Here is a 72,089-nt window from a genome sequence, read left to right as displayed (position 1 = left end):
GGAAGTGTTGTTGTTGTCGTCTAATGTGTAGTGTAAATAAACTAATAAATTATAGAACGGGATCATCAATACTGCTTTAAAAATGATTTTCATGACAAATCAGGTTCTACCCTACCTTATTATGCTCGTCCTCATCCTGCAGGGAAAGGTCTCCCAATTCATGCTCTGATGGAGCTTCTGTGAAGACACCACAATCAGACTCCATATCTACTACACATTATCACACTTCATGTCATTTAAGAACACAACAAGATAGTTACTTGTGAATGGCTCAAAGCTAGAGGCAGTAACCACTAAATGCCCAGTGGTAAGAGGATAATACACATTCCCTTTTACAAGAACTATAACCTCATATTTAAACATATTAATCAATTATTTACCATCTTACTGTATTATACATATTATATTAGCAATGACTCACCAGGTAATAGTTGTTGAAGCCCCCTACAAGGACGCAGTGAATCATGTTGGACCTAAAGATATCAGAAAAGTACATTTTGATTTAAAGAAATACAATTTCAAACCCAAAGTGGAAAACCTCAATTAAGAAGTTGGATGAAACCAGTATTTCAGTTTAAAAAATATATATAAAATAACAGCAGCGAAGTGGTCAGAAGATCATGGTTCTGTTGTACTGCTGGAATTAGTTATATATAAAAAACATTATGCTGAATTTAACATGTGAGCTGCTGTTGGTGGCTTTGAGTTATTTGATTCCCCTCAAATATTTGCTTTTGTTGGACTAGGCCTGTATTAGTACACACACACACACACACACTCACACACTCACACACTCACACACTCACACACTCACACCTCTGCTGATGTACTGCTGAGACGATCATCTCTTGCACTGGTTATTTTCCAGTCATCACTTGGCTCGTTTGGGGCTGCGGTGCAAAGGGGAAATAATTATTGATAACACAGTACATAATAAGTAATGATGCTGTATTCACTGTCAAGACTGCCAAGTTTTATGATAATCACACATAGGGGTGGGAATCTCTAAGCACCTCCTTATTCTATTTAATTTTGGAGGGCTACGATGCGATTTTTAAACAATTAACGGTTCATCTTGATGCATACATTTTTTTTTTCATCTCAAAGATTAATTTTGTCTCTGTGTTTATCTGCTATTTTTAAAACACTGCATATTTGCAGTGATTTATCATTTTAAAAAACTGATGCGTTTACTTACATTATCTCCAATTAATTCAACACTAGTAATAAATAGAAGAGATGTGTCAAATGGAGGGTTAGATTTCCAGCATTGCAAAAAGAAATAAGATAATTTAAAGAATCGGGCCTGTTGGAGCATCCTCGAATTAAAACACAGAAGTCAGCATATTCTCTGTCATTTGACATAAGAAGCTGCCGTTATTCACACATTCATATTAAAGACTTCTCTTCAACCAAATCCTCCTGTTATAGGTAGTGAGCTTTCACACAAAAATAAAGCCTTCTCTGAAACTATACGCAGTGATAAAGTACCAGTTTAAGGTTAAGATCCTGTCCAACGGATGTCCACACAAAGCAAGTTACGACCATCTAACCTGCATGACTCCATCACTTTCTCTTTAGTTTGGTTCTAGAGCCTCACTGTGCCCGTAAAACATTGAGATGAATGTTGTAGCTCTGATTTTCGAGTTCCATACGTTAGCTTTTAAACCATGGGGAGCCCGTCAGATTGTAATCATATTCAGCTGCTCAAGCTCAGCCACCCTCACCACAACTCTGCTAGTATTTAGCCTTGCTTATAACCTAATCAAGCATGTGTATCACGTCTGTTACAAAAATGTTGCAGGTGATCATAATGTTTTTTTCCCCACCCCTAGTCACACTACATGCCTACACATCGTTTTACTGTTCATTCAGTAGCCACTGAAGTCTGCTACCTGTTGAGACATCTGTCAAACAGCTCGCCTCCTCCATAGAGCAGGTCTCCGCCTCCTCAAATGAACAGTTCGCATCCTCAAATGAGCAGGTAGCCTCCTCAAATGAACAGTTTGCATCCTCAAATGAGCAGGTCTCCTCCTCCACAGAGCAGGTCGTCTCCTCCACAGAGCAGGTCTCCTCCTCCACAGAGCAGGTCGTCTCCTCCACAGAGCAGGTCTCCTCCTCCACAGAGCAGGTCGTCTCCTCCACAGAGCAGGTCTCCTCCTCCACAGAGCAGGTCGTCTCCTCCACAGAGCAGGTCTCCTCCTCCACAGAGCAGGTCTCCTCCTCCACAGAGCAGGTCGTCTCCTCCACAGAGCAGGTCTCCTCCTCCAAAGAGCAGGTCGTCTCCTCCACAGAGCAGGTCGTCTCCTCCACAGAGCAGGTCGTCTCCTCCAAAGAGCAGGTCGTCTCCTCCACAGAGCAGGTCGTCTCCTCCACAGAGCAGGTCGTCTCCTCCACAGAGCAGGTCTCCTCCTCCACAGAGCAGGTCGTCTCCTCCACAGAGCAGGTCTCCTCCTCCACAGAGCAGGTCTCCTCCTCCACAGAGCAGGTCGTCTCCTCCACAGAGCAGGTCGCCTCCTCCACAGAACAGGTCGCCTCCTCAACCTTGTCACCCTGAGCAACAATAAAAGGCAACATTGTCAGATGTGAAAACTTATAGTTTGATTTTACTTCAATTCTGCAAATTCAAATCATTTACCGAATCTTGGGGAGGAGCTGTGCCGGTCTGTGTCTCAATAGCTGCTGTTTCTAAGTCGGTTGTTAGGGCTGCAGATACAAAGACAGATTCTTTAGATTAGGGATAGGCCGATCAGACTCCATTACCAATATTGAGAGAGGATGTCATCAAACCTGAATATCCATCCTTATGTAGAGCCACGTTATCCTCTGCGGTCATCAAGTCATTCTAAAACAACAGATTATCAATCACTGACAGGCACATTGTCAATTATGTCCTGTAAAACTGATTGGTCACTCACTATAATAATTTACTCTGCACAATAACTACAAAAAGCACAAGAAAATAACACCAATCCAAAATACTGATATTCCATAACATTACCTCAACATGTGTGGTTACACATGGCAGCTCCTTCTTTGGGACACCATCTACAATGTCAATCTCCTGCTCTGTAGGAACATCTATGTAGAGGATCACAAAATACAGTACGTTCAGAACACACGGTATTATACATTACACTTATTTTAGTTATCCAAATGTATTTCCACCTGCCGTTTCCAGAGTTTCAAACTACTTTCTACTGGGTCTATAAAACAAAGACGCTCTTCTTAATTACCTAAAGCCAGAGTGCAAGTTATGTTGTAAGCTAAAGTGATAGCTTGCCTTAAAGCCTAAGCCTTCACAGAGTGTTTCATGGTAATATGAAGGAATCGCTCACCAAACGCAGGAAGCACACAGTAGGGCAGCACCAGTTCAACCTGAATCTAAAAGATGACAAAACGCACCAATAAAACCAATGGAAGAGGAAAAAGCTGTACAAAATGCTTTACAGTAAACCTTTAGAACGCAACACCCAATTGGATTCCATCAAGTCTATTTATTTATTTATTGAGGTTGTGCTCAAGTCAGCAGTATGAACCACTTCACACCCACTATTTGAGAGTCAGTCACACAGCTTACCATTTTCACTGTAGTCGTACTGGTTGGAGAATCATCTCTTGTCATGATAACCTTGCTGTGATCTCTGTCCTCAGTCAGATCTGTAAATGCAAAGAAGAAAAGTTTTCTCACCATTAACGTGACGTCCATATGCTAATTTACCTATAGCTATTTATTTGATAAGCAGGAATGCATCATATTGTTTACTTATCAGAAACAAAAGATAAAAGTGAATGTGTTTACCAGAAGAATTTATGATGTCAAAGCTGCTTTCCATGCTGTAGGTAGGAGACTCCGATTCATCCATGGCCTCTGTTGAGTTCTCGTCCAATAGAGAATTGAAGTCATCTGGCCCAATTATGTCCATAACCAAAAAAGCCTTCTCCTCTTTAACTCCTTTGTCAGTTTCCACCGCACTCTTGACACAGCTCAAGGTCAAAATACCTTCGGCACCTTTGTTATGGAGTTGAGGTAACCTAATTTCATCCATGCCACCATCACATGGCAAAATATCTGCGTGGGGGTCAACAAGCTCCCCAGTGCTCTGCTCTTCACATTGCAATTGTGTTAGGCATGGAGGGCTCAGTTCAAAAGCACCAGGTTGGTTTTCCGCTGAGGCGCTCCTCCACCAGGTTTTCAGTGCTTCATTTATCACCTGGCCTTCACATTCAATTTGCACAAGGCATTTGATTTTACCTGCTTCACTCGCTACTCTGGTGACAGTCAGCTGTAACACTTTGTCTGTTGTGAGCACTGACAACTCATCTACTGCATTGCTGTGCCAGGATCCATGTGAAGCATCAAAGCCTTCCAGCTCACACAAGAATGCCTGTCGAGGAGTTTGCGTCAGGTCCGGGGGCATTTCCCTCACATCTGTAAAGTTGACTTGGCTCTTGTTCCCATAGTCCACAAAGAGAACAGACAGTGCATCTTCATCTCTGTCGATGACCTCTGCACGATACCAAAAACCATCGTCTGAAAAGAGAGCAATACATGGGCTGCCAAGGGAGATGGAGTCTGGGTCAATGTGCATGTGATCGGCAGAATTGGCATCCAACACTTTTGAGACACTTGATGTAATCTTCTCAAGGTCTTCTGAGTCCGCGGGCTGACACCAAAAAGTCTGAGCATCACTTATAGCCGTGATGTAGACCTCCAACTTCTGTCCCTCTAAAAACTCTTCTTGGTGGTAACATAACGAGAAGTTCAGTGGTGATTTCTCTGAGTTCTCTGGCACGTTCTGCCAGATCTGTGCAGGCTGTTCCTTGACTTGTTCAGATTCCTCAGAGATAATTTCAGAACCATCGGTTGGGCAAATAGGAGGGACTTTACACATCACATTCACACCATTGTCTTTAAGTCTGACTTCCCACACAGATCCTGACTGCCTGACGAAGTGGCACTTTAGCACCTTTTCTCCATTACCACCCATGTCTTCTTTGAACGCTGACACCAATTCTGGGTCAAGCACTTCCTCTTTTCCAAGACCAGCAGCCTCATTCAGCATACAGTGTGTGCAGTAGCTGGGAAGCTGCAAGAAGGACTTCTGGAGTATTCCAATCTTGGAAATTGGCATCATTGCAGTGTTTCCGAAATCAATAAATTCAACAAGAGCCATTGTTTTGCCTTGGATCTCTCTTACAACTGCTCGGTACCACGAGGAATCATCTGCGAACTCTGCTTGAACGAGATCACCTGGATGCACTTCTTTGACGATGTTGGTTTGGGGGGTGGATTGGGGATCATTTAGCTTTTCCACAAGGGAGAATATGGCATCCTCCTCTCTGACAAGTTGCACATAGAAACTCAAAGGGCTATTGCAGTGCGAGACATAAACATCTGCTTCCATATCTGATGTGATGGAGCTTGGCGGTAGACCGGCAAGTTCAGGGAATTTTTCCACAACGCCTTCCATCTGAAATTCAGTGCCAGGAGATTTGGACTCCATGAGCGGTTTAGTTTCTGTGGGAAGACTTTCTTTTCTTGGTTTGATATGGGCACCTGCCGGCTCAGAGCCATTTCCTGTGCTACTTGGTGACATTCTACATGACTGTCTTTTGTGTGGAGGGATGTAGAACTCAAACGGAGCAGCTCTAATCTTTCGGCCATTGTCACAAACATAGTCCAAAGGCTTTGATGCACACTGCAGATTCATATCGTCATTCTGCATTTCTGCAGCTTGTTTTGGGACAACCTTTGGAGTCTTTCGTAAATTATTTGCTGAAGCCTCGAGTGCTCTCTGACTCTGGTGGACAACATTCTCTTCTGTGTGCTTCTCAGTCTGAAACATCTTCTTGATCTTCGAATTGACCTGAGTGTTTCCATGATACAGTTCAACCTGCAGTTTCCCATCCGGTTCCCGCGCCACTACCAGTGCTTGGAATTTACAGTCTATTGCGCTTGTCTCAAACCAGTGGTTCATCTCAGTGGGAACGTTGGCAGGGACATCAGAGAGACTACACTGAACTGCTTGTACAGGCACAGACATGATGTCACTAGCCTCTCTGGGAATTGGAAGCAAGTCAGACTTTTCCACTTCAATAGTGTCACCATAATCCACAAAGTGAACCAGAATCGCTGGCTTTGTAGCCTTGATCTGTCCCCTGTACCAATGCCCATTGGTGTATTTCGCAAAGCACAAAGTTCCAAAGACAGTTGGGAGCTTTACGTTCCGAAGCTGATGACAGAGATTTTTTACTTTAATCTTGAGATCTTTTATCACATCAGCGTTTTTCTCGAGGTGGCAATAGAACTCATGGACATTGTTCACACATGTCACTGTGACCTGTTCCTCTGTTCCAGTTTTGACATTGTGCATTGAGTAGTAGTATGTGTCCAGACGGAAAGATGGCCCAGCAGCTATCTTGGGAGGTGCACTTTTGACCAGATTGACCATACTGGTGCAGACACTCTCAAAGGGAGTTTCTAGATCCACAATGTTGAAAACGATCTTCTGCTCACTGTACATGACAGCATATATGGTGCACTTCAAAATCACAAAGCTGGAAGAAGCCGCCGTTTCCACAAAGCTGTGGAACGTTTCAATCGCTTCTCTATTCCACTCATTTACAGCAGACGTGGGGTCAACAGGATTTAACAGACTGCATCGAAAAGCTTGGCCCTGCAGAGCAAGGAATTGTGGGCTGATCCTCCTCAGGTCATAGAGGGACACTGTCTCCGTCTGGCCATAGTCAACAAACAACACATCTACATGTGGCATTTCACGTTTGTAAATTACAAGGGCCCTGTACCACAATTGGTTATCAGGGTGGCGAGCGATACACGCCATTTCCACATTTGGTTGGAACTCACTGCCAGCATACTGAGCCTGTATGTCATGCATGAGCAATTTTAAGTGTCCTGTATTTTTAACTTGTTGGCACCAAAAGTCATTTGGGCTTTCAATGTAGGACACGCTGACATCAATGACACTTCCAATGGGAAACATGTGTTCCTTGAATGTAGGAATTTGTTTTTCCTTACCAACAGTGCCCACTGTGTTTACGGTCGTCTGGAAAGACATTCCTTTGTTGCTGTATACACCAGAGAGCCTGGCATCTGGGAGTTGTGGCAGAATAGCAGGTTGCATAGTCATTTTAGTTTTGAGTTGTCCCTGCGTCTCAGCTCTTTCAGCATAGCCAGAACTACACATAAGTGTGCCGAGATCTCTTTCTTCCTGTGCTTCAGGATCTGTTAGTTGGACAACATAACCTTCTTCATATTTTGCGGTCACGTGTACAGTTAGATCTTTATCTTTAACCGCTTTGATGAAAAGATCTTGCGCGCTTAGACTCCATTTTCCATCTTTTGGCCGGACACCAGCCAGGGAGCATTTCAGTGAAAGACATGGCAGCTTTTTGAACTCGTCAGGAAGGGTCCTGATGTTACTCTTATCTACCACTTCGGTATTTCCATAATCAACAAAGAACACCTTGACTTGTGTCTCGCTAGCCTCAGCCACAGTTGCTCTGTAGAACTCACCATCTCCTGCTTTAGCAGCACAGTAGATGCCAACTGTTGGATTTCTCACCACATCATTATTCAACGAGACTTTGTACAGATGATAGATACTATCCATCAGTTCATCAAACTTATTAGCATAGGTCTGTGTTTGGATCCAAAACTCTGAAGGGTCAGATATGTGCTGAACTGCTGCCACATGTGAGGAATTGAGAGCAAGGTGTTCAGTTGGCAACCTCACTATGTCTTTCCTTTCTGTTCCCTCTACAGTCTGTGCATGAGTTAACATCTTCCTTGGATTGCGTTCTTGTTGAGCAGGTTGCTTGCAACTGGATGCAGTGTTGCAGATGGCATAATCTCCAAGTGTTTTTTCACTCTCCAGAAAACAGCTCTCCCTGGAACCAAACAAGTTGTTAATGCTTGTGTTGTCATCGCCATAGAGCGTGACATAGTGAACACCCTCAGAGATGCTTTGGTACTCAAATTTGGCAATCACTGTCTTGTGCAGAAGAAGGGTCTTGAGATAGTCAATCTCGCTTGTTGTCCATCCAACCCCTTTGTCAATGATTCCATGGAAGGAACAGATGTAAGTCACAACAGGCATCCTGAAGAACTCTGAAGCCAGTGGTCTTACATTCCCTATTTGAACAAACTGTTTTGTTCCATAGTCTACATTTAACACTTCCACCACTTTGTTGTTTGAGCATACCTGTTGTAGAACAGAGCGGTACCACCTGCCGTCACTTCCTTTTGCAGCGCACGGGAACCCAATCATTTCTGGACTTACAATGCAATTGATTGTTCTGCCCTCACAGCACTGTGTAATTTGCCCTGAGAGTTTCTTCAGCTCTTGTGAGAAGACTTTCAACTGGCAAAACATCCGCTGGGGATTCGTCACTTCTGTGACTATGACGGTCTCCACAGTTCCTGCTGACAACTCTGGGTACATGAAGAGCTCGTTCTTATGCAGTCGCTCACCTGCTGCCATGGAGATCCGAGTCTCCGGAGACTCCTCCACTGCACTGTGGGACTGCAGTGACATAAGGACAAAGTCCTGGAAGACATCTGGCGACAGCTTCCTGGCAATTCCCATCTCATACATTTGTTTTGATATAAAAGGGATGTGCAGGAGAAATGTTCTGTGTGGCACAAGTACATCTTGCACATGTGCTTTCACAGACTTCCCAGAGAGAGATTTTAGAAATTCAAGAGCCACTGGGGACCATTTCTTCTGAGGTGCGAGTGGTAACACATTGGCTAGGACACAAAATTCCACTTCGGGTGGCAGGTGGAAGTGGTCCTTCTTGCCCCATGCCAGCTGAGTTGTGGTTGTGCTATATGTTCTCCCTTTGTCAAAGAGGAATACACTGTATTTTGAGCCATTTTTTGACACTATGCGAGACCTGTACCAAGAACCGTTAACTTGAGCCAAGCACTGGTCACCAGGATTTCCTTCAAACTCTTGAAATGTGTTTCCAGGAGATTGAATCTCTCTGGCAAGGCACTCATAATCTGCTGTCCTCTCCTCACTAAATTTCCCCCAGAACTCCACGAGCACACAAAGGGAATGCAAGTGGACGCTGCTTATGAGGACTGTTACATCTGAATATTGGGTTGGGAGTCCTAGGATTGAAGACATGTTGGCAGTTTCATGAATTCCAGCTACCCATGATTTTTCACCTCTCAGTCTCAACAGTCGTGTGAGCACTGGACGTTTTCTGAAAAAACAAACACACACACACACACAAATCACTAAGCACAACATTGCCACAAACGCCTAAAATTCTTGTTCATATATACTTTCTTGGTATTCTTCTAAAAGGTGCATTACAAATGTAAACTCTGCAGTTACACACTTCATATAGTAAGAATCAAACCACAAATGTTATATAACCATTTCTGGTAAAGATAATACATCAGTTTAATTATGTTGTTTTAGACAAGAAATGTCTGCAGACCATCTCCTTAATCAGTCAATTAAACTGTTCACATTACAAAACGTTCCACCAGGAATGTGCATATATGTGCTGCTATTCAAAATACTCTTATTTGCTGCTTTTAGATGTGCACAGGAGATGGCAGAGCGTGAACAAATCTTGCTGAGAGCAGGTTCAGTGGGAAATCTAAAAACAGGCCCAAACACATTAAAAAAAATGCAAACTCGCAACACTGTTCATCAATTGCATGCAATTAAATATGATGAAGATATGCAATTAAATATGTTTTTTGTAAATCATGAAGGGCCCTGCACGACCAATACCTCTGTCACAGCCATTAGCAGTTGTGCAGCCTGTTATTTACAGTACTTTTTAATTTGTTCAGACTATTAATAATATTAAAAAGTTAAAACTTAGTCTATGGTGGGACAAAATATTCAAAGAAAATGAGTAGAGCCGTACCGGTTTGATAACTTTTCCTTCTCTGGCAAAACTAGTTAGCTTTAGTCCAATTTTTACAATGAAGGGAAATCATTTAACTATTGAGTGGCAATATGACATTGTAGAGGTAAAAAAAAAAAAGTATACAAAAATAAATAAAAGTATAATCTGGAAATAAAGTGCACAAAATAAATAGAGTAAAAAAGTATGAATAAAGTAATATATATTTTATGAAGTAAATAATCAATTAAATGTCAAATGTATGGGTGTTTTGTAGAACATTCCTATATAACATTACCTTTAATATTCTGAGGCACAGTTAAGATATAAATTATATTTCTAATAAACTTTTCAGAAATCAAGTATTCCCAATTCACTTACAGATATAATTACTTTTCCTGACTGTACACTGATATTATTACATGTCTTCGTCCAGGACACAAATGAGCCAGAAAGGAAAGAACCCGAGCTGCAGTACAGTACAACCTTCCCCGTTGTACTGTGTACCCGCCTAGCGGTCATATATGATATGGCGTGTTAGCACTCTAAAGACCATATCACGTTTTAGAGAAAATAAACGGGTTTTTTTACACCTTCCTTCAACATAACAAGTTGGAGGAATCAGAGGGATAACCACCAGCCTTGACTGAGATCAACTGATAGCTGAATGGTCAAACAGTTAACTAGCTAGCAACCTAACTAGTTAATGTTACACATTTTGGTTTTGAGCCGTTCGACGCCAGAAATAAACTCACAAATTGGTTCAATTCATTTAAATAAACATAATGAATTTCAGTTTTTTTTCAGACAAAAACAAACGCTTAACAAAACGGGCACGGGCGCAGTGTTCGCTAGCTAACTGTCGTTAACTAGCTAACTACTTCGGCCTCTTGACTCAGACCCCTCGTGCTGATTGCAGGTGCTGTTAAAAAGGTGCTAAGCTAATTCAACGCAAACTGTGTAGCAGATTAGCGCGATGACTGATTTACACGCAGCGTCGCGTGGCAGTAACTAACAACTCACCCGTTGTATGTCAGGAGATCGCGCAGAGGCTTCTTCAACCCGCGGCCACGGTCGCACAGGGGTACTGAATTAACGCGAACTTCGCAAGTCCGCTCTTGGCCGCGACCGCCTGAACGTGTGCACGGTTAGCCGGGTCAACGGGCGTTAGCGCCACACCGCGGGCGCGCGCCGAACCATCTAGACACTTCCCCACATTTTGCGGGTCTTTTTTCCCCCTCTGTGACCAACGTTGTGCCTAACCCTGTTAAACCTTAACACCGGTCCCTGGTCCTGATAATCACGGATCAATATTTTGAACTGACCAGGCATGTTTTTTTATGTTGGTATCATTTCATTTATCTTCATCATTGTATTCACCATCAGAAGTTTAAATAATATAAATACATATCACAAGGTTCTTTCACAATGCAGCTAATGAATGTGTGCATCAAGACTGTTCTGATTAAATGTTTGGAGGTGGACCATTTGATCCCTTGTAAGGAAACATTAATATGCAATTATTCAATAGTTTTTATTTTCATATACAGACTAAGAAAATATGTCAGTACACAACAACAACAAAAATATACAAAATATAAAGGCTGATAGAGTGCCTTTCTCTCTGACCTACATGCACAAAGATTGAACTACACTATAGTTGTTGTTCTATATTTCTTAGTAAACTGACTAACGAGACCCATGACTAGAACAGACTTAAAAGAGCCTTAAAGTTAACTATGTCTTCCTCTGACTGGTGTAACTCCGGTCATTTCGTCATGTGACCTGCCACTCGGCTGTTCTGCAATTTGCCACCAGAATCAGCCTCTCTTTTTTCTACTTCAGTTGTACCCCTACTACTGAAGGAATACTATCATAATAAGAAAAAAACACCTCATGTTGCTGAAACTGACATTTCCAAATGTGTGGATGTGCTTTAGGACATTTGATTTGGAAGATTGAACTGCAATTGCCTAGAGATTGAAAGCAACAAGAGAACAAAGTATTGCCTAATAGGTAGGGCATATTACTGGGGACTACACTAACAGAAAGTGTGATTAGATTTATTTTTAAATGTGGTTTTGTTGGTAACACTTTTAAGCTCCAAATACATCTAGATTTTAGATATGTATCTGGCACTATGGCGTGCAGTTTTTATGTCTTTGCCACAAACTTGGTCTTCTGGGATTATTTAGTAAAGCCCAGAATGTCCTTAGTTCGGTCCTGTCAAAGTGTTCTGTGAACCGTTGAGCAGCCCCCTTGCATTGCAGCGTTTAACATGTGTGTGTGTGTGTGTGTGTGTGTGTGTGTGTGTGTGTGTGTGTGTGTGTGAATGTTGCCCCACACGTTTTAAAGCGCTGTGAGCAGTAGGTAGACTTGAACAATATCCATGCAGTCCCTCTAGGACATAGGAACATCTATGTACGAAAGCTCCATCAAATATATATTTATTATGATAAAACTCTGCTCAGTAAAAGTTAAGTGAAAGCAAATGGAATAGTATCCCCAGCTTACAGAGACAAAGTCAAATAGCTGACCTTTGATTTATGGCAACGGTTTAGTTACATGAAAATCATCACTTTACTATCAATCAAGATGTGGCTCTGGAAAGAAAACATGCACATACAGTACCTTCCCACCCAATCCATTCACCATGTCCCTGGCTGTATTACACCACTGGGGGGAGCTATTGCACCATAATAAACTTGGAAACGCATGGAAACCTGGCGGTTTCTCAATATGAGCCAATTAATTACCCTGTGTTAGAAACCGATCGGAACTGCTGGGAACATGTCTTTCAATGGACCACCACTTCAAAGAGGGGTCTGTTATTGTGTTGATCCAATACACAATATATGTTTCCCTTATTGATTGTTCCTTGTCAGCACACAATTAATATATTAACAATGTCATCGTGTTGATAAAGTCAAATTGCATCGTAAATGTATACAAAAATGCAAAAAAACATAAACTCTCCTATTCAAGACCTGTCAATCACAATTAGAGGAATGACGGGCGCCATATGTGTGATTAACAGCATACTCCAAGAGTATTAATCGTACATACTGAAATGAGAGAAACGAGTTTTCTAGTTAATATTATTATTATTATTAGTAGTAGTAGTAGTAGTAGTAGTAGTAGTATAGTTGATGTTACACACTCCAGTACAGTAAGTGGCGGCAGGCACCGTCAATATTTGTTTGTCGTCCGCCAGAGAAGAAGAAGAAGAAGAAGAAGAAGAAGAAGAAGAAGACAAACCGGAAGTACGTACAACCTGACGACATCGCTGCCATTTTGACAACGGGAAGAGCAGGGAGTCGGGATACTGCGTGTTGGTTTTCAGCGGTCTTATTTACACGTACTAATATTTCACCATGGCTATGCAAGCAGCGAAACGCGCTAATGTAAGTCGGAGCACGTCTGCTGTTCTCTGAGGAAAATGACTAATGGTATTAGCGTAGTTGGGCTAGGAGCTATGGTTAGCATGTGGCTAAAGCTAGCATGCTAACGAATTGAAAACAATCACATTAACTTGCTGTTAAAACTGTTGCTTTTAACAACGCCTAACGCTCGTTCTGTAGGTGACTTATGTGGGTCCATCTGTGGTTTGCTAAGTTTGTTTTGTGAATATGGCAACACGAACATAAACATAACAATAGTGCCTCAAAAGCGACAACGTGCTAGCTCAATGTGGTTACTGGTGCCTCAACACAGAGCTCATTTGAATGAGGGATGGGAGACGGGCTCTGCAACACCAGATCACTATTCATATGGATTTAAAATGGACTCTGCTAGTAACGAGACAATGAGCTTTTATAGGTAGTATGAGGTGTAGGGTGTGTGACGATATTACGTCATTTACTTTCCTCTGGTTGAATTGTTATCTCAAAAGATGTTTAACTCGTGGTGTGTTGCAGATACGATTGCCTCCTGAGGTGAACCGCATCCTTTACGTCAGGAACCTTCCGTACAAGATCACAGCTGAGGAAATGTACGACATCTTCGGGAAATACGGACCAATCCGCCAAATCAGAACGTAAGTGTTGTGCACTTCTGTGGGGTTAAGCGGGCCAAAGGAAGCACATTGGACCATTATGGTTAGAAGCCTATCGAGGGCCACATACGAAATGAGCCAACACGTCACCTTTGAGTGTTATTATAACATGTGATGTTATATCGATTGATTCATGGGCTTTATCAGGGACATTCTAAAGCTTTAAATGGATGCAAAACTATTACTTGATTTCTGGTATGTTATTGGATCGCTCTTAAATACATTTATTTATATAGCACCTTTAAAAACAGGGTTTACAAAGTGCTCTACATAGACTTTCAGAAAATACATGAGGCAAAGGAGACAATGCCATATAGGCAATGAACACAATAGAGGAATAGAAAATTACAAATACAAAATAAAGCAGAACAGTCAAACTAAAATAGGGGAACCAAAGAACTGCATAAAAGGACGACATCTTGGAGGTAATAAAAGGTGTACCAGTCCACCGATAATAGTCCACCAGTCCAACATTGCTCTGCTACTCACATTGGTGAGTCAGAGCAATGTTTTATCTTAAAAAAGGCTGTTCAATATCAAATATATTATTTTAGACATCTGTCACAATTGATGCTTTGTGGGGCTTATATTGGTCTTGTTACTACTTGTGTGTTTTGCTCTCTCTCCTCTCAGAGGGAACACACCTGAATCAAGAGGAACGGCGTATGTGGTTTATGAAGACATCTTTGACGCCAAGAATGCCTGCGACCATCTGTCAGGCTTCAATGTCTGCAACCGTTACCTGGTGGTCCTCTACTACAATGCAAACAGAGTACGTATCACATTTACAGTGTCTGTAGGGATCGCCAGGTCAAAGGGAAATTGTGGGATCTGCTTTTGTAAAGGTCTTACACAAATATAGTTTTGGGGAAATTAATATATTCAGATAATAATAATAATAGAACGACATATTTAAACATGTAGCCATTCCAGATTTATTAAAGTGTTCCCCTTGTTTATCAACACTGTTTGCAGGCTTTCCAGAAGATGGACACAAAGAAGAAAGAGGAACAGCTGAAGCTTCTAAAAGAGAAATACGGCATCAACACAGACCCTCCAAAGTAGCTTCCATGCCCCTTTGTCCTCCTATCTGTACAAACCCCCATGTTCCTTGGTTTATGCTGGTAGTCATTTTACTGATACCGTTGTTAAAATGGTCTTTTTTATATGATTGTTTCATCAAAATTCGGTCCGTTTGAGTCTCAAATCTGGTTGGTTGACAAACTTCACAAAGGACATCGTTCACCAGGACGTAGATGTGTCTGGCCATAGTATTCATCCTCGGTAAGATGTTTTTTTTCACTCTTTTTGTTACTCTTTTCACGTGCATCCCATCTTTAAATTTGAAGCTAACCATGTGCAAGCAATGTGCAACATGAAATTGAGTTGATCAGTGACGACTATGTAAAGTATATGGTTTCTGTAAAATAAATGCCCCTATTCTTAAAGCTCCTGCCTCCCTTCTTCCACACTGTAGAGGTGCTGTGTGAACCCGTTCAGATCAATAGACTGTGTACATGTTCTACAGTTGCCCGTTTATGTGTGCCTGAAGCCTGGTGATGATGCAATCCCTCAGCTTTTAGTTTGAGTCTGCAGTGCACGTGTGTGAGGAATCCATCCTCCAAGTGAACCCTGTGAGATCAGTGGAATTGTGGGTAAAGTCATGTCCACTAAAAAGACTTAGTGTATTCCCACTTGTTACTGCCATTGTAAATCCACCTGGAAAACAAACATCAAATTATGTTTTTTTGGAAACATATTAAAATCAAAGAACACTGGTCTATGTAGGCTTAAGAGTATTTCATACACTACTTTGTCTCAACAGGGACATCTGGTAGTTGTATTAGAAATCAGCACAGCCTTTTCAATACTGGCTCATGGATCTCTTGCACTGAGAAAGCATAAAAGGAAACGCTTTGTCTCCATCACAGTTAAACTATCTGTTAGGAAAATAAACCTCACAAACTATTTATAATACAAATTGGTCTAATAGGTCTTTAGTAACTTATTAAATTAAAATCCTATGTTTCCATTTAGATATGAAAAGTAGTTGGCAGGTTAGAAGAAAAGTAAAGTAAAAGTTAGATAAATTAGCTGAAAAAGTTAAAACAATGAGTTAAAGGATAAATAGCTGACAGATATATGAAATTAATGGATAAAACTTGATAAAACCGACCTAAAGGAAGCCACTTGAAACAGGCTTCTGAGCTAATCTGATGGAGATGCAGGGTTACCGTGGAAACCAGCAGCCCAGGTGAATGCCTACTATCTGACAAGTTGAGTTCAAATACCAGACAAGAGCCCATAGAGTTAATTTTATTAGATTAAATCACAACACAGGGAGTAGTGCAGCCATGTCGTCAGGGACACAATACATGCTACAAAAGAATCCTTGTACACATTTGCCATTGGTTACATTTGGTATCTCGATAGCAGTAATAGTAACAGAGGTGGGATTAGAAACATTGTCCGGCCAAAGATGTTCACGTAAAGAAGTTCAGATCACAAAGTGAGGGGGGGACGAGCCACACTGAGACATGGCGATGGACCGGTATGCTGAATCTTTATTGCGGTTCTGTGTGTATGGTGACGAGTCACGCCTCCTTCAGCTCCTAAAACACTGGTCGTGTGGACGCAGGTCGGAGACGGGGCAGCTAAGCTTGTGTAAGTGGGCTCACAGGTTTCTTTCCAGAATGGTTTCACAGCTCCACTGAACTTCTCTACATTTGGAATGCACCAGTACGTGTACAATGTGAGCGAAGGGAGTAAAAAAGTACAAAAAGACCGACTGATTGGAAAGAGAAATACTTGGGAGGGGTTCCGGAAAAGGGGCGAATGGTCCAAACTACTAAACGCATGGCTTTACAGTAAGGGCTGTCCTCCACGGTCACTAATGAAAAGAACCATCCACTGCTTCAGCACTCATTTACTTCCACTGAAAAAGACGAACAAGAAATGCTGCGCGGGCCTAATCTCTCCTTTGCCGCTCAGAAAAAAAACCTCTGAATGAATCGTATGTTGATATGCAACCTGCAGGCCAGTCGGGGAAGAAGTGGATGCGGTGGTGACACGTGGGTTGTAACCAAGTCTGATAACAATGCTCTCGAACTACAGACGGATGCCGAGCTCTTCTGATCGCACTGCAGCCGAGGGAAGCTTCAGTCGTCCTGCAGGGCATCCTTGTCTCACCGTGCTTCACTAACTATCAGCTAAGCTCTCTCTTTCAAATCTCTGATGCAGTTTCAAAATGACGGATTCTTCTACATTCAGCATCTGCTCGTTAGTAACGAGGTTGTGTTTAAGTGCACGGGGAGGGGGCAGGGTTTTAGTTCTTAGCGACACACACTACAGCTAATCTACAAGGAAACATGCTGCCACAGTTAAAGCAGTCAAGAGAAGACGCCTCGACGCCCCACACGAAGGACCCCCTGCAGTGTGACGGTTGGCTGTTTCTGCCCCTCCCTGTTCAGGTGAAAGTCTTTCCTCACGGATTCTCCCGAGCGTGAGCGCGCTGCTTCGATAAGGCTTTCTGTTTTCGGTCACAGGATGCAAAACGAGGAGATTTTTTTAACCTAAAGGCATGCAAATGAACTACGTTTACATCTTTTTACTGACAGCACAAGCAGGTTCTGGAAGGAAACGCTGGACAACCAACGCTCATCCGTCTCTCCCAAGAGCAAGCGTTGGAGACGACGGACAGAGGGCCTTATTGGAGGCAGATACATCATCGTAGGAATTTGGTTCAGTTGATATTACTCGGTATGATGAAACACACACAGCTAGCGTCAGTAAACTCGGAACAATAAATAGAGTAGCGGCGAATTCAACGTAGCACATCACTGATGCACAAGCTCCGGTAGAATGAGACCGTATGGAAAATACTTTGCACACTTCACATTTTGGCAGTTGATCTCTTAAATAATTTAAATATATGTTCATATTTCTATTTCTCTATATATTTTCTGTGTGTGTGTGTGTGTGTGTGTTTGCGGCGTGCACCCGCACACTGCACTGTATGTTGTGTGGAGATCTTTTTTTTTATAGCAAATAACATTCTCATGCACACAAGTGTTTCAAACACAAGAAGCAGATCCATTGAAAGGTAGTCCAAGCATATATATATATATATATTATAATTTTTTTTTCAGTGGAAATAGCTGCAAACTGAATGGAACATGAAATTCTTTCTGTGCAGTCCGGGGCGGCGGACGGGGCGCTGTGCTCGCCCTGCCGCCCTATTTCTGGAGGTCGCACTGCAGCAGTAGTACGATGGACGGGTCGCTCTTGGCCGCCTCCTTGAACTCGTCCAGCGAGATCTGGTCGTCGTTGTTCTTGTCCATCTTGGAGAAGATCTTGTCCACCCTCTGCTCGGGCGTCAGGCCATCCTCGTTCATCTTCATCATGATCACCGTGCCCACCATCTTGTAGATCGCCTGCAGAGACGGGGGGAAAGAGGAGGGGGGGGTGGGGGGGGGATTTACATCTCAACCCTCTTAATGCGGCCACGTTTCCGTCACTTGTGTCTTTTCCTGAGAGAGGTGGAGAGGAGACGTGAGGGCTGAGGTCAGCTAGATCACATAATAACTGGGAACGCACGGTAACCACAGCCTGAGCTATTAGTTTAATCAACACAGTATTTATTGATTAGTCTCTGCTATATTATATTCATGCTTACAGATTCATACAGATGAGCCCACGGGATCTTTTAAAAGAGCTGTTTCTACGGTTGAATAGAAGAAGATCTAATGTGTGTAACTACAATGTCATCCATGAGCTCCAAACACACACACACACATTGTGTCCCGTCAGGCCCTGCCGGCTCCGCCCTCTGCTGTACAAAAGAAAATGTTAGCTCATGCTACTTAAATGTACCAGTTCAAAATATATATATATATATATATATATATATATATATATATATATATATATATGTATATTAATCCTCCTTAACCCTTAAAGGGACCCTTCTTGGCTGTGATACCTGGATGATCTCCAGCATCTCCACCCGCGTGATCTTGCCGTCTCCGTCCAGGTCGTACATGTTGAAGGCCCAGTTGAGCTTCTGCTCGAAGCTGCCCCGCGACGTGATGGACAGCGCGCAGATGAACTCTCTGAAGTCGATGGTGCCGTCGCTGTTCTTGTCGAAGGTCCTGAAGGCGTGCTGGGCGAACTTGGACGCGTCGCCGTACGGGAAGAACTGTGACGGGGGAGAAGACATCAAAGGAACATCAATACTGAGCACGAGAGGTGTAGAACCACCACATTCGCCTTGACGCCTACAAAACATGCACAGGACTTGATATAACTGTGGTAAAAACTAGTGAGGACACTATCCCATGTTGCCAGATCATGAGGTAGTTTGCAACTAGAGGGTAGGTTAATGGAAACAAATGGTGCTATTTGGACAAAGATAATCAGCATTTTAAATCGATGGGCATTCATTACCTGCAGTAATCAAATGAACTTTGATTTCCTATTCTCATCCAGGGCTTTTAGGTTCTGCAAATGTTGCTGGATTGTGTGTCCATGTGTTTGCATAACTGTTCACACTGCAAGGTGTCTTCAACAAGTCTTGCCTCATCGTGCTCTGAATCTACACTCTGAGAGACATTGTGGTTCTAAAACAGGCAACAGCATGTGCATTGTATTGGTCCCTGAAGGGAAGTTGTCCTTTCCCTTGGTCCCCTACTCAGGAAGTCCAGGGTCCCCGACACTTGTACCCTGCATATGAGTCCTCCAGTTACCTCCTCCCTCACCTCGTCCCTCTGCATCTGAAGAGCGATAGTTTCATAACTCTTACAAAAAAATAATTGTTCCCTTAGATGTGGTTGTCCGGACCAATAGCAGGGTTTAACAGGACCGCTAAAACCAATCAAGTTCACCATGTAACAACTGTCTGAAAAAGGTAACGATGGCACTTTGCACATGGAAAGGATTTCTGGAAATTAATTGCCCTACAACTCCATTGTGTATCATTCAGTGATATGGATCAGCTCTGAGAACGTAAAGCCCCACTGAGTGCAAACCAATGTCATCACTGCGCTACATGTACACAAGGTCAGAGCATGCAGTGACCCTGTAGACGAGCACCGAGCCCCTGCTCTGTGGACCCACCAGAAGCCGAGTGATTCATTAGATACAACCTTCCACTTGACCTCTCTGGTAAAAACTCTCAGGGCTGACGGGTAATCTAAGCTCAGCGAGGCTGCTCTCTGAGGACCCGTGTGCTGCACGACCAGCCTCCAATAAGGCAAATGGAAGACATATCCGCTCTGTGTTATCATTTGAGGGAATGTCTTGTAGTTTTGCTGCAGATGTATGTGAACGATAAATTCAACAACTCTTACGTAAGCAAAGGACTTGCTGAAAAAAGAGAAGCAGGTGCTCTTGAACGTTACGTCTTCAGCTTTCGTTTCCTGATATTCAGCGGACGCCGTGAGCATGAACGGCTTTCATCATTTTAATATTTCATCTGCCAGAAAATGTCACCAGATCCTGCTTGTACAAAGAGTGAGACATTAATACAATTAATACAACCAAAAAGTTCATACAATCTTTCCAGAAGAAAATCAAATTCACAAAGCTGTGTGCCCGTGTAGCGTCACAGTGAGGAGGCAGCAGGCAGTCCATGGCACTATAACACTGGCAATAACAGGTGTTTTGAGAACGTGTGAGTCACCAGAATCACGAGGGGTCCTTGAACATGCAGCCATAACCGGCCACACTCAATAGGATGCAGTTTGCTGCAGCGGCAGGCGAGGTCAGCCGTGGACATCATCCTCCTGGAGGTAATGTTTAAAAAAAGGTTCACAACCTGCAGAAAGTGATTTTTGGGCTAACAACCCCTGGCCTACCGTCACCTTTGAAGGTGAACAGTTGCTTGTTTACACACCCGCTAGTTCTGAAGCAACATCAGCATTCATTCGGAGTCATGCTTGCCACCCGGTGAATACAGAGCAAGTCCAGTATTCCCTCTCTTTTAGCTCTGTTTTGGTCTCCACCCACTTCTGAGGGAAACAGCTGTCTCTTTAGCTGCTGCATGCTCCACCATGTTCAGCAGTAGGTTCTGGACAGGTAGCGCGCAGTGAGTTTTTAAGGATTTGTTGCTTGCATCTGGAAACAATGTTGCCAAGTGCGATTCAAAACAGTACACTTGCTGGTCGTATAATAAAAACAGAGTTTTAATTCCCTGAAAAGTGTCAGGTGTAAACCTGTAAAGCTGAGTCAGTGGATTGTCATCTGTCACTAAGAACAACCCCTTTTCCATTTCATCCCAACAGTTTGATGATGGCAGCTTTAAACTCCTCTGCGCCAGTTTCATGCAGCGAGCAATCGGAGGCACGTGTACTTTAGTTTGGGCGGTACGAGGCTGAGACGGCGTGGTCAGACGGGCCAAGAGAGAGGTGAGGACGCAGAGTGAGAGTAACCGCCCCGGCACGCATACACTGTCTGGGGGAAGGGGGATGAAAAGAGAGAGAAAGAGGAGGATGAATAAGACAGGGTTACACTGTGAGAGTCGCTTCTGGTTGCCCGTCTGCAACGAGGTCGCGCCCATGTGAGCTCTGCTGCAGTGGCAAAGCGATCAGACTGCAGTGAGGAGTTAACAGACAGAAGAAAAGGGAGGGAGGGGGGAGACAAGGAGATGAAGAGAGAAAACAAGAAGAGATGGAGGAGACTAAAATGAGTGTGACAGAGAAAGTGTCAGAGGGAGTGTGGCGGCGGTTGAGCTCCGTCCCTATCTGGCCTTCTGCTCCAGAGAAGCCGGGGGGAGAGAAAGCCACTGCGGCTCCTCCACAATCTGGCAAGTTACGAAACACTTATGTTACGTAAAAAAAGAAACGGAACGAAGAGAGAAAGAAAGTGGGACAGGCTGATGAGACGGTGAAAACGCTCCATCTTTCTGTCAGGCGTCAGAGGACTAGACGGCCCGGACGCGGAGCGTCTCGTTTCCTCGCCTTCACGCTACGGATGTTAGGCTGTTAACGTTTCCATACGCCCGACTTCTTCCCTGGTCTGGCTCCCATTTGATACGGCCATCAGAGGACAGGCTGAAGGCCAGGTTCTGTCCAGTCGGGCACAGCTGGCTTAATAAAGGCTAATGTCAGTGTTTGTGTGGGTCGATGAGTGCGTGGCGAAGCCTGTTCTGTCCAACAGATACCCCACCCTCCACACACACACACACAGGACCCAAAACATGCTGCTGTTAAATGGAACATTAAAGCCTTCGTAATCGGCTCTGGTGCCGATCCAACAGCGGGAAAGCCAGAGAGAGGGGGAGGAGGTGGGAGGGAAGAAAGAAGACGAGAGGAGAGGAAGAAAAAGTGGAACGTGGAGGAGTGAGAGGAGTGGCGCAGAATAGAAAGTCACACTTAAACGAGTGCCGTTTCACACTAACCGGCGGAGGGGGAATGCGGCTCAAAGCGGTGATCCGGCAGCCCTCGGCCGCTCCTCGGTACCAGAGCCGCTGATGGCTTGTGTGCGCGGTTGGAAAACAACTTCAGAGTTAGGTAACGGCGATGTTTAGCCCCCCTCAACCCCCCACCCCACCCCGCGCTGCCAGCTCTTGGGATAACAGTTAAGCTGGACAGACATCTTGTTGCTTGGAAGCTTCCAGTGATGAGCTCACAAAGGGTCAGGGTTTAAATGCCGTGAAGATTTGTTGACTACGTGCACATTCTGTTGCAGTCGGGGCAGCTGCAGATTGCATGTAACTGGATTACTGTGTTTTAAAATGGTAAATATAAAGCCTTTATAAGTGTAACTGATCTGAGGGAGTCGACAGTAAGATTTTTGGGCATCTTTTCTGACTGCAGAACCACCATCGAGAGACCCAGATTCAATATGAATCACATTTATGTACTTGTAAACATTGTTATTCATCCATTGATTAATTCATGTAGTTGGTTGTGAACAGCCAAGGTCAACAATAAACTGACATTCTCAGAAAAAGAGACATAATTTAATGGAGCTATACCAGACCCCTCAGTCCGCCATCTATTCCTCACATTCCTGCCAATCATTCGTCACACATGCTCACTCATTGTTTACTTGCTGTCATTGTTCCGCGCCGTCAATCATGACACCAGCTGCGCAGATCAGCTGATCCCCTCCATCCAATAAGCACACGGTAACGATGACACCCCACACACACACACACAAACTCACTCACTCACTGACACCACACACACACTCACTCACACCTCACACACACTCACTCACACAAACACACTCACACACACACACACACACACACGCACACACTCACAGACACACACTCACTCACACACACACACTCACAGACACACACACACTCACACACACACACACTCACAGACACACACTCACTCACACACACACACACACTCACAGACACACACTCACTCACACGCACACACTCACAGACACACACTCACTCACACACACACACTCACTCACACACACACACGCACACACTCACAGACACACACTCACTCACACACACACACTCACAGACACACACACACTCACAGACACACACTCACTCACACCACACACACACACACCCACAGACACACACTCACTCACTCACACCACACACACACACAAACTCACTCACTCACTACCACACACACACTCACTCACACACACACACATACGCACGCACGCACACACACTCACACCTCACACACACTCACTCACACACACACACTCACTTACACACACACACGCATACACTCACAGACACACACTCACACACACACACACACACACTCACACCTCACACACACTCACTCACACACACACACACACAAACACGCATACACTCACAGAGACACACTCACTCACACACACACTCACTCACACACACACACACGCACACACTCACAGACACACACTCACTCATACACACACACGCACACACTTACACACACACACACTCACACCACACACACAGGTGCACAAACACAAACACAGATACACTCACACACACACACACTCACACAAACACACACACACCACACACACACTCACTCACACCACACACACACACACACACGCTCACTTACACCACACAGACACACACACACTCAGTCACACCACACACACACACACACACACACACGCTCTTTTGGAAGCCTCAGAGCTCACCTGTGCTCAGGTCCTCTCTCCCTGAGCATTGTGGGTCGTTTCTGCCCCGTGGATAAACGTTATCATTACCTGCAGAGAAAGGACTCGCTCACTGTAACCGCTCAGTGACCAACGAACACCCTCAAATGGCCCGTAGAATAAAGTCAGATCTAATAACGATTTATGATTCATATTCTCACTCATGTAAAGTCTCATAGTTTTTATAGTATCTTAACTTATATGTTGTCTACATGTTCTTTGTTGTTATCTGTTTTGCACTTTATTATCATTATTATTATTATCACTTTTATCACTTTATGTTGGACAAGGGGAGAAACCCAATTTCAGATCTGACTTTGACTGATGAAGGCCACGAGGTCACCTCTCCTCGCTAGAGGGTCCGACGGGACGCACGGCACCGCCTCTTTATGTTTTCAACAACACGGAGCAGTTTTGCCGCCGGCCGGCTATTCATCGCATACGAGCAGAGGTTGTAGAGGTCAGCCCGGGACCGTACTTTGACCTTCGAAGCACCGAGGTCTGCATTTCTTCCCGTTAGCGCTACACTCGAGAGACAAAAAGAAGAGGCTTTGGCTTCGACTTGATTCTTAAAGTTGACATCATCGCCCCGTGGCACCTCAGGGCTGTGTTAATACCGCCTTATGCTTCATGCACGCCTTTCCTAACATTGTCACATGCAGTCAAGCCTGTTTGGAGGGAACTCAGCAGCAGGACCTCGGCATGACAGCACTGACTGTCTCTGCACATGGCTGTTTACATTGCTTCATCAAAGCGGCCCTCGCACGCTGCTTCACCAAGCCCAATGCTTGAGAGGGAATACATGCATAATCCATGGCCGGGCTGTTTACACTGTGTGTGTGTGTGTGTGTGTGTGTGTGTGTGTGAGAGAGACGGAGCCTGCGTGTGCTCTTACATAAGCCCTCAGCGACATGGCAGGCAGCAACAGAAACGTAGCCAGCGCACTGCTGTAGCTGCTACTGCGTCCAAGCCTCCACGGTCTGCTCGGATAGAAAGCACACACACTCACACACACATACACACACACACACACACACACACGCACAATCCCCTCTGCACTGTAAAATGCATTTTTCTTGCTATTTTTCGGATGTCTGCTGTGATATCCGTGTCACAGAAGGGAAACAATTTAGCAGGAGTAAATAACCTGAGAACCAGCTTCACTCGGCTCTAATCTTCTACAAGTTAAACATCTTCAAGATTCAAAGCCCTTGTTTGCACTTCTTCTGCAGCAGCCATTCATCATCTCATCACCTCATTCTGCCTTTCCCACGCTGGTTTCAAGTTGCCTTCACATGGACCGGTAGCAGCCGTTATAACAGCCTCACTGTTCACGCTACTGCTACTGCAGCGCCACCACATTCAAAAGTGAACTGGCCAAACACCAGGTTATTTCAATTCAGTCTTATTTGTATGGGTCAATATCACAGATCACAAGGTAGGACGTCCCAAAGCTTAGCCACTGCTTTGTGCTCATGGCTGAGGGGGCATTGTTGCTGCTGAGTGTTCACGCTCTACTTCTAGGTCGGCAGCCAAAATTATAGCGACCTAATTGTGGCAGTTCGATACCACGATACAAATATTTTGTGCGTTGAATCGATTGTATCAGTGTTAGTTATGGATTTAGTTTGAACTGCCGATCATATTGTAGCACCAGCCAAGTATCCGGTTCTGCTCCACAGACTCATATGAAATGGGTTCAGATGTTCTTTACTTCCTGTCGAGTTGGAGCTTGACCTCGTTCACCGGTGTGATAGTGATGATACTCGTTACCCGGAGAGTTTGGAAGGAGATATTACGTTTCTTTATGAAAACCTGTGCATTAGCAGAGTATGTTAGCAAATATATATATATATATATATATATATATATATATATATATATATATATATATATATATATATATATACACGTGTGACCTTTGTTTACCGCCAAGGTCTGTAAGATTGCTTTTGGTCTTGAGGGATGAGTCTTTGATTCCCTGAGACAATAGGCTTTAAAGAAGAGGGGCCACTTGATTGAAACATAACCCCCCCAAATAAAGTACTGGTCGTGTGTGTTGGAGGTGGAGGTGCAGATATTGAGGAATGGGAATCCTCTTGTTGGGCATCACCTGCACATCATAGATTGACTATCCCGGCTGTGTATCATGGATAATTATGTGCGGCTGGTTCCTGGAGAGCACAATCAGTCAGCTTGTGATTTAAGAGGAATTTGGAGCAACCCCTGGTCTATCTGTGGTTACAAAACACCCATCTGGCAGCACTGACTCTGCAAATGGCAATACAACTGCAGATGGCACCATTGAGTGTCGAGCCGTATTCCTCGCCTCAGGGGATGGTGAGGAGAACAATTATTGTTATTATTATTATCTATGCTGGTGTTAAAACAGGTATATATCGACCTCTCAGCATAAAAATGTCCATCTGGCACATTCCACCAGTGCCATATTTCCCATCTAAATCAGATACGGAGAAGCAGCCGGGCTGGGGAGAACACGGAGGGTGACTCACTGCTGGCTGCCAGGTACATCTGAGGGCTTCCCACTGATCCTTGTGACGCAACTCAAAGAGAGGCAGAATAACGGAGGAGAAAGGGAGGACTCGCTGGCGTTATCTTCACTTGCCAGTGGTGTGTCCAGAATGGCGGGTCTCTAAAGCACTTGGCAAGATAAATCCACAGCAGCTTGTGTGCAGTCTGAAGCCGCTCAGAGAATACCGCACGACGGAACGGGGCACACAACCTCCTCTTCATTAATTCTTTTATGATGACAGCTTGGGTCATTATTTGCATTGTGGATTTGTTCTACAGGACTCATCGAACCTCCTTGGCTTCTCTCACAGATAGCGGTGCCTTGCCCACTCTCTGGTCCGTGAGGGACTGGTTCTGTTTGCCCCCCCTCTTCTTTCACCATTTCAGGAGGCTTAAGGGTCATGTCACATGCTTCGCCAAGGCTTATTTACATCTATCTCCTAGATAGAACATCTTTAATGCTCAGTTGCTGAAATGTAGTCTTTTCTCTCTTCCGCCACACTAAAATGAGGGGAATGTATTTACTGATACATGGAGGACGGGTGTAGGTTCTCTGTCGTGGTCTTGACAAAGTGTTCAATGGTATAATGTCTCTAAAGGTTTTTAGACATTTCCAGTGATCCCAGTTATTACAACAGTCAAATACAGCTGTAAACCTAAATAGTAAATATGAAATAGTCGTCACCACCAAATTAAAGAACGCCAATGATTCCAATGCTGATGGAGTACATAATATCAACAACTGCTCCTCTTTTTAGTCACTGTGATTGTGTTCAGATGAGCCCCCATAATCAAATGCTTTTGATTAACTGTATATGGAAAAACAAGCTTCCTGCATAACTTCGTTTGGGACTCTGGCAGCCATATTTATCTGACCCACTGCACCCATGGGGAATGAAACTCAGATGTTGCTGATTGTCTACCACTAATAGATTTACACAACTTGACTAATGTCTTTATCTAACTGTTAAAATGATACAGATGCAGTTATGGCACCATCTGAACCGTGACAAGGGCTGTAATGTTGCCAGTATCATATCACAGTAAAAACAAGCCTCCGGCTCTCATCGCCATAATGTTTTCAATCTGTTGGGTCTGGGTCAGTGAGGCCAGAACAGACTGCAAAGAACAAGATGTCAAAACTAAATCTGTCTCTGTGGACCCAATGCTGAACCCTGAGGAACACCGGAACTAAACAGCCAAAGGTGTAACTGTAAAGGTGCACTGAGTAGAGTGCAGATCTCCACGAGGTGCGTATGCAACGACCGCCGCTGTAGTCTTTGATAGAATTCATACAAACGATTGACCAACCCCCCCCGTCTCGACGCTAATGGCCGTTGTAAAACACACGTCATTCCAACTCCAAACACGGCGATTAATGCATCATCAACTCACACACACTCACTCATGGACGCACGCACAGATGGAAAAAGTGCAGATCTTGCAAAGAGTTAAATGTGAATCTCAAACCAGCAGGCCGTTTAGCTTAGCTTAGCTTAGCCTACAGGAAGAGCCCGGCTAGCTGTTCCCCTCTGTTTAGACTCTTGATGCTAAATGAAGCGTACTGTCTCCTGGCTGGAGTGTAGATTCATTACATTACATTACATTACATGTCATTTAGCTGACACTTTTATCCAAAGCGACTTACAATCATGTTACATTCACACACTGCGGACACAGCTATAGGGAACAATGCAGGGTTAAGTGTCTTGCTCGAGGACACATCGACTAGGGCGGGGATTGAACCACCAACCCCCTGATTGAAAGACAGACCTGCTAACCACTGACCCACAGTCGCCCCATCCATATTTACAGACATGAGATTGGTATTGATATTCTCATCTGACTCTTTGCAAGACAGTGAATAAGCCCTTTTCCAATGCGGCAGGCCATACTTTATATAATCTTAGATAGCTAGAAAGACGCGGACACAAGGAGTTAACAGACCAATGATGTAGAGAGACAAACACAAGAGCAAAAATGAGATGCAAGATAAGAGCAGGAGGGGAAGAAAGGGGAAGCCAGGCTCATAACCTAATAATGTTCTACTCCAAAGCACTACAAGCTGGGAGGAGGAGAGCCACTCCATTGATTACCAAGAACCATTCTATTTAATAAGGTAGTACTTTGACAAATGCAAGACTACCTGACTTGACATTGAGAGTATATTTGAATACACAACAGCATCTTGGCATCATATTTTTTATCAGCATTTTGTGTGTCCTTATCTTTATATTCATACATAATAGAAATGTAACAGACTTCCTGTATGGAATCTCCTTGCTTGTCTCCCTCCACACGAGGGTCAGAGGTCAGGCTGATGGGGATTCAGCGTCTCCCTCTTGTCTCCCTCCACACGAGGGTCAGAGGTCAGGCTGATGGGGATTCAGCGTCTCCCTCTCAGGACCCGGGAGCTTGAACCCTTGTTAACCGGTTGAAGGTCATTCTCACTACCACCCCACTGGATTAAAGCCTACGCGGTGAGAATAATAGCTTTGTGTTGCCTTCACCATTCAGCCATGATAACTGACTTTACCCTCACAGGATGTGCTAACGGTTATACACAGCTCCATCAAGATGGGATTTCCCCCCAGAACAGGCCCCATTATCTTACTTAGTGCATCTAAAGGCACTCCCTAACTTCCTCTTTGCTCTTCTCACACTGCAGCAGCAGCAGCAGGCAGACTCGCTGGAAGTTCCGAAATAATTCAATTGCAACTTTAAGGCTAGAAGTGAGACATTGCAAACAGGCCGAACAGCGCCTGATCGGACAAAAGCAATTCATGATCATAAATCCATCCGTCCGTCCATTAGTTTCCCTCCCTCTGCCTCTACGTATATGTATGTGAGTGTGTATGTGTCGGTCTTCTACGATACAGCTCATTTCCAATGCAAACACTGACACAGACACTCTCTGCAATTAACACCAATTTTCAGACAGGAGAAGATTCACTGTCTTTGTGAAAATTACAGTCTGCTTATTCAGTGCCAGATTCCCTCCCTCCCTGCGTTGTAAACTAGTCACTATGATAATGAGTCATTCCCTCCAGAGTTCATCAAATCAAATCTTGGGACCAAAAAGTTGGGAACTCTTCTCAACTCTCAAGTCTTCTCAAGGGAACGCAAATTGTTTTGTTTTTCTAAAACCGCACGAACAGCATCTCCTGCTTTTCTGGGGATGCCGTGTGAAGCCCTCAGCTGTGTGTTCGTGTGCCTGAGCTGTGACAGCGATGGAGAGCTTCAGAGATGACAACTGCTATTTCTAAAGTATGGCAGCCACAACACTTGGACAGAGAGGAAGGGAGAGAGAGAGAGAGAGAGAGAGAGAGAGAGAGAGACAGAGGCAGGAGAGGAGGTTGGAAAGAGAAAGACGTATATCTGTCGCAATATATGGTACACCGCAATAATATTGTACTGTGACATAAGTATTGTGATAATATCGTATCGTCGGCCTTCTGGTGAGTCCCAGCCCTAGTTTCCACATTATTACAACACTTTCCAGTGTGATCAAATTTTACTGTTTAAGCTTTTTAATCAAGTTGTTGGAATTCACACTGATTTTCAGTCAAATTGTATCATAAGAGCCAATTCAGCCCATATTTGTATTTACTACGTTGTTTATGTTTACATGTAATACGTTGTGATATCATAGGGGTAGCTCGAGTACAGTTCAATGTGTAATTTGAATCGTACGGTTATGTTTATATTTGTCCTCACTTGTATTATTAGTTTACATGAAATTGTGTAAAAAAGGTTGACGGACAATGTGATCCTTGTGGGCTGCAGAGGGGCCTGCACACTTGGATTGAAACCACATCAAGTGATGTAGCTGGAGGATGGCAGACGCCTGCCATCGTTTTGTGATCTGATAAATAATAAATAAATAAAGCCCTCATTTGCCTTTTCCCTGCCTACGTAGCCTTGGTGTTTGGTAACAGGTGCTGTTTGACCAAATTCAGCTGGAGAGATGAGAGTAATTCCAAGAATTCTCTATTTAAAATTCTACAAAACCAGGTGGAGTCTGCAAATCCAGAACACTTCTTGTCAAATTGAGCGAATGTCTCCTCGAATGTGTGTGTGTGCGCTGGAAACCAATCCAGTGGTCATGAACAGCTCTAATGGGAAACACACCAAGTGGCTCGGTCTGAAAAGTGAAGCCAATGCTGACGTTCCCTAAAGCTGCATTCTATCTCCTGACCACCAGGGGGCCATCATCCCTCTGTCTCAACCACCGATTGGCCAGATGATGTCTGTCACTCCATTTACCTGCCTGTCATCCCGATGGCAGTCAGTGTTGCTGACACACACACACACACACACACACACACACACAGACCAAACCTTGAGGCTCTGCAAGCGAGACGCAACAGGGCGGAATCCATCCATCTATATTCAGGCCAGCATCTGTCTGTGTGCGTGTGTGTATAAGTGTGTGTGCGTGTGTGTGCGTGTGTGCCAGTGTCACAACAATGAGAAACCATGAAAATACAACGTTGTAATGTGGAAGTGTGTTCCTCCATTCCTGTGTGTGTGTGTGTGTGTGTGTGTGTGTGTCTGTGTGTGAGTTCATGGTTATCCATGGGCTTGGCTGCTGTCTCTGCATGCGTCAAGCTCAAGAAGAAGAAAGAAAGAAAGAAAGAAATCTAGAGACAATCCCTCAGCGCACATCGTGTGCGGAGATAGGCGTTTCCCACCCTGTGGCGTGCACGCTTTTCAGTGTGACTTTTCACGGGAGCCTCTCTCCCATTTGTGCATCACTGTCAGTAAAAGTGAGAATCCCCTGGGAAAGAAAAGCCTGCAGGTCCCTTTAATGCTCCGGCATGGTGTGACCAGGATGTGTGAGTGGTGGCGGGCAGGAAAGGCTATGGAGAGTGTGAACAGCACATTACCTGCTATTACAATAGAATTATGCCTCTTTGAAAACCAAATGTAGCACAGTTATGACTCGGCATTATGGGAATATAACTAATATGACGCTGTTACCTCAATATCGATATTGGGATGATATTGTAGGGTTCACTGCAGGGATATGTGGATATAATGACTATATGGGTAAAGACAAATAATAGAGCAATTATACTGTAATGCAGCCTTTGAAACCAGGAAAAGAGAACACTTATACCATATTATGAAACCCTAAATCTTATCGAGTCTCATATCACGATATCGATGTACTGCGAGTGAGAGCTACTGTGACTGTACCTTCTGACCACTAGCCTCTAAAAATGTCTGTTTTATCAAGACGTGAAGATGGATTTATCACATTACAGCATATCTATGACATATAGTATAACTCAAAAGATGTGTTGTTTTTCAGAATAAAATTCTAATTCATCTACTCAGCATTTTCCTAACCATGAGACATTAATTATTACTTTAATGTAAAATATGCATTTAATAAGCGATTCCATTTGAATTGGCATTACTGATGCACATTTAAATTATGTTATTAGCATCCGGAAACCATCTCAGCTCCTTCTAAGTTCACAATCTTCATCTCTATATCCACTCATCCATCATTTTAAATAAAGCGATTGATCAAAAGGAAATGTTGAACTCAGCTGTCTGACTGAGAGTCATTACTTTCTTTTATGATGATATACCAAGTGATCATGACCTCCAGCCCTGAGCAGATGGAACTGATAATACTAGTGAAGCAACACAAAGGGACTATATGCTACACCGCAGCATCAAATATGAATATCACAGACTGTCCCGAGATACGCCACACCTATTCTTTCTCTCCCCTGTCTCTTCCTCTCTTCCTGTTCTTTGACGCCTCTCCCTCTTCATCACCTCCTCTCCTCCTCTCCCTCCCGTTTCACAGCCTGGGAGATGAGTACCTCCGCAAAGGGAGGCAGTGGGAATTAAAGGAGTGAGAGAAGACAGAAAATAGTGTGTGTGGATGTCCGACCAAAACAGTGCATTAAGTCCAGGCAGCCCCCCGTTGCCAGGGTGATAAGTGCCTAGCAGGGACGTCACACTGGTGCATATCTGTGTGAATGTAGGGAGATCTCACTACGTGTTGAAAAAAACCTTGGTGCACAGGTGTGAGTCGAACCCTGCCTATCTCACACATGCACGCACACTCACTCTCTCTCTCTCTCTAACACACACACACACACACACGTACATTCAAGCGCAACTCTTCTCGAACACTTCTCGTGACACCATCCGAGCTACTGACTAATACATAATGTATACACACTCATTCATCTGCTCACTTTCCCCGTCTCTGATCCCTCCGAGTTTCTCGCTTCCAACTGACGCAGAGCACGCTGTTCTGTCTTCCTCTCCCTCCCACTGAACATACGACCCCCCCACCACACACAGTCACTCTTCACAGGAACAATCTGTCCCGTTACTCTAATGTGAGGTCGCAGCAGACCGTTTTTTTGCCACGTATAAGCTCTCTGGATTTAAATACAGCCCTATCACCGATGCACTGTTGCCTAGAAACATCAATGACAGAATTTACCCAGAAGCCTGCAAGACCCCTGCAGATCTGAGCTGTGTAGCCCCCTTGTTGTGCGGCTCGCCGTCGTATTGTGCTGTGAAGAGATCGTAAAGGGATATTCCAAAAGATGTATTCTGTGTTTACATTCCTCTGCTGTTATCTTATTTCCCAGGAGTCCAGGTGACTTTTTTAGTTCAATTCAATTCAATTCAGTTTATTTTGTATAGCCCAATATCACAAATTACAAATTTGCCTCAGAGGGCTTTACAATCTGTACACATACGACATCCCTGACCTTTGACCTCACATCGGATCAGGAAAAACTCCCCAAAAATAACCTTTGACATGGAAAAAAGAGAAGAAACCTTCAGGAGAGCAACAGAGGAGGATCCCTCTCCCCGGATGGACAGATGAATAGATGTCAAGTGACCAGAATGAACAGAGTTACAAAGTTACATAAACACATTACATGAATATGACAATGTATGACTGGAACTCCAATCCATGAAACAGAAGGAGGTAGTTACATTTTCAAAGTTTTTTTTATGCTTTTCGGTTTCGGTTGGCCCAAATGGAAAATGTCATTCCCAGTTGTGCTTTGTTCTGATTCTTTTGCTTTGTTCTAAACCATGGCAGCCATTCCGTCACTTATTTCTGATGTTTTCAAGATTATTCTGTTTTTGTTACGTCCTCTTGTAGTCTCGGCTGACGCATGAGCTCTGATGGCATTTAGAGGAAGTGACCTCAGGGTCCAGGCGTGTCTTATGGGACGGAAGCCCCTTCTGGTTATGAGGCCTTTCCTGGCACCGTGATAAAAGATGCCTGTTCTTACTCTACTCACAGCGCTTGGTTTCATGGAACATACCGTACAAAGAGGACACAAGATGCTGAGATAAGCCTGACGTAAGACAAAAGAGGGACATACAGTAAGTACTGTGAATCAGATTTACCTGTTAACCTGACATGAACTTAACTATGTTTTGTAGGTTTAATAATCACACTGTATGATAATATAATACACTTATTGTACTGTATATCCTTTGTATTTGTTGTTTCAATTTATTGTTTATTCATTTAAAAGTGTCTGCCTCCAATTTCGTGCCTCATCCGAATCTCACCACCTCACCAAATCCCCACCAGGTCAGGTTTAATATTCATTTCATCTTTTTAAGAGTAACCAAGTCACAGTCAGTGCTTCCTGCTGGCACATGTTGCATGTGTAAATCTGTTTTTCTATTCTAAACAAATAAATATATGTTCTCTCGGTCTGTGGTACACCATTTGCGTTATTTTGATCTCTCTTTGTGCACTTTATTAATAGCAGCAGAGAGCAGTATTAGCTCTGGTAGTAGAAGCACTCATGGTAGCAGTGACTATGTATTTATAGCCACTTATCGAGCTGTTTCATCACAATGTCCCTCTCACTGCGGGATGGTTGTTCTATGGAAGTGTTCCTCCCTGATTTCTATATATAATAATACATTCACTCTGCTCTGTCAGAGGTAATGAGATACACTAGGCTACATATTAGCATGAGCAGATAATCATCACTCTGTTGGTTGTCTGCCCAGATACGGGAGTGGCGAATGGGAACATGGCAGGATGTAGGGTGCAGGGTGTATAATGGGAATGTGATTTCCCTCAGTGGTTTTTGTGGTGAGTCAGAATATATTCATGTGAACCCAACAAAGACACTGTTAATATAAATGGTGGGATAACCCACAGAGAATGCATTTTGTTGTCCTAATAATTAACACTGATGCTGCGATACTATTACTAATGCTACTGTTGCATCTTCTGCTATTACTTCTACAACAGCTAATTGTGTTACTACTACCATTAGGTTACCAATATTACTACGACTCAACCTGGCCAGGTTTTTTAATTCAGTGAAGCTACATCATCACTCAAATCCTACCATAAACATTATAAATGACACACTAACATGAATTTAAAGCTACACCTTTATACAATTATCATGTCACTGCAGTTCTCCTCCGCTCTGCAGTGTTTTAGCATCTTTTGGTGGACCCCCTTCCGGGCCCCCAACCTTCCTGTTTTGGGTCACATCTTACGGCGCTCACAAACCTTGTTTTGTTTTCATCAATAAAAGATTGATACATCTGCTGTATACCCAGCAGCCAACAGCAGACAGATACACGTAGCCACTAGCTATGAAACATGGCATAGCATTTAGCTCCTAAAGAGCCAGATGTTTCCCTCAGGAGTTATTGGAGACCCAAACAGAGCTAAAAGGAGAGTGAATATTTGACCTTTATTTTTCAGGATCTAGGAAAATGTACCAACGCTAATATTTATATGTGTCTGCTGGATGTGTAAATGGGAAATTGTTTGCTAACACGCTAACATGAAGTCATTACATGTCAATTCTGTATTTACAGCTTGACTTCACCTCAGACTCCTGCTATGTTGTAATTGTGCAGATTACTGGTAGACTGCATTCTTATTATGAATGTATAACTTTACAGTGATGTCTGCAGGACTAAATCATTCACTTTATGAATACTATAAAGACGGAGTGCAATGAAGTCTCGCCCCCATCGGAGGGGAAAACCATGCATCGCTCTCCATTGACTTTGTATTGCGTAAAGGTGTGTTATGGTGGAATGTGGACACATCAGAAAGCTAATTACCTGAGCTAACTACAGTGACTTGCTAACACATAACCATAGACTGTATATAATAAGTGGACATATCAAAGTAGTAGTACTAGAGAAAGCATAAACCCATGTTTACTCAGGGAATAACTCAAGATGGACACTAGAGAGAATGCAGGTTTAAGACATGAAGCATAGACTTCTATACAACCAGAGGAGTCGCCCCCTGATGGTCAATAGAGAGAATGCAGGTTTAAGACATGAAGCATAAACTTCTATACAACCAGAGGAATCGCCCCCTGGTGGTCAGTAGAGAGAATGCAGGTTTAAGACATGAAGCATCGACTTCTATACAACTAGAGGAGCCGCCCCCCTGATGGACACTAGAGAGAAGGCAGGTTTAAGACATGAAGCATAGACTTCTATACAACCAGAGGAGCCGCCCCCCTAATGGACACTAGAGAGAAGGCAGGTTTAAGACATGAAGCATAGACTTCTATACAACCAGAGGAGCCACCCCCCTGATGGACACTAGAGAGAAGGCAGGTTTAAGACATGAAGCATAGACTTCTATACAACCAGAGGAGCCGCCCCCCTGATGGACACTAGAGAGAAGGCAGGTTTAAGACATGAAGCATAGACTTCTATACAACCAGAGGAGCCGCCCCCCTGATGGACACTAGAGAGAAGACAGGTTTAAGACACTACATCGGCACCTAAAAAAGTCTATGGGACAATTTAGCTGTTAGCGAACTAATGTTAGTGTTTCTGAAGAGTAAAGCCGACTGGTAGACGTCGAATGCTCAAACAATCCTGAGACTCCCTGAAATGGGAAGTTTTTAGCTACGACAGGCATATTGTTAGCGTTTAGCTCTTGGTTGCATATTGCAGGCCCAGCTTGTTTTTCACATTCTGGTGGGTGTAGTTTTAAGGGTATTAAGCGTTACGCTCTCTGCATACATTTGAGCTTGTCATAGGACATCGATTCGAGCCTCATCAGCATCTGTTAACAACTAGCAGCCTATAATGAGTTGGGCAACGTTCTGTGTAACACTTTCCCCTCTTCTCCTCTGTTGAACTCCAACAAAACAACCTCTATCAACCCTCATTGTTCAAGGCTAAACATCCACTGCTTTATTGAACTCCAGGCAGATCAACTCAGAGGTATTTGCTGTGTGTGTGTGTGTGTGTGTGTGTGTGTGTGTGTGTGTGTGTGTGTGTGTGTGTGAACACGTACAAATGAGCGCTGAAGCATACAGTGTGTGCGTGTGTGTGTGTGTGTGTGTGTGTGTATGTGTGTGTGTTATCCATGGAGTGGAAGCGAGTCTCACCTTAACATACAGCTGCTGGAACTCCTCCAGGTTGAGGCGGCCGGTGGGACAGTCCTTCAGGAAACCCTTATACCACTGCTTCAGCTCATGTTCGTTAAACTCTGTGCTCTTCACCAGGTCCTCCATCACTTCAGGGGTCAGCTTGCTGTTCTGTTTCCCCATTTTGCCTGTGAACAGAGCACACACACACACACACACACACACACACATGCACACACACGCACACACACACACAAATCCAAAATGAATTTATGATTTTAGGCACCTTTCAGCTCAGACAGAACTCAAAGCTGTTTGGGCTGAAGACAGATTTCTAGAGAGCTGTGAAAGCTCCGTCTAAAAATAGGCTTTAAAACAAATGGGCTGTAGTCTGAGGCACAGGAATAGAGTTTGAAATGAGTACTGTTAGATCTTCTTTGGTAATAGGGTCAGTTAGTTACACATGCAACTTTTCTTTCCTGTCATCCTTTAATCAGCTGCTCGTCCTAGTTTTGGTCGTTTGTTGTTTCATTTTTAGAGGCACTCTCAACCCTTAAATACCTTTTTTTTGCATTGCAATAAAATTATAGGTAAACTACTTCCTGGCCTATTAACATGTGTCTTACTACTTATTACTTTTAAAATGGTGAGTATCTCACTTTCAAATGAAACTCTTTTGGAAATAGTCGTGAAGTAGTTTTTTTTTTTTAGAATAACTGAAGCTGTTTTGGTGTTTAATGTCCCTCTAATTCCTCCACTGCAGCTGTTTGCACCCAGCTGCCTCTTTGGTATCTGCACAGTGCTGATGCTGCCGCTTAATGGTCTCGATTATGTTCATTACCAACCCGTAATTATCATAATAAGCTAAAGATGGTTTTGGAACATTTCTACCAACCCCCCCTTCTGAGATGCTTTATTGGACCTCTTTAGCTCCGTCAAGGCCAGGGGAGGTGCGTGGTGCCAGTCTGTGTCTGCGTGCACTGGGGGGGGGGGAGCAGACTCCAAGAGGGGCTGCCGTCATGTTCTGCTGCACTGGTTGTTTCTCAAAGCTCCATTCAAGGATGCTTCTGTGTGACCATTCTTCTAAAGCATACCATACATTTTTTAAATTGATTGTGGACCATCAAGGTTGCAACCCGCATCCATTTATTTCCATATGCTATAAAGATCTACATTGCAGACACCTGAAGCTCACCTGAGACGGGTAACGTGCATGGCTTTGCTGCCTTTTTTGAAAGCCAGTGTTACATCATCGTACACGGACTGTTTTTTAAAAACTCTCCCTGTGGAGCTTTCCAAGTCGCTCCAACGTCCAACTCTGAAGCTCGCTGCCAGACAGCAGCCTACATGCTGCGACAAAATACTCCTACCGCACAGCTCTGAAGTCTCATTTTCAGGGCTAGATAGCCTCAAGTAGACCAATACCACTCAGTCATATCAATGTGCTCACTAAGTGCTGGGAAGAACTCAAATAAGTGTATTTCCTAAAGTGGAGAACTGTGTGTGTGTGTGTGTGTGTGTGCGCGTGTGTGTGTGCGCGTGTGTGTGTGCATGTGTGTGTGTGCGTGTGTGTGTGCGTGCGTGTGTGTTTGTGTGTGTGTGTGTGTGGATGACTAATCTTGCTTCCACAAGATTTTTTTTGTGTTGTTAACTAAAGGAACACAACTAATTAATTATTTCATTACAAATGAAATCACCGCAGGTATGACAAGGGCTGCGTCGTTCATACGTGAATATGTATTTTTTATTCTGGAATTATTTTATTCTTGAAATCACTTACAGCTATATAATTAAATTCTAATTGTTATTGTAATTATTATTATTTGTTATTAATGTTATTGAGATTATAGGGCATTCAGTTAGTTAATTATATAATTATTATTATTATTTAAAACAAAGTAGTGAATGAAATAATAAAATGTCATTTCTTTTTGGATGAGACTTAACAGAAGACAGTGACTCAGACAGCCTTATTATTTCCCCAGGCCTCGAGGCCCTAAAGCTCTGTCCCCTTTGGTTGTTCAGCCAGACAGGAGACCTCAGCTCGCTGATCTCAGATCACGTGTTCATCCGGGCTTTAAGGGTCTAAAATATAGTCTGAAGCCAGCTCCTGAAGAGCCTGAAACATTATCTATCAAATCTGGAAATGAATGGTACAAACTGGGAGCCAATGTAAAGAAGCTAAAACAGGTGTGACGTGCTCTGGTAAAATACATTAGATCATGCAAAAAAAGGAAATGCTATTTAATCAGCAAAACAATGCAACCGTCTCATAAAATGAGAAACAATCCCATTAAGTTCAAAGGGTTACCGGGGAGACGGCCTGATAGGGGAAGCGACACACACACATACACACACACAGATGCTGGATCTTGTCCCTCTGGACCAGCGTCCAGGCTGGACGGATGTCCTCCATCAGCTGAGCCCAAGCAAGCGCCTCGGCATGACCGACGCTCGCCAAGAAACAGCACTTCTGGCACATCCTTGATGAATTCATTTCGGATCACCTGCATGTGTGCAGATCAAGGCCCCATTCAAGGTTTCAGCTGAGGAAGCCTTGATCACTAAAGCCCGAGCTGTGGACATCGTGTGGACTCAGCTCAGAGCTCCTCTACTCCGCTAAGACACTTTGGTGCATGAAGCCACAGGACCATGACACCCCATTCACAGCCTACGTTTATGAGAGCCGTCTGTGTGTGAGGAGGACTCTGTCGAGCAGTTATGACCGATTATGGATAAAAACCTTGCATCTCTCAAACAGAAGCTATTGAAGAGCATAGACAACAAACAAGCATACAACTGCAGTCTCAATGGGAAACATTTTCAATGGTGCCAAATCATTTAGCAGCAGATCTTACAGGACAATTGTCAGTTTTCCGTAGGGTTCAATTCACTTTTCAAATGAATTCAATCATATATTTGTTGCCCAATATGACAAATCCCACACTAGCATCAGATGGCTTTATACTCTGTATGGCAAACGACATCCTCTGTCCTTATAACTACCCACAAAACCACTTTAACGGGAATAAAGATGAGGAAAGCTCCGGGAGAGCAACAGAGGAGGGATCCCTCTCTCAGGATGGACAGAAGATAAATAGATGTGGACAGAAGGAACAATGTGATCAAATTAAAATGATGCACGTACGTACATGATGAGAGCAGTAATAGCAGAAATTACAAAAGAAAAATGATTAGTAATAATAATAACAGCAGAAGTGGACATAACGGAATGATAATGATAATAAAAAGCAGTAATAGTAGAAGTAATAGAAATGTGACTAATAGTAATAATACTATCATACCAATATCCCGTTGCATGAGAACAGCCTCTCAGTGCTGCAGTGGCAGTGAGGAGGCAGCAAGTAGTTCAGTGTTCTGCTCCAATGGAGTCTGTCAGACAAGATGGGCTGAGGCTGAGGACAGCAGCTGCAGCTGGAGACAGATGTGTGGCGGGAGGACGCGTGACAGCCTCGCCATTATGCCACCGTGTAGGTGTGTGTGACTGCGCGTGTGACAGAAAGATCAAGTAAATACGTTTGTATTTACACGGCGTGTGGAAACAGTATGTGAATTATTGCATGTGAAGGTTGGTTCATAGTGTGTCTGTCAATTTGCATGCAGAACTACAGAAATCATAAAGAATACAGCATAGTGTTCTCTATATGATACACAGAGCATCAATGTAGCAGACAACTATTATCTGACATTTTAGAAAACACAAAAAATGTAAATTAAAAATGCCTTTTTGAAGACACGTACACGTAACTTCAAAATTCCCTAGAGCTGTATTTCTGATTTCCGATTATTATTGTAGAAGAAAAAGGTTAATTCTCTTAAGCTTCTGTTCATTAAAGACCTTATTTCAGGCATATAATAATAAAAAAAAACTAAACACATCGACGTCCAGACGAGGGAGCTGGATGTGCAAAGACGCTGACTCATTTCCAGGTTTGGGGACTCATTCCTGTCACTCTAAAGCAAACACTACATAGAACACCTGATGAGTGACTTCTGATGTACCCAAGATGAACACAATGTGCTTTACAATAGCTCACACTGCATGTCAATGTCACTCATTACTGTTTCTTCATTCATGCAGAGCTCAATCTGCGTCTGTATTATGTCAGCATGCTGCCAGAGATATTTTTACATAACATGCAGCAGTACACCTGATCAAATAGTAGCTTATAGACAAGAGAAATGTAAATTGATCTTGAGTGTTTATTTCATGGTGCACCAATTAGGCAAACTAACACTTCAATAAATCACCATTTTTTTAATACAGCCCCCTCATCTCACTTTATGTAAAACCTGCAACTGCACAACCTTTAAAGTGACGCAAGTGCATCCTCTTCCTACGCAGGTTTAAATAGACTTTGTAAAGACCGTCATTGGCGTCTGTTTGCGCACGTCTGAGTTATTTGATGGTCAGTAGGAAAAAATATATTTTTTGTGCAGTTTTGCCAGGACTTAATTAATGATCCGTTTTCCCTACTTTTCATTCTCACATTATTAACACCACCAGTAATTGCCCTTTTTCTAGTGCTGGAGCCCTTTGACTGTCATCTCCAACCTTGCATGGCACTAAAGGAGGAATGCAAGCAAAACCTTCTTCAAATGTTAGATAACTGAATGGCATCCCTCCGCCCAGTAATTCATCGGTAGTCAGCAGCCTTCAAATGGCAGAATGAAGAAATTCCCTCATTCTGCAGCTCTCCCGGTTACATGTTCACTGCCTCTACAACAGACGACCACGGGCGAACAGCAACAGGACAAGATGAACAGAGAAAAGGAGCATTTGTTTCTCCGAGATGCGAGTAGGCCTAACGGATGAAAGCCATGCACAGAATTAAGGGCGGTGTGGGGGGGAGGGGGGTTCAGTGTTTTGTACTCACAAGAATGTCATGCCTCTGAATCTGTCTCAAGTCACACCCTGATTATTTCATAACACTGTCCTAGCGTGTAGTTTTTTGTATTACTCTGAACAGACAGCATTGTGCATAATCAGCAGATGTCAGTGCTTTATCTTGGCCGGAGCAATGAGAGGGGCCGAGTCTTGGACAAGACCCACTCGGTCAGCCTGCAGTAGCGATGCACCATGCTGACTCCAGACCTGAGTCAATACCCTTTGTCTTCCAGTCCGCTGGGTCCTCGTCAGAGCCAGAAGCAAAAGGAACGGTAGCTGCGAAAACACATCAGCAGAAGAGGCGTGGACTTGACACATTTTACAGTCCTGCAACAACCAGCAAGACCTGCCCCTGAGCCAGGCGGGAGGTGGGCTAATAAATAACACTGCCCCTCTACCACCATTTGCAACAGGGGATGACCTTGAGAGGCAGGCAGAGCCCCCAGCCACGAGAGGCCACATGAGATAGGAATGGTGCCGTTTAAGGACTGGATTCAGGGAAATCTGGTAGATATTTATTGTGTGTAATGCCTGCTGCATTTATTGTCTTGAAATGTGTGTGTGTGTGTGTGTGTGTGTGTGTGTGTGTGTGTGTGTGTGTGTGTGTGCGTGTGTGTGAGTGTGTGTGCAGGAGAAGCGAATAAAGCCCTCAAAAAGCATATATACGCTGGAGGATGAGATGTGGTCATGCCTGATTTCCTTATTGTGAGGATGATGTGTGTGCTGAAAGGAGACCCCACCCGCCTTCCCTCCAGCGGGCCACACACACACCCTTGCAACATCAGCACCAGTGCCCAACTCCACCAGAATAGATCACCACACCACCTCGTGCCACATCGAGCCCAGCACACACAGCCCACGCAGAGTCCGCATTGATCAGGGAGAATGGGTTCACAGGCCGTCACAAAGGCCGGTTCGTCTCTGCCTTTACACTTTTTGTTGTGTTGAATAAAAAGCCCAGTGTGTGTGTGTGTATGTGTGTACGTGTGTGTGTGTGGGGCGGGGGGGGTAGTCAGAGTAAATCCAAGCAATCCATGCACAAAACCATTTTTTTCTTACGTTCGTATGTTTTGCACGGAAACACGCGGCTTGTCGCCGTGAGAAAAAAGGCAAATGTCGTTATTGAAATGATCATTAATATGGACTTAACCCACCAATAACTCCATACGTGTGTCTTATGCAACCAAAGGGATGACGCACTGCAGGTTGCATCATGCAGGTCCAAAACATGATTTTCTCCCCCCAAAATAAAGAAGAAGAAGAAAAAAGGAGCCCTTGAACACATCACACAGAACATCGGTCCTACCTTTGCGAGAGTGCGGAGTGAACAGGAGAAGTCCGGTCTGGTGTCTGGGGTGGTCAGAAAAAACAACCCAGCGAGGACGGGAGAAAGAAGCGGTTCAAAGGTCTGAATCTTCCCGTCTGTCGAGCCGCTGGTAGCCGAATACTTCTGTGTTATGCTATGGGGGTTCTTTCTGTCAGCCTCGACTGGAGGTGAGCGGTGCGGGTCCGGAGGATGATGCTGCTAAACACACACTGCTGCTGATGTACGGAGAGGAGGAGACCGACACTGAGAGAGGGAGAGGGGGAGGAAGAGGGAGGGAGAGGGAGAGAGAGAGAAGGAGGGAGAGAGAGAGAGAAGGAGGGAGAGAGAGACAGCAGTGCTGCTCCGCTCCGTCTCGCGCGCTCCCAGTGTGTTGACTATTAAAACATAAAGCTGCGAAGAATTAAGAAAGAAGTGATGAATACAAACACGAGTTTTCATATTTAATAATAAAGTTCAGCCATTTCTCATCCGACCTTTGTGTGCCCTCCAGCGATAGAAACACGGAAAAAAACGAACTGTTTCTCAAAACATGTTCAAGCTAATCCACCGTTAGCTAAAGAGCGTTAGCTTCTTTCAGCAGTAGCAGTGGTTTGGCGCCACGTAGAGGAGAACGGGGAAACGACGTTAGCTTTAGCTAGCCAACACACATCCTGCTAGGCTTGTTAGGCTTGGTTCACTAATTTAGAAGGTGAGTAACTTCTGAGTAGGTTAGCTAATAATAAACATCCGACTTAACAAGCTTGAAATGTCAGCAAATGTCAAGGTAAATGTCGAAAAGTTTGCTTATGTTCTTTAATATTAAAGTTAGACGAAGTTACCAACAACGCTAGCCAAACTAGCTGACATTAGCTAACTTTGCTAACATTAGTTTTTCAAAGGTTCTTTATAATACAAAGCCATTCCATTTAACATACTGTAATGTAAATAGCAATATCTTGGTCTGAGTTATGGAAACTGGTTAACTTTTAGCTCAAAACAATAAATGGTCAGCAGTTAGTTAGCTAGTTAGCTAGTTTATTGCTAAATTTAACTTAATTTAGCATAAGTTGGTAAGTAACATTGGTAAAACAAATCAGTCCACACAGCAATACAATTCAAAGATTTTTTTAGGATACTAAGATGCTTTGATGAGCCATTTTGTAATGTTATACAACATACAAAGGGATCATGTGTGGCTGTCATAATAATACTATTTCACCTGGTAACTTAAAGTCTAGTCTGCTATTTAGCATTCTTTAGATGAAAGGGGTAACGTTTTTTTGCGTAATTTCTTTGCTATGTTATAAGTTAGCATAAAGTGATTAATAATTCAAAAACAGCTCTGCAATATATGGTAATTACGAAGTACAGTATTTGAACATTTACAACCTGTCTGGGTGATGCAAGGTAACAACACATCACATGTTTGATGTCTTCTCCTTGGTTTCCTAAAAGTCTTCTAACAATTAATATAGGACACATGAGAGTGAGACACAGACCTTTTTCATAAAAGACATGTAGACATGTCACAGGAAGAAGAGCACAGGTGTAAATTAATTATGAATTAATGATGGCTGAATTCCATTTTAGCTGTTTTGGGTTTCAGGTATTGTGCTTTTGGATCACTGTCACACTGCCATGGCTTACAGGGACGTTTGAATTAAACAGACACATTGTTATTGCTATAAGTATAGTTATCATGACAAGTCAAGATGTCTGATGTGAAAAGGGCCTACGCATTAAAACAAAGGTGGCATTGTCAGACTGATGCACAGCAGTTCCTGCTTTGGTTGGTAATGTAGGTGCCATATCTGTTCTGTACAGTGAATCAGCATCCTGCTGTGTAACAATCTGTTCTGGTAAAAGATATGCACTCACAGAATAGTACGTTGTTGTGGATTGCTGTGGGATTACTCCCATGTGTTTTTAACTGCAGGTTTGGTGCAATATGAGTGACTATAGCTCTTATACGACAGAGCAAATGGGCTATTATGTTAATACAGGAGGAAATATGGACTAGAGCACAGGCTGATGTTCAAAAGACCATGCTCTAACAGCTCATTTAGAATCACTAGGTTAGCTTAATGTGGAATAGGTTTTTCTACAAATGGTATCTCCCAAAAGAATCTTATGCATAACAAACATTCTGGACAGGATTGCATTCTTGTAATCAAGTGACACTCTAGTCATTGTTTCACTCAAGCTGATTCTTTTCCAGGTATTTCAGATCGGAGAAAAAATGGATACAATCACACAAGAAGACATCAGTCCACAAACTGAGAGAGAGCTTCCTTCACCACTTTCCCCCAAACGACCAAGGACAGACTGTACACAAGACAACAGTGGCAAAAGCAGTTTTGACTTTCCAGAACTTTTGACGTTTTGGAAAACCACTGGCTCCTCGTCATCAACAAGTACCTTGCAGGAGAATGCAAGCTTAGTAGCGCTAGCAGAAAGTGGTGATGTTGAAGATGAAAAACCTCATGAGCAACCACAAGACGCTCAGTTCATTGTTATCCCTATTACTCGGTTGACTACTTCACACACTGAGGGTGCACACGCAGGATCGTCTAAAGTCTGCTTGATTGCTGCAGAGAGATGCTTTAAACATCTGGTGAGAGATGAATGGCCTCCAGTCGCTGCAACTGACAAACTCAGCTCGTACCTGCTAGATGATGATGATAGAGCATTAGCAGAGACCCGCTCTTCAAAAGACGCCAGCACTGATACGTCCAGTCATTCTGATTGCAAACTGCTGGAAAAAGCACTTGAAGACCAGTCCCCCAGCGGTCACGAAAATAACAAAGCTGGGAGACCGATGCAAAATAGTGCCAGTCAAATTCGACCATTTACAGTCAGTTCAAGTTATGAGGGGGTCAGATGTCAGTCTGATTTCACTTGTGAAGATGCGTTACATGTCACAGGTTTCTGTAATAGGTTGAGCCAATCTGCAGAAGCTGGAGAGAATAATCAGGAGTGGGAAGAGCATGGGTTTTGGGAGGATATCCTTTTCAGCAAGGAAAATGAAGAAGATAACAGTCTTATATCTTTCACTCGTGCAGACTCTGATTCTTTTTACTCAAACCCGCAACCTTCTCGGAACTTGGCACATGGTGTAAAAAATGAATACAAAATATTAGACTTGCAGATTTGTGAAAATGAAAATGTTGCTGTCTGGAACAGAGAAACCAAAGACCAAGTTAATGAGAGTGGCATGAGCATAAACTCCATCCTTTCTGCTACTCTATGTGCTGAGGGATCAATTGTTTCTTATGATGTGGTGTTGGCCAGAAAAATTGCAATTGAGAGTGTGAGTCTTGAGGATGATGACTTCTGTGGGGCAAAAGGAGAGGAGGCTGCTGGCAGGACGATAGCCAAAGCACGGAGTGAAACCCCTGATCACACAACAGAGACTACCATTCCTGCACGAATCAGTCAAGGGCCGGCTGAAGGAGATAATGATGCAAGCCCTTTCAGTGTAATTGACCCTGCAATCTGGAGTGAAACTGACAGGGAGGCTAAAGAGAAGTGCTGTAACTCAGCGAGCACCGCTGCAGGTGTGGCATTACTTTCATCAGTAAAAGTCTGCGAGATGGAAACACCTCTCCCCCTCTGTTCCGACATCCTGCTATCACAGGAGGTTTCAGCTCCTGACCAGAATGGAAAGTCAAATCACCAGAGCAGAACACAGCAGTGTAACGATGAAAAAGAGGACTTGTGGCAGTCATACACAGAACCACAGGCTTGTTCCATCAACACCAAGGAAGCACACAGCAAGGCTGGCAGCAACGGCAGCTGTCACTGGAAATCCAGTCCCAGCAGCGAGCCAGCAGAGCCTCCTCCCGCAGGGGATGGAAGACAAGACAGCCATGATACTGTGAGACATCAGGCTGGCTGTTTTCCTGTCAGTCCTGACCAGCTGGAGACAAAGGAGGTTGAATATTTACAGGCTGCAATCACCAGAATGGATGGGGCAATTGAGATAAATGAAATGGAAGAAATTACAAGTTTTGAAGAAGAAATAAGAACTGGTGAGCATGGGAAACAACCAGAAAACTCACTGGACTTTGAGCAGAAACTGCTGCAGCAAAAAGAAAAACACGCAGAAATATCAACTGGTGATTCCATCAATGACTGGACAGAAGGCCAAATAAGTAAATATGATGACAAATTAAAACATGCTGATGACGAATTGAAAAATAATCTTGGATTCTTGTCTGATCACCCGTACAATGCTGTCATTTTAACAACGGAAGGGACAGCTGAGGAAAAGGAACGTAAAGAAGAGGCAAGTGTTGGAGAAGAAAGAGATGTGCATGGTAACTCAGAGCTGTCACTGCAATTAGAGGTGGATCATCAGCAACAAAGTCAGCAGCACAAAGACATGCCTGAGGAATGTAAAAGAGAGGGAAACTTGAGTAAAGGTGGACACACTATAACCCTTGTGAGTGAACAAGAACAAGAAAACAAGCTCAGTTGTATCTCTGAATTTCAACAAAGAGCTGAGACATTCATAGTGAATAAGGAAGTTGACCCTTTGGCCTTCACTTTCAACGGCTGTATGCCAGGGGGTTTTGACACTTTCGAAAGGATCCAACTCTCAACAGATGGTGATGAAGACGGCCTGAGCAACAGCCCTCTCTTCACCAGCCTACTCGGGCAGCTGCTGAAATCACCCCAGCAACAACTTCGCCACTCCATGCCGGAGGCAGAGAGCAATGAGCATGAGGAGGTACCAGAAGAGCAGAAGGACGAGGAAGAGGAGGAGGAGGTGGAAAGATGCGGTCGTCACACTCAGAACATGGCAAAGGGATTTCCAAGCAGCGATGCCAGGTGTAATGAATTCCCAAACTTTATCTCAGCAGCAGCAGAGGACATTGCTCTCGGCCGGCCAGAGCAACAGCCTCACTGTGAATTGGCTTATAAATCCTCTGAGTGCTTCCAGGAAGACTCAAACACACAGGCAGTGTCCTCCACTGTTCCCTCTCACGGCTGCTGTGCAGCGTCTGATGCCAACGACAGCCCTAAGTTTGAGAAGAGAAAACTCTTTGACATGGTGTTGAAGGAACTGCACTTGTTTTTTGATATCAGTACAAGTGATTTCACAAGAGACAGTAGAGCATCGTCACCTGAGCAGTGTGTTGCTGTAACTGAAGCCTTGAACCACAAAGACCATCTCAGCAGCCCAAAACGAGGATGCTATAGAGACATATCGTCAGGTAACTACAAACAATACACCTCTAGTTCTACAGTACACACGCCATCAATACGTTAATACCAAGCCCTCTGCAGCGGCTCAAGTTTGATTGGAACTTATGGCCCTTTTCTGCATGTGGTGTCCCCCCCCGCCCCCTTCCTGACTATCACTATCAAATATAGGCAAAAAGCCTAACCTTTTTGATTGATTGGCTCCCCATGTTTTATTTATAGATCTTACTGTAACTAACAATTTAGTTAGTTAATTTAACAAAGATAGTCTTTTACAATTTGAAAAATTTGAAGCTCACATGTAGTTTCAATATGCAACACTTGACTGAGCCTTATATAATATGGAATATCTTACATAAGAAATGACCATGCAGCCTAATAACAAACTGCCAGATTTTCAACCCTCTTTATTGACACCACGATGCTCAAACAATGACGAAAACATGTCCCGATATATTCCGACTGCCCTGTCTGTTGTTTAGATGATGCCGGTGAAGACTCCAACCTGGAATTGTGTGGCGTGGATCCAGTGGTTTCCTGTACCTCTGGCAGCGCTGACGGCGAGCAGGAGGTGCCCCTCGGCAGCCCCCTGTGCCAGGAAACATCCGTGTGCACTGCAGAGAGACACACAGGTTTGTTTTCTTTTTAAAAACAAAGGGTATTTTTTCTTCAGGAAGAAAACCAAATATCAACACGTTTTCAGTAATCAGTGTTTATAGCAGGGGTGAAACAAGATAGTGCTGAAAAGTAAAATAACAGTTTGCTCAACCTGAAAACGTCCTTTGAAGCACCGTTTATTAACAATTAAATTGAAGTCTGAAAAGAATTCCATGGAAATCGTTTAATAAGAGTTAATTGTTCTTTTGTCTGTTCCATGGTTTTACAGTGGCGCATGGTTAATGCAGTTTTTCCTGAGTGTTGTGTGTTAAAAGGTCAGCTAGGTTAATTCACTGAGGAAATACAATTACTTGTATTGATTTATCTTTTTAGATTGACACAGCTTGCTGTAATGAATGTTCAAATATGAATTTCCCTTCCTCAATAAGCTGCAGTGGAACGATAACACCACCATGAATGCAAAAGCCTTGTTTAAGGGTAAACAGAGCAACAAATGAGACAGAATTAGCTCGTGCCTCCTGGCCGTCTCCAACTGTCAATATGTTCCTCCCAGAGCCCTCGGAGATGGAGCAGAAAAAGAAAATATGGTCCCCGTCCTTCGGGTGTCAACCACACTTGGAACAACTGAGCTACAGTGAGTTTGAATCATATTGTCAGCCAAAAGTATAAAAAACAGCATTTGATTATAAAATGTGGGGTTTGTTTGTTTCAAGATTGTGAAAGAAAGAAAGACACTCCAAAACATGTTTTTTAATGTCCGTACATGTTGTCATGATTGGTGCACAATGGTCTAGTGTAGTGATTGTAAATAATTTGAATGTTTACAATATGGTGAGATAAAAGCAAACCGGCATAGAAACAAAGACCCACATCTGTACAGGAACCCAGGTGTGTCTGCTAGAAGTTAAGTGGGCCGGCCTCTGAATATTTAGAGTCAGTCTAACAACCTGCAAACCTGGAGATGCATTTCACTTGTCAGTTTGAGGGAATAAATCTGTCTAATGGCATGCCTGCTCTCTCTGCACACACTGTTATTCTTGTCAGCTTTGGTAAGAAAGCTGAAAGCAGAGGCAGCGTGTCCATTTGTTCACTGTGGTTTTCTTTCAACCACCAACAGAAAACAAAAGCCAGAAAGCCCTGTGTGGCTTTGTGCCTAAACAAATGAAGACTGTTATGTTAATATATTTTGTTTTTGTGTGTTTGTGTGTTTGCAGGACAGCCAGAGCAAACCAGACGACTAGAGCCCCTGAAAACGTGCTCACGGCCGATCCGGGTTGGATTGTCAAAGAGAGCCAAGACCCAACGCCTGCACCCCTACAAATGAACGCTGGAAATGCAATCAAGGTGGTGTGCATGAGTGAGGCCCCTCAAAGCCTTATTAGTTGCCATGTCCAACAACTGAAACGTTATTTTCTGATCTACAGTATACTATTGATGGTGTTCTTGGGTGTCTACCCTTTCTTGTTGTTTTGCGAGTGCTTCTGGTTCCCGTACATTTGTACATCTGCTTCTTTATTCAGGGGAGGTTGAATCCACACAATACCTTGCCACATTTATGCATCTTCTTACGGAGGGTCCTGTATGATCACAGCCTCCTGCTGTTTGCACGCCGAGCTGCAGCTGCGTGAGAGTAAGTGCCTTGCCCAAAGACACCCTGAAAGTATTTGTTCATAAAAGAAAACCTGTTTCCAGTCCACATTTGTCCTGCTGGAAATACTGGTTTTAAAAATATCTTCCCCAATGTTTATGCACTGATCAATCTATTTACATATATTTATTTATTTATATGCATTATTCCAACCCTAATTGGGGTTTTAAAAAATGTATTTATGGATAACCTTGCCTTGTTGTTCTTATTTATATGAACTAGTTTTTACATTATTGTAATTTTTCAGGTTTGTACCATGTTATTGTGATATTTTCCACTGTGGGTGTATTGATACAGTATGCTACTTGTTCCTGTACCGTGTGGGTGTATTCGGTCACAGTAAATGAGCCGAATATGCTCTGTTACTGTTGTGTTCTTACCATTAAATGGGTTCACGTGCACTGTGTGCAACATGTCCTTGAGCAGTTCTTTGGGAGGTTAGCTGGAGTTGGATTTTAATATAGCCTGTTCCTTAAATAATAGAATTGCATATGCAATGTTTTTTTCATACATGACTCCACCTTAAGGCGCAACATAAATCCAAGCTCATTATTTTGACAAACAAGGAGAAATTACTGTTTTTACTGTTGCGAGCGAAGATACTCAACACTTGTCTTTGTCTAATTGGTTTGTCTTTCCTTCCACAGCTAAACCTACTGTTTGTTTTAACTCATAATTAGATTGACTCTTTATCAACAACTTGGCCAGCTAAATGTACTTTTCGTTATCGTTACAGACAAACACATTCTAGTTTTCATAACATCTTTCCACTACTGGAGCACCACACAGCAATAAATATTAATGAGCGGTTTACAAATGAATTCCTCCATATCTGTAAACTGGCTGCTTTAAGTTAGTAGCTGAAAAGCAGTGGAATAGAAATGGAGTTCACCTCACTGGAGATGGAGAGATGCTGCAGTGGTTTTAACGTGCTGCTTGGGTTTGTTTACCTGCCACCCACGGCGCCCTGAATGTGAAGGGAATAGCTTTGTATTTTATTCTCAAGTCAGGCTGATTTCTCCAGTGCACGTTGGAGACAGACCCAGTGATGTTAAAATGACTAATATAGACATATTGTCAGTGTGGACTTTTCTTCTTTTGTGTAGTATTCAATGGAGCATTGCTCCAAACCGATGACATAGAAGTTAGTGCCCCTCCTCACTACTTTGTTATCTGAACTCTTGGGTTCATGGCCTGGAAGTCCTCTTTGTAAAGGAGCAGAAGGAAAATGTAGAAATTACATTTTGTTTCATAAGGACTAATTAGGATTTATTTTGCCCTTAAATCTGGCTCCGATGGTTCTCTTTTTGTTAGCAGGAGCCCTCTTGGTGTGTTTTATCAAAGCAAATTTATTTTGTTGTAGTGAGTGATGTTCTTTAGGACTTTGGAATAACATTTGTTTGTCATGTCCTGATCACATCTCTAACCCCTTTTCATTCAGCAATTGATAATGGCAGTTTTTTATTACAACAATTTATATTATTGTAACAACATAATGTTCCATGCATTGTCGATAATGAGATAACATTTCCATCTGGAACAGTATTTCATTCATTTTTTATTTCTTACTGATTCCATACAGGCCAGTAATCTTATGGTTTTAGTTACACTTCACTTAAGGTGCAGTGGAGTGTGTTGCCTATGCACCATTCTTACATAATTGTCACATTTCCAAATTAATTCCAGACAGTTTTACAGTTAATGAAAGTGGCCTACATACTGGGTATATTTGTAAGTAGACTTTGTGAATTTCTTCTGGCTCCAAATGTACATACATACACACACATATACATACACACACACACATACATACATACACACACACACATATACATACACACACACACACACACACACATACATACTCACACACATACACACATTCATACATACTCACCCAAAAACCGCCTCACCTCTTTTTTAGTCTTGGGTCGCGGGCAGGCTGCGATAGCGGCAGTCTTGTCCACCCGAGGTCGCACCTGCCCAGCGCCCAAGTGGTACCCCAGATACCGTACCTCCCTCCGTCCAACTGCACACTTCCCTGGGTTGGCGGTGAGCCCCTCCTGCCTCAGGGGCTCCAGCACCGCGCCCACCTGCTGCACATGCTCCGTCCAGGTGGTGCTGTGGATGATCACATCATCAAAGTAGGCGGCCGCATATGCAGCGTGCGGACGCAGCACCCGGTCCATGAGGCGCTGAAAAGTGGCTGGGGCCCCGAACAACCCAAAGGGAAGCGTGGTAAATTGGTATAACCCATACGGAGTGGAGCAGGCAGTCTTTTCCTTGGACTCTGGCGACAGAGGAACCTGCCAGTAGCCCTTGGTTAAATCCAGGGTCGTAAAGAAACGCGCAGTGCCCAGTCGGTCCAGGAGTTCGTCGACCCGGGGCATCGGGTAAGCATCGAACCGTGACACATCATTCACCCTGTGATAGTCCACGCAGAACCGTATAGATCCATCCTTCTTGACCACAAGAACAATGGGGCTACACCAGGCACTGTGTGACTCTTCTATTACCCCCATCTCCAGCATAGCAGCCAATTCCCTCTGAACCACTTTTCTTTTGTGTTCAGGTAACCTGTAGGGCCGTAAACGCACCGTCACGCCCGGAGGAGTCTCAATCTGGTGCATGATGAGGTTTGTGTGTCCTGGCAGGAGAGAGAACACGTCAGAAAACTGCTCTTGCAACTGGGCAATGTCTGTTCTCTGGGTCCCGGAGAGATGGTCTTCGCAAAGGAGCAAGGCCGGATTAGTAGATTTTGGAGCCTCAGGCCCCAGTTCCTCTCTCTCAGATACCGCAGACAACAGAAAAACAGACTCCGCCTCCCTCCATGCTTTTAGGAGGTTGAGATGGTAGATCTGTGTAACTCCACCCCTGTCAGAATGCACCACCTCATAGTCGACATCCCCCACTCGCCGTGTGACCACAAAGGGCCCTTGCTACTTGGCGAGGAGTTTAGAGCTGGAAGAAGGAAGCAATACAAGTACCTTTTCTCCCGGTGTGAATTGTCTCAGCCTGGCCCCTCTGTCGTACAGCCGTTGTTGACGCTCCTGGGCCTGGAACAAATTCTGAAGTGACATCCTACCCAGTGTGTGGAGCTTTGCCCGCAGGTCCAGGACGTATCTCACTTTTACTGGTGCTCGGCCCCTCCTCCCAGTTTTCCTTAATCAGGTCGAGCACCCCCCGTGGAGTCCTGCCGAACAAAAGTTCAAAGGGAGAAAATCCCGTGGAGGCCTGGGGAACCTCCCGCACTGCAAACAACAGAGAGTCAAGCCATTTATTCCCAATTGCGTTCATCGTCATTAATACGATCATGGAATTTCAAAGTCTTATTCAGACGCTCCACCAGACCGTCAGTCTGTGGGTGGTACACACTGGTCCGAATAGACTTGATGCCCTGTAACCCGTAAAGTTCTCTCAGTGTTCTTGACATGAACTGGGTGCCCTGGTCAGTCAGAATCTCTTTCGGGATTCCGACTCGGGAGATGACCTGAAACAGCGGCTGCGCGACACTCTTTGCAGAAATGTTGCGCAACGGCACCGCCTCGGGATATCGCGTTGCGTAATCCACGAGGACTAACACAAAGCGATATCCGCATGCACTCCGGTGAAATGGCCCGATGAGGTCCATGCCGGTTCGCTCGAACGGAACCTCCATTAATGGCCGGGGGATTTACCAATTGACACTCCGGACAGAAGGCACACCAACGGCGCACATCCGCCCGGACGCCCGGCCAATAAAATCGGGTCATTATCCGGTCTAGTGTTTTTTCATATCCCATGTGACCAGCCATCAGGTTATAGTGAGCCGCCTGGAAAACCATTTCCAGGCGGCTCTTCGGCACCAGCAACTGGGTGCTTTCCTCTCCTGTCTGAGCGTCACGGCTCACTCTGTACAGTCTGTCCCTAATCAATGAAAAGTGCGGATATGACTGCGCTGCGTCAGGGCGCACCAGTTGACCATCAATTCGTATCACCTTGTCAAAGGCTGAGCGTAGAGTGTCGTCCCGAGACTGTTCGAGTGGAAAATCTTCCATGGAGTGAAACTCGGGAGCCGGCGGAGTCCCCACGGGAGGCTCCGCCGGTTCCCCCTCCCCGTCTGCAGCGTCGGACAACCTTGAGTCGCAGATATCGCATGTCCCTGTCGGCCGTGAACGCACCCCCGCATCCTGTCCCATTAATTTATTAAACCCCGGCCAATCTGTTCCCAAGATTAGGTGGTGCATAAGGCGGGAGCTAACTGCAACCTTTACATTATGTTTTTTCCCCCTGTATCTAATTTCCACTGACACCATCGGATACTCGTGAACGTCCCCATGCACACACCTTATCTTCACCCACAATACCTCCATCAATGCCCCGGGTCGAACCAGGCTCTTGTGGATCATAGACTGCGTACAGCCCAAATCCACCATCGCCTGATGTGTACGTCGCTCCCGGACCGGGGGAGGGCGTTGTAGAGCCGGCAACCCGGATCACCTGGCCCACCTCTATCAGCGGACACTCCCTCCGGACGTGTCCGGGCTGCCCGCACCTCCAACACTCCTGACCAGGTGCTTGAGAGACTCCCCGTGGGCTGGGAAGGGTACCGGTGTCAGCTGGGGTCGAAAGATCGGGGAGATGGGTTGAGGGTGCCGACCGCAGAGCCGGCACAGGCCGTGCAAGGATCTGCGGTGGAAGCCTCCTCCGCGCGGCAGGAATCGGCCGGGTTGGCACTGGCAACTGACCGATATCCCCCTGATTACCGGGATGCACCGCCAAGTGGTCCTCCGCTAGTGTGACAGCGGTCTGCAACGATGCCGGCTGGTGGCACCGGACCCACGCCGACGTTCTGGCTGGCAGCCCCTCCACGAACTGCTCCAGGACGATCCGCTCCACCACCCCTGTCGCTCCTCCGGCCCCCCCCTGGCTGCAGCCATCTAGTCGCGGCGTCGCTCAGTCGCTGTGCGTAGGCGAAGGGCCGGTCCTCGGACCCTAGCGTGGCCTCCCGGAACCTCTGCCGGTGGTCCTCCGGGGTCAGAACCAGCCGATCCATCACAGCCTTACGCACGTCCGCGTAGTTGCGCCGGGCTGCCGGGGGAAGTCCCAGGGCCGCGGTCTGCGCCTCCCCGGTTAGAAGCAGCAGGAGACGGATCGCCCACTCCGCCGTCAGCCAGCCGCACGCCTCCGCCATCACCTCGAACGTCTCCAGAAAGGTCTGGACATCGTCCGCCGCTGCCATTTTGGGCGGAGCCGCACCTGTGCGGGCAGCGAGCTGCTCGAGAGCATGAGCCTGTCTCTGTGCCTGGACCGGGAGCGCCTCCAAGAACTCGCGATTCGCCTCAGCCTGATCCCGCTGCATCTGGGCGATGCCTCCCAGCATCTGCCCCAGCGCGATCAACAGCTGGGCCGGCAGCCCTGGTTGTCCCTCGTCTCCTTGCATGTGTTTTCTTTTTTCTTTTTTCTAAGGGGGGGCCCACGTTGGGCTCCAGTGTAACGGGTCCGTGTTACCCTCCACCCCACCAGGAGTTTGAGTCTCCTGTGTCTCTACACAGGAGACTCAAACTCGGTTACGGATCTTTATTTGCTGGGAGACAGTCGTGCTCTTCGGCCTTGCCCCTCAGCGCCCTCCTGTGTCCGTAACTCTGCTCCCGTCACGGCAACGTCCATTCCCCCCTGGTTCCGTCCTACTGCCATTTTATAAAAAGCAAATCATTAGACCCAGCTGAGGCCAATTAGGCCTCCACCTGGTACCGTTCCCTGAGCGCACTCCCCCAATTCCCCTCTGCAGCTGAGCCTAACCAAGCCCCGCCACCACACTCTCTTTGACCATATTCTCTTTGACCATCCTCTCTTTCACCATACTCTCTTTGACCATCCTCTCTTTCACCATACTCTCTTTGACCACACTCTGAGCGGGCGGCGAGCTGCTCGAGGGCATGAGCCTGTCTCTGTGCCTGGACCTGGAGCGCCTCCAAGAACTGGCGATTCGCCTCAGCCTGATCCCGCTGCATCTAGGCGATGCCTCCCAGCATCTGCCCCAGCGCAATCAACGGCTGGGCCGGCAGCCCTGGTTGTACCTAAGGGGGGGCCCCACGTTGGGCTCCAGTGTAACAGGTCACACACATACACACATACATACATACATATATGCCCGCATGCGAGCACACCCATCCATCCTAACATGCTAACATGAGAGTCGGTTCAAATGAAGTCCATCTTAATGTCCCCCAAACCGGGGTCAAAGGTGAAGCTGTAAGATACTGCAGCTCTGCCGTCTCCTCAGCTCTCCAAGATGTCAGCGACAATCCAACCAGCAGCAATTCAGTCTGAACCATACATCGTATGTCGTGAGCATCTTTTTATTACTATATGTAAACCACTATATTTTCCTTTTGTCTTATTTCCATAAGATAACATTGTGCAGTTGGGCCACTTTTTAAGCTTACACCAGACTTAGTGACGGAGATGTAATTTACTGTGAAACAATGACACTGCTCCATGTTCTAGATATCTATTAGTTTTTTTGGATTGCTTACACACTAAAATGTAAAGTAGTACACTATTAGCAAAACCTTACACTCAAGAAGCAAAACATCAGCACATTGTCAACCTCACACTTGTTGCAAAACTCTACACACAGTGATTTGCAAAACACTAAACACACTTAACATACATTCCACACAAAAATCTATCATGAAGTCACGTCCTTGCATTACCAAAGCATTGACTGTCAAATTACCACTCTGTCCAACCAATTGGTTCAACACAGTCATCAGGTGTGCAAACACTCGTTTGCTTAATTGTAGACACACCAATCAGGTGTATTAAGCACTATAAAAAGCAGCAGGTGAGCTCATCGGTCTGCAAGCACAATGGAAAGAGAAAGAGTAAGACGAGGAGAACGAGGAGAACGAGGAGAACGAGGAGGTGCTGGATTGGTCATTCAAGACGTTTCTTTCCAAGGTGTCTTGCTAATGACAACATTGCCTGCGATGTTGATGAAATTCTCTGGCCAGATCCAGCTAGGCGAAGAGACAATGTCTAGTTCTTTTTTATTTATTTTTTTTAACTTACAATACGTAAAGTGACGTTTGGTTAAAGTATTATGAATCTCCATGTCAACATTTTGGGCGTGTTGAGAAATAAATGAGTTTCTTCAGTCTGCAACATTGGTCTAGTGTGTAGTCTGTAGTGTTTGGTGAATTTACATTATATTTGTACTTTGTTGATAGTAGCCTACTCTAATCATAGGGAAGTAGAAGTGCTAAAAGTGTTTTAGGTTTATCACAGCAGAGTGTAACTCGTGCAAACAGAGTATAGTAATGTGAACCGTGTGTGTTTCATATGGTAACAAAGTGTGGTTTTTAAAAAGAAGTGTATAGTTTTTACAAGTGTTTAATTTTGCAAAGGATCTGTAGTGTTTTGCTAATTGTGTTGTGTGGTTGTGATAATTGTGTGTAGTATTTTGAAAACACGGGCCCCGTTTTGAAAATCGTGCTTACGCAATCAAAGAAACTGTAATACTCACTGTCAATAACGGAAATAGATAACTCGAGTGGCGAAGGAAACCTGAACACGTGGTTACATATTTGGGGGGGTTTATGGATGATCTGAATTTCCCGACAAAGCAACAGTTTATGCAGTAGAGGGTTGATTTGTGTCAGATGTGATGTTGAACTTGTTTCTGCTGTCTCTCACTGTGACATGAAAGACACATTACAGCTTTAGATACTGAGCAAACTTCAAAGTGGAGCCAGAAGTTATCTCTTCTTCCTAAGTTCTTACAAAATGACTCATCCACCCTCTTCACAAAAGCTTCACTGTATAATTTACTTACCACTAATTATGATCTCTGAGCATAACCCAGGGATTCAAGATGTAGTACAATACCAGAAACCAAACCTGGCAGTGACTTATATTCCTGTATTTTCCTCCTCGCCACCCAAATTAAGGGGGTTAGGCACACATTTGTATATTTTCATGCAGCAGAATGGAACCGGAGCGTTACCCCAGAGTCAGAGTCCAAGTAATGTTGTTATGCTCTTGGAGAGGCCCTGAAGATGTATTTCCCTCTCTTTATGCCCGTTGAATCATTTGCATGGCTCCTCTGTGTAGGAAGAACCACCGTGGCCTATACTTAGAAAGCTTATTACTGGAAAGCAGGAGGATAATTAATGGGTATCAGCCAATTTGCCTTCAATATTTCAACAGCAAGCCAGAGCAGCTATTATACAGCTGTGAATATCTAGTTCTTCTTTGGCCCAGGCGAGAAAATGTTAGCGATGGAAACATTACAGTTTTTCTCGATTGCTTACTGTAAGCACGATTTTGATGGTTTTGTTTTGTTTTTCATTAGCACACCCACAAACCCAATTAGCAAAACACCTCAGATCCTTTGCAAAATGAAACACTCTTGTAAAAACTATACACTAATTTATCAAAACCATATTTTGTTACCATATGAAAACACACACCTTGCATATGACTGATATAATTTGATTTGGACCAGTTACACACTGCTGTTGAAAACCTAAAACACTTTTAGCAATTCTACTTCTCAGTGATTAGAGTAGTGTAAGCGAAGTACACAGAGAAAGTGCAAAACATCGCCCACTATAAGCACAATGTCTGCTCACACTTTTTGCAAAACAATATACACCATACTCTCAGAAATGGAGAGTATGGTGGCAGGTATAGGATTGAGAAATGCGAATGGTGCTGAAACCAGCAGAGCGGTGGAATGATACATTGTCCCAGATAACAACATGCACCAGATGCAATAATTGTTAACGGCTGTGATGTTGTATAATCTGTCCAAAAATATGAGGGTGTGAGGTGTATTGTATAGACCTATTCTGGGTAATGGCAGCCCAAAGATAGATGTTACCCCCACGTTGCCCCTGGACACTGATTATAGCCCTTTGGCTAATTATGTTTCTGCCTCTCCTTCTTACTTTTGAGAGGTTGAATCCTGCCTCATCAATATATATAAATTCATGAGGGATTTCCTCAGCATCCATTTGTAAAACTCTCTGAAATACAGTGAAAGACAAGATTGTGTAGTTCAGCATAGATTTAGTATACAGTACATTTACATGTAAAAAGGTTATGTGTGCGGTATGGAACATCAGAGTGCTAAAGTGAACAATACATACCTCCACATACTCATGCTGCAGCGGTTTCACCCTCTCCGAGTTCCGTTATATCGGTTTCATCTGCACCTGATGTTTGTTCATCAGGTGCTAGTGTGGACAGAGAGACCTTATTCACATTATGGAAGATGGCATGGTCTCCAATAATGTTGGCTTGGATTTATTGGAGTCTTATGGCATTATTGGCCAAAACCATGTTTACAATCTCTCTCTCTTGATGTTGTGTAAAAATGGGCACCCTTCCTCCTTGTCATTCTCAACCCTCAATCCTATGTAGAACAAAATATATGTAATTGACTGATAATGTTACACCAAGGGGTATCAAAAGTGCTGATATGGTGCATACAATAAGCAGCTGTAAACAGATTATTTTGTACCTGTTTTCTTGTCTAAATGTCCTAATGACAGGTGCCACTGTGTATCAGCCGAGTCCAGCCTCCCTCAGCGTCGATCCATGGTTCACAACATGGTCCACAAGAGTTGCGCAAATTGGTTAAATTTGATACTCTTCTTCTTTGGTCTTCCTCTACCTCCATCTCTGGCACGGCCTCTGGCTCTTCCTCCTCCTCCTCCTCCTCCTCCTCTGTGGATTCCGCCTCTCACCCTCACTCTTCTCCTTCCTTCCATTTTGGTTGAAGATAGAACTCACCTGCTGCATTTCATTGTGCTTAAACCTGATGGGTGTGTCTACAATCAAGCACTCTTGTGTTTGCATACCTGACTGCTGTGTTTAATCAATTGGCACAGAGGTGTGGTCATTTGTCATTCAGTGCTTTGGAATTGCAAGGAAGTGACATCTTGATATACTTCTGTGTGTAATGTATAGAAGTGTGTGTATTGTTTTGCAAATCATTGCGTGTATTGTTTTGCAAACAGTGTGAGGCAGACATTGTGCTTATAGTGGTGCAAATCTGGGCCGAGTTTTGCTCCTTGACTGTACGGTTTGGATAATTGTGTAATACTTTTGATTTGAGTGTATATTCAATCGAAACTGTAACAAGCAACAAACCACGTGTTAAAATGATGGCAGGTTTCTCCTGTGCAAGGAAGACAAGCCCACTTTCTTGTTTCCGCTGTTCCATCAACACCAATGCTTGAAGGTGCCTGTCTGTATCAAGACGTTGTTTCCGTTGTTACATTTCAGTACATGCGGATGCATCGTTGTGTTCATCAAAGGAGAAGCCGTGGTACCAAACTGACTGCAGCAGACTGCAAAGCAAACGAGCAGGGCCTAAGCTAAGAGTTTGCCTCTCACACACAATACAGCACTGCACGTATACTTGCTCTCACACACACACACACACACACACACACAAACTAAGCCTGTATTTGCTGCCTTTTCCAGATCAATAGCAATCACTGGACCGAAGCACAATCAGATGATCGACTCAGAGACTAAAAATACACTGGAATATCCATCGCCTCGACACACTACTGAGTTCACTGCTGGATTGTAATGCCATGAAAGTGAAAGGACTAAACTCTGATTGTACAAATGTCATTTCATGGATACTTCTGTCATAAGTGCATGAATCACTGCCTTATCAATCTGTAGGGATATCGTCAAAATCAGCTCTGGCAGAGAGCCCGATGTGGAGCAGGACAGAAGTAGTGTACTGTGGGGGCTTCATGAATTTAAAGTTGTTGAATCACACTTGACTTATCTCACCCAGCAACTAAAAAGCCCTCAAAAGTGGACCATTTGTGAGCACTGGAAAGGTCTCGCTCAGGTCTGCAGTAATCTCTACTTTGGAGCATGAAGGGCAGCGGGCCGAGAGAAAGGACAATAAGAGGATTTCACAGGCCCGTGTTTTGACACAACGGTGCATTATTGTTCTGCCTGTTCCTGAAAAAGCTCTTTAATTAAATTGCCGTTGAATGGACAGGAGACTTGTCTGAGCTTCAGGAACAGAAGTGCAGATGAATGCACGGGGATTCCTCGCTGAGTCATGACAGAGGGACATTTTATTACAGTTAAGCTCTGCATTCAGAATGGTCAACAACGCTGCTCTACGATTGCTTTTGATGAAGACAAGCCAACGCAGGCTGTTTACACTTCACACCATATGCTGCCCTTAAGATTTAGCAGATTACTGTAACCTTTGAACTGGTCGTGAACTGTGCACTATGCTGTGTCCAAAATCACTGCTCAGTACTTCCTGTATGAAGGACACTGACCAATGGGAGCAGTTCATGGAGATTTGAGGCACTTGCTGATTATTATAATTACTATTAAAGTACCTTTTGGTTCAATTGTGGGAGTTTTTGAGGGCACTTTAGAGCGGATACATTTGGACACAAATAATATGGTGCACTATATAGTTAGTGTGAACATCTAGGAGGAAAGCAACCTGGGGAGCAAAACATTTCTACCAAAGCACACAGAATAGTGTTGTCACAAAACCAAAAGTACAATAGCTGCTCTCAATACTGCTAGTGTAGTGAAACCAAAACCTGAAACATCAGGAAAATTAATAGGAATAATAGATATCGGAATATGCATCTTGAAATTATTTTCTTTATTGATAACAATAAACAAATTGCACAAGTTAGCCCCGCCCTAAAGCATCCCCTTCTTTATGGTCTGTTTGACTCTAAATGACCATAATTTACTAAATGAACATCACGCTGTATTGAAGAAGACTTGAAACTAGAGATTGAGACCAAAAACTAATGTTTACAATGTACCATTTATGGGAATAAATCAAGAGAAGTAGAGTCATTTATATAGACTTCTATACAACCAGAGGAGTCGCCCCCTGGTGGTCAGGAGAGAGAATGCAGCTTTAACACATGAAGCATAGACTTCTATACAACCAGAGGAGTCGCCCCCTGGTGGTCAGGAGAGAGAATGCAGCTTTAACACATGAAGCATAGACTTCTATACAACCAGAGGAGTCGCCCCCTGGTGGTCAGGAGAGAGAATGCAGCTTTAACACATGAAGCATAGACTTCTATACAACCAGAGGAGTCACCCCCTGGTGGTCAGTAGAGAGAATGCAGCTTTAACACATGAAGCACAGACTTCTATACAACCAGAGGAGTCGCCCCCCTGGTGGTCAGGAGAGAGAATGCAGCTTTAACACATGAAGCATAGACTTCTATTCAACCAGAGGAGTCACCCCCTGGTGGTCAGTAGAGAGAATGCAGCTTTAACACATGAAGCACAGACTTCTATACAACCAGAGGAGTCGCCCCCTGGTGGTCAGGAGAGAGAATGCAGCTTTAACACATGAAGCATAGACTTCTATACAACCAGAGGAGTCGCCCCCTGGTGGTCAGGAGAGAGAATTTATTCGTCACGTATTTTTTTCTTTGAATTGAAATATCTGTATGAAGTTACATTATTCAGGAGACAAGGTTGCAAATCCTGCGAGCAGTTGTAAACGATTACACATCACAACGAATCAACTTTCACCAGAGGCTGCATCTGAAGGGAACGCAATAGACCTGCAAAGTGTACGTTCACCTTTCCACACTTTAATGCAGCACCTACAGTATCGTGCTTCCTCTGGCAGCTAACTGCTGGAGTGGCTTAAATGTCAAATTCAGATTTTCTTCTGTTAAACTAAAATTACTGCTGTAACTGCTTTTAGATCATGGGTGGCTTTGGATGAATGGAGTTCAATTATAGATTATTTCTCAGAGTAACAGTGTTATGACTTTGTAGGTCAGAACCAGTCCTGCCACACCATAAATCATAATTAGGTCCCTAAGCATCGAAAGCTGTTGTAGGCCTCAGTGGAATGTGCTGCTAAGCGATGAGGCGGCTACATATGAAGTCGGTGAAGTCCAGTGTGTGGAGCCTGAATCAGCTGAGAGAACGTAGGCGGGGCCATTTAGTAATGGCCTGAATTACCGAGTGCCAAAATCTCTCATAATTCCATTATGGTACTTCATTACGTGCATGCTGAAGTACGATTCCAATCCACCCACCCTTTGGACACTGGCCTTTTGATTCCCAGCTTTCTCTAAAGTCCACATCTCAAGCTAAACGCTGTACATTGATATTCAGATATGCTAAATACCCGAATAATTTATGCCGCTATACATTATGCATTAACTTTTTCCAACAAGGCTTTGATTGGCACATACGGTCTCCAATTGTATAACGCGCTTGCATTGGGCAGATTAAACAAGAAGATCTTTAAAGTGTGTTGTTGCTAAAGCCCAGTCACTGAGCTGACATGAAAATGAGGGGCTGTCATAAATCCAGCGTGCCCAGTGACTAATGGCTGTCTGCCGCTCACCCCACGGGCATGATGGGAGAGGGACTAGCAGGGGTATTGGTTCCCTCGTCTAAAAACGCCGTGGTTTGTACCGTCGATCTGTTTAAAAAGATGAGAATTCTTTGCCGGCCACCAAGAATAAATCTGTGCACTGAGTGGATAATTGGACAATTGCACTTCAGAATGTAAAGCTGAAGTGTGCTCAGCCTTCTCTTTGAGGGACAACCCAGCTGGGAAACACTTCCCTGCTTCCTACCACAGAACTGCTATTTCACTCGAATCCCAAAGGTGGAGCTGCTCCAAATGGTGCGAACCAGTCTGTCTCTTGTCTGTGAATTACCGACACAGCACTTTGCAGCTTCACGACAGCTCAGAACCAGCATCGACCCGTGTCGGTCAGCTGTATGCACGACACATTTTTATCTTTTGGCGAGTATTGGAGTGGAAAGAGCATTTTATGGTACAAAGTAATGTGCATGAAAGGATTCAGCAAAGGTAATCAAAAAACAAATATGCAGAGTGAAAGTCTGGGGTCTGTAAATGTACAGTTACACTTGCGAAATTCTGGCACAATGTGCACAACCTTCACTTTATCAATCCCTCGACCCAATTTGGCACTACTTCACATTCCCTTATTATATTATATATATTATACTATATGATATCTGCATTAGACTCTGACTTTCCTTCTTTACACTCTGATGTCAAGTACACATCACCTTGTTGTCAAAACACTACACACAATGTACAGTGGTTGCACACACTCCTCAAGTAAAACCTCAAAGCATTAACCTACAACTCACAAATATTCAAATGTATAAAGATTCAGGTCTGTTGAGCAATCAGCATACAGCGGATGGATCACGTCGTCATCTGGGCCAATGTGAGCCTCCACCTTTCCTGAATCCCATTGAGGAGTTCTTTTCAGCTTGGAGGTGGACGGTATATGGATGTGATGTCCCACTGCTCCAGGCCACGGAGGAGGCTTGTGTTCTCTGTGTACCCAAATAAAACTGTTTGCTGCTTACTTCAGTGTGCAGCAAATGCTTACATCATTACATCACATGTCATTGAGCTGACGCTTTTATCCAAAGCGACTTACAATAAGTGCATTAAACCATGAGTCCAAACTCAGAACAACAAGAATCAAGCAAGTAACGTTTCTTCAAGAAAGCCAAACTACATACCATAAGTAATACCATAAGTATTACTATAAGTAATACCATAAGTATTACCATAAGTAATACCATAAGTATTACTATAAGTAATAACATAAGTATTACTATAAGTAATACCATAAGTATTACCATAAGTAATACCATAAGTAATACCATAAGTATTACCATAAGTAATACCATAAGTATTACTATAAGTAATACCATAAGTAATACCATAAGTATTACTATAAGTAATACCATAAGTAATAACATAAGTATTACCATAAGTAATACCATAAGTATTACTATAAGTAATACCATAAGTAATAACATAAGTATTACTATAAGTAATAACATAAGTATTACTATAAGTAATAACATAAGTAATACCATAAGTATTACCATAAGTAATACCATAAGTAATACTATAAGTATTACCATAAGTAATACCATAAGTATTACCATAAGTAATACCATAAGTATTACTATAAGTAATAACATAAGTAATACTATAGTATTACTATAAGTAATAACATAAGTAATACCATAAGTATTACTATAGGTAATACCACAAGTATTACTATAAGTATTACTATAAGTATTACTATAAGTAATACCATAAGTAATACCATAAGTATTACTATAAGTAATACCATAAGTATTACTATAAATAATACCATAACTATTACTATAAATAATACCATAAGTAATACCATAAGTAATACCATAAGTACTACCATAAGTATTACTATAAATAATACCATAACTATTACTATAAATAATACCATAAGTAATACTATAAGTATTACTATAAGTAATACTATAAGTAATACCATACGTATAACTATAAGTAATACCATAAGTAATACTATAAGTAATACCATAACTAATACTATAAATAATAGCATAAGTAATACTATAAGTAATAGCATAAGTAATACCATAAGTAATACCACAAGTAATACTATAAGTAATACCATAAGTAATACCATAAGTAATACCACAAGTAATACTATAAGTAATACCATACGTATTACTATAAGTAATACCATAAGTAATACCATAAGTAATACCATAAGTAATACTATAAGTAATACCATAAGTAATACCACAAGTAATACCATAAGTAAGTGCCATTCAAGTGCTAATCGGTCTTTATTCTGATTGGTAGTGTGTACTCAATGTGTGTGTCATTTGAAGATATGTCTGTGTGTACCAAATGAAAAGTTCCATTTTGTGAACAGTGAAGAGATTTGATGGCAAAGAGTCATCTTGCAAAGGGAGTGTCAGGTTTAGCCTTTTGTGTGTCAGGTTTAGCCTTTTGTGTGTCAGGTTTAGCCTTTTGTGTGTCAGCTTTAGCCTTTTGTGTGTCAGGTTTAGCCTTTTGTGTGTCAGCTTTAGCCTTTTGTGTGTCAGCTTTAGCCTTTTGTGTGTCAGCTTTAGCCTTTTGTGTGTCAGGTTTAGCCTTTTGTGTGTCAGGTTTAGCCTTTTGTGTGTCAGCTTTAGCCTTTTGTGTGTCAGCTTTAGCCTTTTGTGTGTCAGCTTTAGCCTTTTGTGTGTCAGGTTTAGCCTTTTGTGTGTCAGGTTTAGCCTTTTGTGTGTCAGCTTTAGCCTTTTGTGTGTCAGGTTTAGCCTTTTGTGTGTCAGGTTTAGCCTTTTGTGTGTCAGGTTTAGCCTTTTGTGTGTCAGCTTTAGCCTTTTGTGTGTCAGCTTTAGCCTTTTGTGTGTCAGCTTTAGCCTTTTGTGTGTCAGGTTTAGCCTTTTGTGTGTCAGGTTTAGCCTTTTGTGTGTCAGCTTTAGCCTTTTGTGTGTCAGCTTTAGCCTTTTGTGTGTCAGCTTTAGCCTTTTGTGTGTCAGGTTTAGCCTTTTGTGTGTCAGGTTTAGCCTTTTGTGTGTCAGCTTTAGCCTTTTGTGTGTCAGGTTTAGCCTTTTGTGTGTCAGGTTTAGCCTTTTGTGTGTCAGCTTTAGCCTTTTGTGTGTCAGCTTTAGCCTTTTGTGTGTCAGCTTTAGCCTTTTGTGTGTCAGGTTTAGCCTTTTGTGTGTCAGGTTTAGCCTTTTGTGTGTGCGGTTTTGAGAAAGCCGTTATTGTTTTGAGAAACGTGTGTTAACAATTGTGAAAACCTGTAAGTGCCTTAAGTGGAGCTGGAGTCAGGAGGCCATCATCTCAGCTTAGTACAAGTGAGGGGACCAACCAGCAACACCAAAGCTCACCAATGAACACTTTATATACAAAAAGAAATGAACTATAAAACAACTAAATGTGAAGGTCTGTTAGACGCCTGGTAACTTTTGTAAATATGGATATAGTGCACATCGTTAGATCACTTCATAAGAAATGGGGACATATGATTTTGTGTTTTGGAGGTTGTATAATATAATTTACGTTTGTTAGATTGCTGCTGCTTGTCTGGCTTCTCAGTCTTGTCCACAGTATATGTTGTTTTTTAAAGTTTAAACACAAACTAATATGGATTGAAGCATGAATATTCATTTTGATAAAAACAGGCTGTGAATTGTTTTTAGAGAGAGAGAGAGACAGAGAGCGAGAGAGAGAGACAGACAGTCAATAATCTAAACAGCTTTCATAGAAATAAATCCATGTCATGAATTTTGTCATGAATTTTGTCATGATTATTGTCATGAATTTTGTCATGAATATTGTCATGAATATTGTCATGAATATTGTCATGAATATTGTCATGATTATTGTCATGAATATTGTCATGAATATTGTCATGAATTTTGTCATAATAATAATAATAGTAATGCATTTAATTTATATAGCGCTTTTCATAATACTCAAAGACACTTCACATAATTAAAACATCCTAAAAACTAAAAATAAATAAATAAGAATAGCTAAAATACAGGTAAAACAAATAAAACAAATAAATAGGGACTTTGAGTCGCTCGGACCCTGATAAGAAAACAAAAAACAAAAAAACAAACAATCACACATTAAAAGCAGTTCTGAACAGGTGGGTTTTGATTTGCGATTTGAATGAGGAAAGATCAGTTCAGTCTCGGATGAGTTTGGGGAGAGAGTTCCAGAGGGAGGGGGCAGATATGGAGAAGGCTCTGTCCCCCCACGTCCGGTGCTTGGTCCTATGTGGGATGGACAGAAGATCATCAGAGGAGCGGAGCTGACGGGATGGAGTGTGGTGGTGGAGCAGGTCGGTCAGGTAGGAGGGGGCCTGATTATGGAGGGCTTTGTGAGTGAGGAGAAGGATTTTGTATTGGATCCGTTGTGGGACGGGGAGCCATTGAAGGCTCTGGAGAACAGGGGTGATGTGATCACAGGAACGGGAGTGGGTGAGCAGGTGAGCAGCAGAGTTCTGGATGGTGGCTGCACGGTGGTGTAGTGGCTAGCACTGTCGCCTCACAGCAAGAGGGCTGTGGGTTCAATTCCCGGTCGGAGCGGTCCTTCTGTGTGGAGTTTGCATGTTCTCCCCGTGGCAGCGTGGGTTCTCTACGGGCTCTCCGGCTTCCTCCCACAGTCCAAAGACATGCTGCAGGTTAATTGATCTCTAAATGTCCCATAGGAGTGAATGGTTGTATGTCCCTACATGTGCCCTCGATGGACTGGCGGCCTGTCCAGGGTGTCCCCTGCCTTCGCCCTATGTCAGCTGGGATAGGCTCCAGCGCCCCCGCGACCCTAATGAGGATAAGCGGTATTGAAAATGGATGGATGGATGGATGGAATTCTGGAGGTGATGAAGGGGTGGATTAAAGTTTCAGCAGCTGATGAGGAAAGTGATGGGTGGAGACGGGCAATGTTTTTTAGGTGGAAGAAGGAGGTTCTGGTGATTTGTTTGATGTGATGTTCAAATGAGAGGTTGCTGTCAAACATGACTCCGAGGTTGCGGATGTGAGGGGAGGGAGACAGAGTGGAGTTGTTAGCGGGTGAGGCAGAAGTTGTGACTGGTTTTGGTGAGAGATTTGGGGACGATGATGATCATATCCGATTTATCACAGTTGAGTTTGAGAAAGTTGGTTTGCATCCATGATTTAATGTCAGTTGAGGCAGTTGGTCAGAGTGGAGTGAGTAGTAGTGGTAATGGCTTTTGTGGAGATGTAGAGCTGGACATCATCAGCGTAGCAGTGGAAGAGGAGACCGTGATGACGTATGATGTTTCCAAGAGGGAGCAGGTAGAGGATGAACAGAAGAGGACCAAGCACCGAACCCTGGGGGACGCCCTGAGACAGAGGAGCAGTGGAGGAAGTGCAGTTGCTGATGCTGATGATTTGTTATCTGTTTGTTAGATATGATTTGAGCCAGGAGAGAGCAGTTCCGGTGATGTTGAGGGACGATTCGAGGCGGGAGAGAAGGATGTTGTGGTTGATGGTGTCGAAGGCTGCAGTGAGATCCAGGAGAAGGAGAATGTTGAGGTGGCCAGAGTCTGAGGAGAGGAGGTCATTGGTGACTTTGAGAAGGGTTGTTTCGGTGCTGTGCTGTGAGCAGAAACCAGATTGAAATGGCTCGAACAGATCGATGGAAATGAGGTAGGTTTTGAGTTGTGCAGCGACGACGCGTTCCAGTATTTTTGACAGGAAGGGAAGATTTGAGATGGGCCGGAAATTGCTCATGGTCTCAGGGTCGAGTCCAGGTTTCTTGAGGATGGGGGTGACAGCAGCCAGTTTAAGTGTGTCGGGGACTGAGCCAGAGTTGAGGGAGGAGTTGATTATTGCTATGATGAGTGGAGCAATGGCTGGGAGACATTGCTTGGTGAGAGTAGATGGTATGGGATCCAGAATACAGGTGGAGCTTCTCGTTCCTGTTGTGAATGAAGAGAGCTCCAAAGGGGACACAGGGGAGAACTGAAAAAGGGGCTGAGGGGTGAATATGGGGAGAGGGGGTGGAGAAATGGAAAGTGCGGGTGAGGTCTTCAGGTTGCTGTAAATTATATCAATTTTTGTATTGAAAAATGAGAGGAAAGAGTTGCACTTGTCGACTGTAAAGGATTTGGAGGTGTTGTCCCTGGGTTTGAGAAGCTTGTTTATTGTTGAGAAGAGAGCCTTTGGGTTGGAGGAGCCAGCGTGTATGAGGTGTGAGTAGTAGGTGGTCCGGGCTGAGATGAGAGCGTCATTGTATTGTTGAAGGTAGTCAGAGTGGGCTTGGAGATGGACTGTTAAACCAGTTTTCCTGCAGAGTCTTTCAAGCTGGCGCTTACGGGATTTCATGTGGTGGAGATCAGGAGTATACCAAGGAGCTGAGGGAGTGAATGAGACCGTTTGGGTTTTAATAGGAGCCAGCTGATCAAGACAGGAGGAGAGTGTGTTATTGTAGTAATTTACGAGATCGGAGGGATTATCAGACAGTGGGAAAGGGGAGGCCGACATGGTACTGGCAAGAGAGGCTGAAAGAGTTGTGGGGGAAATAGTTTTGAGATTTCTGAAGGATATGTTGCGCTTGGTTCTTGGGATGGGGATAGGGATGCCGATGTCCATGGTGATAGCCAGGTGGTCGGAGATATTGAGGTTGAGGCTGGAGAGCTGAAGTATTGTGAGACCAGTGGAGCAGACCAAATCCAGGATGTGACCTCGGCTGTGAGTGGGGAAGTTGATGTGTTGTGTGAAGTTGAAGCATTGTAGCAGTTCTAGGAATTCTATGCCAGGTTTACATTCTGTGTCATCAATATGGATGTTAAAATCACCAAGGAGGAGAACGGCAGGTGAAATTGCACAGAGCTGGGTCAGAAAATCAGAGAAGTCAGAGAGGAAGGAGGGGTTTGGCTTGGGGGGGCGGTAAATAACAGCAATTACCAGAGGAGTCGGACCAGAGAGTTTGAGGGCAATATGTTCAAAAGAATGAACGGCAGGAATGGGAATGGTGGTTGTTTTAATGTCCTCCCGGTGGACAGCAGCAACACCACCTCCCCGCCCCTCTGGACGAGGTTTATCTGTGTATGTGAATCCTGTGGGGGTGGTCTGGTTGAGTGAGGAATAGTCCAGGGGTTTATGCCATGTTTCAGTGAGGCAGAGAAAATCAAGATTACTGTCCATTATGAATTTATTCAGAAGGAGGCTTTTGTTATTGAGTGAGCGGGTGTTGAGCAAGGCCAGTTTCAGGTGACGTTGCGTTGTGATAGGCTGTGAGGACTGAGGAAGGGGACGGAGATTGGACCAATTCACGTGTGGTTTGTTGTGATGACGTAACGAGGAAGTACGATTGCGACAGGACCACAGTGATGGGATGGAGTTTTGGGACGTGAAGTTGTAGGTGAACATGCGGCCAGAGCCTCTGTATGAAGGATGGCCTAGGCGAAGTATTCCATGTTGTTTCAGAATGTCCATGCAGTCCGGGCGCAGGAGGTTATCAAAGCCGCGAAGCTCCGACGCGGAGTACAGCGGCGGCATGGTCCGGTGGCGGAGTAGTAGCGTTAAGCTAGCGCCAGCCTGTGACCGAGAGCCCGCCGTCCGCGAGATGAGAAGCAATGTGCAGCCCAGGAGAATCAGCGAGATGATCCACAGCATACCAGCGGGAAGACGCCAGCAGTCCGGTGAGGAGAGAGTGGTAGCCTGGAGGGGCCACCAGCCCTTTAGCCTGACGATCCTGCCCGAAGAATGGAGGTCCATCTGGTGCAGTGGTGGCTAACGGAGACCAACCCAGGTCTGCTCACCGCACCGGAACGGAAAGATCCCGGCAGAGTAAACAGGTGGGCTCGTGATGGCTAGCGACGTGGCAGCCAGGGGTGAGAAGACCAGCCGTTCCAGTTGCAGGACAAAAACAACAATTGGACTAAACCCGGAAGTATTCGGGCTAGCGGGCTAATTACTCTTCTGAGGTTAGTCGAGTGTTTAAATATATTCAAGGTGCTACTCTTGTGTTTGTGACCACAGAGCTAGCAACCTAAACAAACAGGCAA

The 72,089-nt window shown here is 44.0% G+C and overlaps 3 protein-coding genes across 3 annotated transcripts in view; 1 reads left to right on the top strand and 2 right to left on the bottom strand.

The window, feature by feature from the left end:
• The window catches only part of tdrd6 (tudor domain containing 6), a 14,109-nt gene extending 3,140 nt beyond the window's left edge, over window positions 1–10,969 (bottom strand). The window contains exons 1-13 of the mRNA XM_034528349.1: window positions 10,921–10,969; window positions 3,803–9,237; window positions 3,550–3,660; window positions 3,474–3,493; window positions 3,339–3,384; window positions 3,002–3,081; window positions 2,791–2,845; window positions 2,639–2,706; window positions 2,062–2,553; window positions 1,896–1,971; window positions 817–890; window positions 422–473; window positions 116–177 (exon numbers count right to left, since the gene is read on the bottom strand). Coding sequence (XP_034384240.1) covers window positions 116–177; window positions 422–473; window positions 817–890; window positions 1,896–1,971; window positions 2,062–2,553; window positions 2,639–2,706; window positions 2,791–2,845; window positions 3,002–3,081; window positions 3,339–3,384; window positions 3,474–3,493; window positions 3,550–3,660; window positions 3,803–9,158 — 6,492 coding nt within the window. The 5' untranslated portion in view covers window positions 9,159–9,237; window positions 10,921–10,969. The remainder of the gene's footprint in view (window positions 1–115; window positions 178–421; window positions 474–816; window positions 891–1,895; window positions 1,972–2,061; window positions 2,554–2,638; window positions 2,707–2,790; window positions 2,846–3,001; window positions 3,082–3,338; window positions 3,385–3,473; window positions 3,494–3,549; window positions 3,661–3,802; window positions 9,238–10,920) is intronic.
• A 2,169-nt stretch (window positions 10,970–13,138) lies between these two features.
• sf3b6 (splicing factor 3b, subunit 6) lies at window positions 13,139–15,399 on the top strand. Its single transcript, XM_034527567.1, has 4 exons — window positions 13,139–13,301; window positions 13,815–13,933; window positions 14,585–14,723; window positions 14,927–15,399. The coding sequence occupies exons 1-4, from the start codon at window positions 13,272–13,274 to the stop codon at window positions 15,014–15,016; spliced, it is 378 nt and encodes a 125-aa protein (XP_034383458.1). The 5' UTR covers window positions 13,139–13,271; the 3' UTR covers window positions 15,017–15,399.
• An 852-nt stretch (window positions 15,400–16,251) lies between these two features.
• Window positions 16,252–43,464, bottom strand: vsnl1a (visinin-like 1a). Its single transcript, XM_034527577.1, has 4 exons — window positions 43,230–43,464; window positions 37,036–37,202; window positions 18,933–19,148; window positions 16,252–18,384 (listed from the first exon to the last, which is right to left on the bottom strand). The coding sequence occupies exons 2-4, from the start codon at window positions 37,195–37,197 to the stop codon at window positions 18,187–18,189; spliced, it is 576 nt and encodes a 191-aa protein (XP_034383468.1). The 5' UTR covers window positions 37,198–37,202; window positions 43,230–43,464; the 3' UTR covers window positions 16,252–18,186.
• Window positions 43,465–72,089: the final 28,625 nt, after the last annotated feature.

This window comes from Cyclopterus lumpus, chromosome 24 (genome assembly GCF_009769545.1).
Source record: "Cyclopterus lumpus isolate fCycLum1 chromosome 24, fCycLum1.pri, whole genome shotgun sequence".
In the NCBI taxonomy this organism is placed as follows: Eukaryota; Metazoa; Chordata; class Actinopteri; order Perciformes; family Cyclopteridae; genus Cyclopterus; species Cyclopterus lumpus.
The sequence above is the reverse complement of the archived record's forward strand: the minus strand, read 5'-3'. Positions and strand labels throughout refer to the sequence as shown.

Coding starts and splice junctions, on each gene's coding strand:
- sf3b6 (XM_034527567.1), top strand. CDS start 13,272: ATGGCTATGCAAGCAGCGAAACGCGCTAAT. Junction 13,934..14,584: donor CCAATCCGCCAAATCAGAAC/GTAAGTGTTGTG, acceptor CTCTCCTCTCAG/AGGGAACACACCTGAATCAA. Junction 14,724..14,926: donor TCTACTACAATGCAAACAGA/GTACGTATCACA, acceptor CACTGTTTGCAG/GCTTTCCAGAAGATGGACAC.
- vsnl1a (XM_034527577.1), bottom strand. CDS start 37,197: ATGGGGAAACAGAACAGCAAGCTGACCCCTGAAGTGATGGAGGACCTG. Junction 19,149..37,035: donor TCCAGCAGCTGTATGTTAAG/GTGAGACTCGCT, acceptor CCCCCGTCACAG/TTCTTCCCGTACGGCGACGC. Junction 18,385..18,932: donor AGATGCTGGAGATCATCCAG/GTATCACAGCCA, acceptor CCGTCTCTGCAG/GCGATCTACAAGATGGTGGG.